The following is a 60,948-nucleotide window of genomic DNA, read 5'->3' on the forward strand; positions in this document are numbered from 1 at the left end:
CCTAAGAAATAATAAAAACTCATGCTGCAATCCTGTTATGCAGAATACAGACAAGTAATGGGTCTTGTATGATTCAGAACAATGAGATAATTAACTTTGAAATGACATCTCATAACAAAAAGTGCACTGCCTGACCAGAAATAAACCTTTTATTCACTAAAATGTCTTTTTTGTCACTATAATAACAGTATGGTAGTACTTGAGCTCCATATAGTGGCCAAATTTCGGAACTGACTGAAAACTATTGCTCACATGAAATACCACACAAACACACCACAAAGCTGATATCAGCATGTGATTTAGTTCTGTGATCAAAATCATTTTGCCAATACAAAAGCAGTTTTTTCCACTGAAACAGCTTCTTTTCACTTTTGGGTCTAAAGGACCTTTTGGGCTTCTTTTTGCCTATTGAGGCCAAAATGCCTAGTCGTGTGTGAACCCGCCAATCGCCGCTTGCAGCTATATTTGCATTTGCAACTGTTGCTTCATTCATCATAGCTTGAAAAAAATGTTTAGGAAGAAAACGTGTATTAAAATATTTTGGTTGTCTGAAAAGAGACATGTGCTTTACACGGTATAAGCTACATATCTAGATAAGTCACCAAAACAAAAGACATGTCAGTCAGACATTGCAAACCTGAGATCATGAGGGGGTAGGATTTCAGCAGGCGTTGTACTGCCAAAATTATACGTTCCTTACTAATGCAGCCCCTGTTGAACATAGAGACATGTGTAAATACTAAATACTAATCATGGTGTCAATACTAAATACTAATCATCAAATACCTGCAGACTCACTTATTTACAGCACAACTTTTAATATGAAGGCCTGAAAAACATCCTTAACCAGTCATTAAGACTCATGCACTTAAAAATTCCTTAAGTATGGGAACAGAATTCATAAGGAAGTTATACATGATTTTGCTCGTTTGACCTGTGCAGACAACAAGAATTCCTTTGGCTCTCTTTTGCCATCCTAGAAATAAAAGTGGCTAATACTGAACACTTGAGAACTCTCCAGGATGATAGAGACCACACGCCTCATCAAGAATCCTCCACTAAGATGAGACAAAACCATCAAAGATATGCTCATTATGCATGAGATAAATGATCATTTGGAAAATTACTGGCACTGTAGCTTGCAACCGCTCTAGATGTTGCACACAAATTTATGAAAAAAAAAATCTGAACTTTTCTCAAACAGAGAAATCAGAACTTTCTTTTACCACACACTGTTCCTCATGCAGGATCCTATATTACTTGCAAGAGATAATCGAGAGAAGGCTTACTTATTGATTTGTTGAACACTCTGGAAAGCCTTGAGTACTTCACTGCAATTTAGGTAGTGAAGGTTTTTATTAGTCTCTATATATTTTTCTTTAGTACACTTGTTACACACCTGGAATCTTCTTGTGTATGTGTGTGTTCAAATGTAATCATTAGTGCTTACAGAAATAAACATTTTATTATATATATAAAATCAATCTCTGTCTTACCCCATCTTGAAAAACATTCCATATAACTGAACATTAGATATGGAAATAGCTAAGACTGGCACAATACGGAATGAGAATTACAGCTCTGGGCATGACTTTATTTACTATAAATGTATGTTAGTGTGATGCTAGATTTCAGCAAATGTTTTGCTTGTTACAATTCACCAAAAATACATCTGTTTTACATGCAAAGTTATTCAAACATCTGTGCATGAAAATACATCTAAAGTACAAACATATTCTGTTTACTCCACCAATATACCTGGTCATGCAAAAGTCTAGGACAGGTCCCACTTATAACATAGACCATAATCAATTAGTTAGTACCTCATTAAAGGAGTGTTCATCTATCTGCAAAATGTACATTACATACTGCAACATCATACAGCATATATTAAGCTAATACTGTGCCATTACACTTATTAGCAATACAGTACAAAAGTAATTCTGTGAATCATAGCTTTTTCTTTTTTAAAAACAACCATTTAAGACTCTTCATTGAAAAGTCACATTACGCATACCAAACAACAAAAAGACTATAGATCTTTGTTCCTTGTGCATGTGATAAATTACATTCTGCACAGTTACCTCAGGATATGTCAACAGAAAATAACAATCATAGAACAATATATATCTATAGTCACCATGACAACAGTTATCATGATAAGTGTTAGTATTTCAAAGTGCAAACAGAGCAGAGCTCCTAGGTGTGTTAAACCTGATGTGATTCACTAAAATCTGTGCTCCTTATTTAAAAGGACTTCTGAGTTTAAGTATTTAGCTTTCTGCTCATTCAAAATGTTAAAAACGTTTGACTTTCTTCCTCTCTCTTTCATTTAGAGTGCAGGCACAGTAAGAAATGCACAAACATCTCCATCTTCAAGTAGAATCCATGTTGGGCTTTATTTTGGTCTGGAGGTCTGGCTGGCAGATCTCAGGTGATCGGGAGGTTCTTCACAAACTCTCTTAGGCTCTTGCGGATATTGGAAGGTTGGGAAGCAGCTCAGTCCAGCAGCGCCGGACCCATGTGGGCATGAAGGGCTTGGCATAGGTGGACAGTGGACCCCTCACGCTTCCACCCCTCCCGTGGACCGTACCACTGTTGCTGGAGGTCCCCAGGAGCTACCAGAGCAGAGGGAGCACCTTCTGCTCAACCAGTTGTGGCTTGCGGGGGTAGAGTTCCCTAACCAGCTCTATAAAAAGAACATTTAAAAGGAACAATGATCAATAAATCAACCCTGGACAGCACTGGGTTATTACAGAAGCATTTTCTTAACCTAGAAAGATTTCATTCAATTAAAGTGACAATATTTGGTAACTATGGTAACTCTCTGGAATGATTATTATCAATATTATAAATATTATTAATTAATATAGGAATTATAGTATTTCTGGTAAATCTTTTATCTTTTTTATCTCTGGCATCTCTTAGCATATCAGTGGAATGACTTTCTGAAAGAATAGTTTTTTGATAAATGTATTTGAAATTCAAGCCGGTTCATTTTGAACCATGCTCTGTCCTTTAACTACTGGGTCTGGGACTACACTGTGCATGCCCTACTGTAAATACAATGTGTGGTGCCACACACTGCCCTGTACTCGAGTATTTGTTTACAATATATGTCTACCATCACAGTTTAGATGGTTTTTTATTGCAGTCTGTTTCACCTAAAAGTTTTGTGAATAAGTTTGTTTAGTGAGTAAACATGGGGCATAGTGGATGGGATAAAAAATCCTCATCATGTATCCAAACATGAATCACTACCTTGGATTTCAGAGTGTGGACAGTGTCCCTGATGGTTGCCAGGTCTTTAGCAGGGATGTACTTTTCCACCATCTTATCAAAGTCGTGGTGGGAGGACAGGAACAGCAGCATACGCCGGCCCAAGCGCCTGAGACGAGGAACAGACCCCAAAACAGGAGAGAACCGTGAGTGAGGGACCCGTAACTCACAGCACACCAACCATTTATCTTACCAGGGTACAATTTTACAAGGACGTCTGTGTGTAGAAAACACGATAGTGCTTCTATTACTCTACAATTTAGCAGCATTCGCTGACTTCAGAGTATCAGATTAGGAGAGTAAAAGAATCAGCAAAAGATTACTATCTGGGAAACTGAACAAGCTTTGTAGAATTCTCGTTCTGATCCCAGTACTAACCTGGTTTCTTGTGTAGAGCCCTGTGCCAACTTGGAGACTGACAGGAATAATTCGCGGTGTGACGTCTTTCGCCCCAGACAATAACTGGCCAGCACCAATCTTCTCTACCAAAGTAGCCAAGTGCCGAGCAGTACACTTTCTTACTGCAGCATTCAGACTTTTGAGGAAAACAGAAGGAAAAAAATTAGGGCATTCAAAAAAAGGAGGTAATAACTATTAATCCATCCAATCAATGTACACAGTACAACTTTTAGCTTCTATAAAGAAACTTAATACCCTTATGTATGATCTAAGTGCACAATCAAATGATCATATTCTATTCGATTGCTTAGTTTGCACCAGTTAGTGTACATCTGTATTTTTAAAACAGAAATTGTTTGTATGTCCTCTGTGAGCTAGCTAACTAGCCTATTTTTTAAGCATTGTGAAGGGCAGTTTGGATCAGCAGAGCGGAGATGGAACGCAATAAAAATAATATATAAGAGGATAAATAACTAAAAATATTGATATAGGCCAGGGCAATATTTTGAAAGAACAATGGAGAGGTAAAAACAGCAGCAAAAAACAGCAGCCAAAATTAGTGCTGTGTTAGCTTCTTGTGACTGTTGTTGCTATCTGAAAGCCACAGTTTAAAGCTCACTGCAGGCTAACTGACCAGAGTCCTCCAGCGAGAAGGGCGTTCATGCTCCGAATGGGGGTGCAGTTCTGCACCATGCTGTCCAGAGCTGTGTCCACGTCCTGCCTGATGAAGCCATTGGACTCCGCTGCTTTGTGGAGGAGGACCTTAGCTGTAACCTCCACTTCCTGGTCCATCCCTTTCTGCAGGCTGGAGTACAACTCCCTCAAGGACACCACCGCCATGCGGGACACGCCAGAGCGCAGGTTCAGCACCTGCAGGAAAGACGACGTTCAAGCTCGTTTTAGTCACATCCAACACTGCCACCGCCATCGTAATAAGTATAATCCTCCACTGCAATGTGTTATGTAGGCGGAAATACCTTAATCACTAATTACAGTTAGATATGCCATCTGAATTTCAATTAGATAATGTTTTTATCAAAAAGGAATTTAAAAGTACTATGCTAAATCTGACTTGACTTTGTCAGCAACATCACCTGTAATGTGTACATGCTGATGGCATGTTTGTATTCTGTCTATCCACTGATGTTTGCACTGGACATACATGGACATCAGTGGGTTGTGCCTCTTCGGTAATGGTAGACCTTGATCTGATTGTTCTCGTCCAGGCCGAGCTGGACCAGCCCATTGGTGGGTGGGGCAGCTGGGTAGCGTGTGAAGAGAGGCCTGGGCAGAGGTTCAGGAGAGTACAAGGGTGCCAGAGAGTGTGTGTGAAAATATGATGCATTCTGTTCCCGTACTGGTTTGTGTGTGATACGTACATGTGTATAAGCTGAGGGGGAACGAGAGATTGTGAAAGGATACACATTTGGGTCTTTGCGTTGTGATTCCAGCCACCTTTTGTTGTCTTCAATAAATCTCTGCAGCCTCTGGCCATCTAGCTCAGAGGAGTGACTACACACCCACACACACACACACACATAATGGAAAAGCACTGTATGAGTTCATCAATTTTCCTTTCAAAATCAACAGCAGCACTGACCCTGTGAGTGAGAGTGAGAGATTGTGACCGAGCCTGCACTGGTGTGCAAGTGTGTGTAGTTACCTTGCTGGAGTGTATCCACAATATGCTCTGGTAGCCCTCATGGGATAGCGGGCACTGGTATCCATGGAAACTCCTAAAATCAGAGCAGTCTTAATACGGGTAGTGCGATTTAGATTTCTGAAGCTAATTTGACACAGCAGGTCTCTACACTGCACCACACTTGCACTGGAAATGATCGGCATTATCCAAGCACAGAAAATCAATGGAGGTCATCAACTATGCAAAAAAGGCTATAAATCCAGCAGTGACTGGTTTGTGCTTGAGGGAGAGGCAGAAGTTTCTATTTGTATTTAAGGTTTTACGAGTGATGAAGAAATGAAGCATTAGTGAAAATCACTGCAGCCCACTGAGGTGACCACTGCTCATCACTGCTAATGTTTGGGGTGTGTCTGTCTCTACGTACCAGGGAAGAGTTTGCTCCAGTGGGAGTTCAAATGAAGGTCAGACCCGTGTGTTTTTGGGACAGAACAGTGTAAGAAACTGTTCTGATTGGCCAATGAAGAGGAGGCGGGACTTGGTGTCCATGCCCAGGATGGGGCAGGAGGGAAGGAGGAGGACGGAGGTGGCCGAGGGAGGGGCTGGACGGTCCTCCCAGTGAGAGATCCCAGTGCACCCAGCACCGTGTTCAGCTGGCCAGAGATCTGCTGCAGGGACTCTGCTAACTGCTGCACTTTCACTGGCACTGCATGTGCTGAAACAGAGAGGAAGACCAGGGTTTGGGTGTATTACTGCTAGAGAGATAAAAACATCAGACAACTATGAATCAACAAGACCAGAGTGGACTCTAGAGCTGCTTACAGTTGTGGGCAAATTTTTAGTTTTCACAGTTTGCTTCCTCAGTTTATTTTTTTAAGAACCTTTTGTCAAATGTTTATGTGATATAATGAAGTACAATTATTAACAGTCTATAATTCTTCATTGCTGCTAAACTGCTCCTGAATCATTGGGAGAAGTTGTTCTGGAAGGATGTTTTGATACCTTCCCTTATTCATGGCTGTGCTTTGCTTAGGCAACATTGGGAGTGACCCCACACTTTGATGGTGTGAGGAGGCTCATAGCTGCCTCCTCTGTAGGAGACGCTCTTGTAGGAGACACTACTGTAGGAGACGCTCCTGTAGGAGACGCTCCCTGAAGCGTCCTTCATGCAACTGAAGCACTCTCCCCAAAGTCCTTAGTGACTAGATAAATGGTTGATTGGGGTGCATCGTACAAGCCGCACTGTCCTTGCCTGTGAAACCCTTTTGATGCAATGATGACTGAACGTGTTTCCTTGGAGGTGACCATAGTTAACAGGAGAAAACGTAAAAGCACCACTACCCTTTTAAAGCAACCAGTCTTCTCTTCTAATCATCATGACAGATTGATGTCAGCTGTCTTATCCTCATTAACTTTTTTTCTCCTGAACTAACGAGATCAACACTGAAATTATCTTATGCCATTTTGTAGGGCTGAAATGGAGAAGCTGGAATGCAGTAATTTTTGTGAGAAAATCATTTTCATCACAGGGAATGACTTTGCAATTAATTGCAATTCATCTAATCACTCTTCACAATCTAGAATCAATACACATTGCCACCATAAAAAAAAACTGTGGTAGTAAACTTTGTGAAAACCAAAATTAGTGCCTTCTCAAAATGTCTGCCCGTGTGTGTGTTTTGTGCATGCACATGGAGTGTGTCTCTCACTCGTCTCCTCTTGGCCATACTCGTCTCTGCTCGTCTCTGAGTCTCTGACATCAAATGAGACTCTCCGATCTCCCACCAGCCGCTCGCCTTCATCACATGACAGCTGAGAAAAACATTGTAAAGCCCAGGTAGGTATTAATGTGGGTTTGTACGTAAGTGTGTGGGTGCAGGCATACGTGTGTGTGTGTGTGTGTGTTACCTCCTCTGCCAGTGAGGTCTCCAGCTGGCCGAGTCTCTCCTCCTTCTTTCTCAGGAGCGTGTGGTCCTTCTGGACCGTCTCCCTCAGCTTCTCCAGCTCACTCACCTCCTACAGCACAGCGGAGCAGAACATCTAAGAGGAACTACACTCATGCTTCCTACTCTCTCCCATCTGACCTGGCTACATGGCTGTAGGCACTGCAAGACCTAACGTGCTTAGACCCACCACGGCACTGAAACCGTCTAAAGTAGTTAACAATCTCTTAATATTCTCAGATAAAGGTCAATCACTCTCCTGGTTCAAATCCTACCTGAACAATCGTTACCAATTTGTACTTGAAAATAATGAATGCTCATAAGGATCTGTATTGGGTCCCATGTTATTCTATTATATATGCTAGCAAGCATTTGTAGGCATGGTATTAGCTTCCATTGCTATGCAGATGATACTCGGTTATATATATCTTCTAATTTGGATGATGTCAATACTACTACCAAAACTGAGAACTGCATCCAAGAAATAAAGAACTGGATGGTGTCTAATTTTCTTCTTCTAAATTCTGATAAGACTGAGGTGTTACTTCTTGGATCCAAGACTGCAAGAAGCAATTGGTCGAATCTTCTTATTACACTAGATGGCTTTTCAGTAACACCTGAATCTCCTGCTAAAAGTTTAGGTGTCTCTAGTGATTTGGATCTTTCATTTTTCACACACATATGCAATGTCACTAATGCTGCCTTTGCAACTTCATGTAATATTGCCAAGCTGAGACATGTACGTTCGGTATCAGATGCAGAGAAACTGGTCCACAATCTCATCAAGATTGGAATACTGTAACTGTCTTTTAACTGGATGCTCTAAACAGTCCATGAAGAAAGTCCAACTTGCTGCATTCCAATTTGAATCCAAGAGCCAGAGTCCTAACTAGGCCTTGAGAAGTGCATCACATTAGTCCTACTCTCTCAGCGTTGCACTGGCTCCTGGTTAAATATCAAACTGATTAGGGCTGCACGATTAATCGTATTTTTATCGTTATCGCGATGTGAAGTTTCACGATAAACACATCGAAAGAGCCACGATAACTCCTTGAATAACAGCAAACTCAAATTGCGTTATCCTCGTCCAGCAATAGAGGGAGCTATTCGCGCTGCAGACTATGATCACGTGACGTAAGTAGGCAAGAGGCAGAGTGAGGCAGAGTTGCCAGGTTCGCGGTTTTCACGCCAAATTGGGCTTGTTTGAAAATCCAGCCGCGGGTAAAAATTCTGGGGCCGCAGGGTGCGGTTTTTTGGGCTACTTTTGAGTTGGGCTACTGCGGAAGTTACAAGTCAACACTAAGAATCGATCGCGATATAATACTTAATTTGTCTCCATTTCACACTCGCAACCCCCACCCCGCCGACAACTTACACTCGCAGATTTTGTGCGGAAAACTTTTGTAGGACCTGGCAACCCTGGAGTGGGGTGAACACGCTCATCAGACACGCGATTTGGTTTAAGCCTGGTTTACACTTGATGCGGCGCGAGGGTCCGGGAGGCGAAAATAACGTAATCGCGGTGGCTTCGCCCGTGTGCAATTGCCTCGCGCGCTGTCGATTCACGAGGTCGTGCACCTCTCGAATTTTGTAAGTTCGCGCGCGCCGCATCTCGGCGCAATGAGAACAGTCATGTTTGCAGGGTTCATACACCTATACAAGGTGGAATTCAAGCACTTGTACGTCACTTTCAAGGTCCATTTCAATAATTCCCAGCACGTTATTGAATTAAATATTTATACATATACTCTAAATGATTCGAAATAATTCGCTTTTTTATCACATTATTTAATGTTATTATTTATTTAAAGTTCGCGCGCGCCGCGTCTCGGCGCAATGAGAACAGTCATGTTTGCAGGGTTCATACACCTATACAAGGTGGAATTCAAGCACTTGTATGTCACTTTCAAGGTCCATTTCAATAATTCCCAGCACGTTATTGAATAAAATATTTATACATATACTCTAAATGATTCGAAATAATTCGCTTTTTTATCACATTATTTAATGGATATTTATTTTCAAAACGCCCAATCTTAACGTCTTCACGTTCTCTCATGTTTCGTCCTGGAATTACAAGAGGCTCGTATTTGTTAACGTAATACAAGAGAATTGTTCAGTCAGACAGATATTTGTTGTGAAACGAAGTAGTTACAATTTCAAGCCTTTTCAAATACTTTAGCCTAAATTCCAGCACTTTTCAAACCTGAAACACAAAGCAACATACATATCGTTTCGGACAACACTGCAAAGAATGTGACACGGCAAGATTAAACGCTTCCGCCGTTCGCGGAGGTTAACGAGGTGTGCGGAGTCGCTCACTCGTGAAAGTATAAACCTAGATTGAATCTATTGTTGAATAAACCTGCAAAATATTTGTAATTATTCTGGATTCATTACACAGTAAAAAACAAAACAAATTAACGTGCTGCTGTTCAGAGAGACACTACATTTCTGTATTTTAATCTTAATTTATCGTGGTTCACATCGATATCGGGATATCCAACAATGTTATCGCACATCGCAATTCTAGTCCATATCGTGCACCCCTAAAACTGATTTAAAAATTCTTCTGTTGGCCTATAAAGCATTAAATAGTCCTCCACAATATCCGTGAACTCACTGCATACCATAATCCATCTCACCTGCTGCTCTCTCAAAGCGCAGGATTGCGCTCAGCTCCGAAAACTACAAGATTACAGCCGAAGGCAGAGTAATGTCTCAGTACCCTCATGCCTGTGGTCACCTCCAGGCCCCTCCCTTTAGTTATGCTGCTAGGGATAAGCCTGCTGGAGCCACATGCTAAATCACTGGCACGTGTACTATATATATATGGAAGTTTAATTTGATTTTACATATTTAACCTGCATTCTGTATCTTGACTACATGTTTCTACAAAGACAATTCCATAAAGCAGCTAGAAGATGCCCTGAGTTGCCAGTGGATGTGCTGATGCCGTGGATGCATGTGCCAATACGGCCAGCATCCTACCTGAGGCCCAGCATCCATATTGGACTGTGACTGCTCAGATAGACACAGGACTATAAATATGAACTTAAAGTTGCTGGGCCAATGGAGCATGGCTTCCCTTTGGGGTCTTGGTCCTCCCAAGGTTTCTTCCTAATCCACCTAGGGAGTTTGTCTCTGCCACACTCGCCCCTGTCTTGCTCATTAGGGATCTGGACCCATGCGCTTGTGAAGCTGCTTTGTGACACCATGTTTTGTAAAAAGCGCTTTATAAATAAAACTGACTAGACTTGACGGACCTGGCAGAGAGGCTGAGCAGAACCTCTTGCAGCGGACCTCTGCGGGCTGGGGTGGGCCGTCCTTAGTGCTGCCTGTCTCGCTCTCAGACAGCTGGTCTCTTTCTCCAAGAACCGTCGTGCTCTCTGCAGAGAGACACCTTCACACGAGATATACTCCCGCAAGCTAGAGAGAGAGAGAGGAGATTACAAATGAGTATATAAACATATGATAAATACATACAATCGGACAGCCTCCCTCCCCACCCACACACACCCCCCCCCCACATACTCGTCTATGCTGCTGTGGTTGTTGTGGGAGGTGGGCACAGGGGAGAGAGGAGGTTCCAGGTCCTCCACTCCGAGGGGGCCCTCCTTCTCTCTGCTCTTCTCCTTGCTCTCCTCCTGTTTCTTTCTCTCCAGGTTATCGTCTCCATGCTCTCTCTGCTCCACCTCGCTGACAGACACAAACCACACCAACACAGATCTGTACATTGTACACACTCTGTGTACCGTGCATTTGTGTCACCAGAGACCAGTACTGACTCGGTCAAAGCTAGTGTGTGTGTGTGTGTGTGTGTGTGTGTGTGTGTGTGTGTGTGTGTGTGAGAGTGTGTGCGCCCGCACATGCGCATGCATGTGTATATTATCTAAACCTTCAGCGCATCGACCAAAGTTGGTATACGTATACATTACCCAAGTGTGTATATGGGGGTGTGTGTGTGTGTGTGTGTGTGTGTGTGTATTACCTGAGCCTTCTGTGGAGTTCATCACATCTATCCTGTAGAAGCACTGTATTGCTCAGTAGCTTCTCTCTCTCCTCCATCATCCTTCTGCTCTCCTCCCTCTCCCTCCTCCTTCCCTCTCTCTCTTTTTCCAGTTCCTCCCTTTCTCTCCTCCTCTCATCTCTTAGTCTGTCCAGCTCCGCACGCAGACTGTCCCGTTCTCTCAGGACACGTGAGAGAGCCTGGGACACACACACACACACACATACACACACACACACACACACACACAACCTAGTATAACAGTTCACAATGACAAACACACACACACACACACCTGGTCATACACACACTCACACGCACCTCTATCCCCTTCTCAACTTCATCTTCTTCCTCACTCAGCTGTTGTCTCCTCTTCTTCAAATCTGCAGCCTACAGACCAACAGTACGAACACACACAGATCATTTTATCAGGGCACCTAATACAATGGAGCTCAGTGTACCAGTTGCACATTGGAGTAGCACACACACACTCAAATAAAGCAGGTAAAGTACCTGAGTTTGGAGTAGCACACCCACATACACACACACACACACACACACCCACACACTCAAATAACACAGGTAAAGTACCTGAGTTTGGAGTAGCAGTTCCTGAGTTTTGAGCTCTTTGGATTTCATGTCCAGTTGCTCCATCATCTTCTGCACTTCTAACTCCTAAACACACACACAAGAAAAACAAACAAATACAAACAACTCTCACCGTCTTTATACACATAAACACCCGACTGGGTATGGCAGAAGAGGCGTTTTTGCGCGTGCGTATCGTGTGGGTGTGGGATCTTACTTTCTGCTTGTGTATTTTGTGGGTTTGTTGGAGCTGAGAGTCAAGCTGTAATCTGAGCTGCTCCAGCTGGGATGAGTGTGTAGCCTGCATCCTCTCCTTCTCCTCCAGATGAGCCCTCAACAAGCGCTCCCTCTCCACGCTCTCCTGCACACACACCGTGTGATGAACACACATTGGCTCGGCCTCTTAGGTGATCACTGAGCTGTGAGTAAATGAATTCTCCCTGCCTTTAATTTATTTATTTAGTCTTTAATTTATTGCCATCACCTTAACTGAAACCAAAGGGTGTTTTATAGAACCCACATATGGTTCGTCTTTTCTGTATGAAGTGTGCATGACCCTCAGAGAGCCAGGGGCCTAGTGCACAATACAAATGAATGAGGTAATAGAAATTACATATATAGATGGATAGACAGATGGATGGATAAACAAGAGGATGTGTGGATGTATATTACTAACAGACGAATGGATAAATGGATGGATGGACGGAAAGGAAGAAGACAAAAAGAAACACTGAAAGAAAAACACTGGCGCATGACCTCAAATAAAACCCTAACCTCAAATAAACTTTGAGGTCCCCTCACTTATACCACTGCTATAGTGTTTGTAGAGAAAGACAGACAGACAGACAGACAGAGAGAGGGAGGGAGGGAGGGAGGGAGGGAGAGACATATAGGAAGAGAGGCAGTGTGAGTGTTAATGAGTACCTGCAAGGGTGGGTTAGGGCTGTGGTCTCTTAACGGAGCGAGATCTTGGCGTTCTGGTTCGGATCTCTCCTCCACAGGAGCACTGCCACTGACTTCACTGTCCTGCTCATACACAAACACATATGCATGAACACGCATGTACAGACATTCACAAGATCATTGTGTGTGTGTGTGTGTGTGTGTGTGTGTGTGTGTGTGTGTGTGTGTGTGTGTTTGTGAAAGGTAGAGCAAGGTGCTACAGTAACACCAAGATCACGTGAGCACACACAGTGATGTTGATGGCGCTGTATAAATGTGTGTGAAAAGCTGGGAACATAATGTGTGAGTGAGGGAGAGTGAAGAACATCGTGGCCACCTCATACTGCAGTCCCCCTTTCAGGATGTCCAGGTCCAAGTTCTGCAACAGGTCTGATGACCCTAGCAGACTCTACGTACACACAAACACACACCGCAACACGGATACAGAAAATCATTCCTCATACTTTACTGCACTGTAAAGACTACAAAGGTGACAGTGAGCTAAAAATCAGAGCATTATATTCTAGCAGGTGTTTTCACCTCATGGACAGACGCCGCCTTCTGCTCTTCCTCCTCCTCCTCTTCATCCACCTCCAGATCTGGATTAAATATGGGCGGAGCCAGACTCTCCAGCTGTCGTCCTCTTAGCGAATGCAAATTTGCTCCGGATACATCCTAAGATACAGATCATCATACGCTCTACACCTCTGCCATGAACTCAGGCCTCCATCACTTCAAAGTCAATTTGGTAAAAGCTAAACTTTGCAGAGGAGTGACGTGTTCTTTTACTTCCAGTGACGTATGTAGGGTTTGTTCTTACACCACCTTATAAAAGTATACAATGAGGTTTCATTCCCCTACTAGAGGATATAGACTGTACATGTTCACCCCTACTAGAGGATATAGCCAGTACATTTACCCCTAGTGAGGACTTTAAAGGATGAAGGTCTGTGAAGTTGCCCGGGGAACCTCGCAGTCCAGGAACTGAAAGGTCACACATTCCTCTCAGTGGAGCCAGAGGAGCCAGCAGCTGAGAGACAGTGATAGAGTGAGTGAGTGAGTGTGTGAGTGTGTGTGTGTGAGTGAGAGAGAGAGAGAGAGAGAGAGAGAGAGCTTTAGCAGAATGGCACACACAAATTAGCTTTCTTTCTCCTTTCTGCTCAACTTTAGGCGACTGCTATCCTAAATCTTTTGATATACTTCGATGAGCAAATAATTGTTCAATTCATTTCAGTGTTATTAGAAACACAGCAGTCAAGAATGTGTAGAATGGAAGAGAAAGTGTGACAAATATAACTGCTGTGTGACAAAATACATTTTAGGGTACACAGATCCAAACTCACTCTTGGGGCCTTCAGTCCCTCTGGTTCCTTCTTTTTTTTCTCCTTCTTCTCTTTCTTCTTCTTCTTCTTCTCCTTGTTCTTTCTGGTTCCTGTGGAGGCGGAGCCTGAGATGGCAGAGGCAGTCCGGCCGTGATGAGCACGCTCCCGCTCCTGGGTCACTAGTTGGCGGTAGTGCTCATCACAGGGGTGGTCCCAGGTGGACTGGCCCGTGGAGAAGTTGAAGTAATAAACTTCTCCAGTCACATCCTGACTGGAGAGTAGGAAAGGGAGACAAGCTCATCACATAGATAAACACACACATAAAAACACATGACATGTAGACAAGCCTAGGTTCTCCAGCACAGGACTGTCCACAAAGGTGTCAACAGGACAACATCTGAAACACTGAGTGGTGCTCTGGGTCTCATTGCTCAGATTTATAGTGCCAGAAGGCCAAGTCTACAAGCAAATCTGCTGCATAGAGTGATGAAATATTAATTATATACTTTGCAATTGTTAGTTTTGGGGACAACTAACATTAAATATCTCCTGGATCTTTGTGTGTTTTATCTATGAAGGTACTGACACCACTGTCACACCTGACAATAAGGTTATAACATACTTTCCCCCAAACCATTTGAATACAGAATCCAAAAATGATTTCATATGTTAAAATGTGTCTGATCTTTCATGTCACATCATACTCTCAAATTCAAAAACAATCCTCTTCTGCCTGTTATATTTTCTCTTGCCCAATCTTATTTCCCAGTCAAATTATTCAGTCTTCTCCAGACTTGCAGTTCCATGGTCTTTAAAAAAAAGTTGGCCTGTCTAATTTGCTCATCTAATCACCTAGGTCATAAGTGATTTAATGCCCACTTCTTGCAAGCTTCCAGAGAGTCCGTGTGACATTATGACACTCACAATAAAGTCCTGATGCATCCTACTTCTATAAATGGTACTTAAAATTATAACTGAGTTATAGGGGACAAAGGGCCTTGGTACGTCAGGTAATCGAGAACCTGAATGAACGAGCCAGCATGAATGAGACGTAGAGTTCTTGGAATGGAAGCCATTCCTCAATTAAGGGCACATTAGAGTATGCTTGGATTTTTCTAAAAGGAACCAACACTCACACCAACGCTCACTGCTCTGTGTGTAAGGATAAGAAAACTGTTTCATTATGGGTGACTGTATGAGAATGAGCTTGTCCTACCAGGGTTTCCATTCAGGAGGTAGTGGGGCTACAGCCACCTCTCTGGCCAGCCATAGGAGCTCTGGCTCCCTCTCAGGGTCAATGCCAATTTGTCTGGCAAAATCATGGATATCTGAGGAGCAATACAAATAAGAAGAATATACCGACAAGAAGTATGATATTTTCAAATCAAGACAAAATCCCACAAATTCAAATATTTAAGTCCATAATGCATGGAGATTGATTCTATGTTATAAAGTGTAGCTATAGCTTGGGCGAACATACAGGAGTCCCAACTGGAACTGTGTTGTTAATATTATAATTATTATATATTATAATATTATTATATATTATTAAGTTATTATGTCAGTGTTATAATTTAGTTTTTAAATGATGGAACTGTTGTAGCTTGTAGACTTTATCAATGGTGGATATTAAATTATACCATTTCAGTAACATATATTAAAGTTCAGGGCCGGAGTGGGCCACTTTTTCAGCCCGGGAGTTTCATGCCCAAATCCGGCCCAAAATTATTTTTCCATCCCAATCGGCCCAAACTAGAGATTGACATGAGCCGGCCCATCGAGAATCCTCCGGAATCTCCCGATTAGCCACTCCGGCTCTGGTAAAGTTTTATCCGGGGTCCTAAACTGTAACAGGTAGTATGCGACAGCTAATGTACCTTGTTCAGATGGGATATAATTCTCATCGCAATCCTCTTCCAGGATCAACTGCTCTCCAACTGGTCCCCGAAGGGCATCTGCTGTCATGTTGAATGAACATTAAGAAAAATATTATGTACTATACGAATAACAGTGCAGTAGACAGATCACCTCACCATATTGTCTCTAAACTCTCCGTGGTACCGTTCGCTAGGCTAACCTAACTAACTAGCCAATAATAGAATTCCATAGCAATAATAGCGTCCATAGCAACCGTAGCATTCCACACAAAGCAACGTTATACCCAAAATACCCAAGTACCCACCAGCAGGCTGGAGGTTGACTGGATCCATCTGTTTCAGGACCTCGCCTTGAACATGGGGCTGAGCAAGGTGTCTCTGCCTCTCCATGTCAGGGCCTAAATGCAAAACACCAACCCAGGGCACAGAGGAATGTGTACTGTTAAGATCATCAGGTCTATAAGAAGGGCTACAGTGCCATTTGAATTCATTACAATGTTGAAGAATATGTCATGTCATATTTTCTGATAAAACTGGTCAGGTCATGTGCAGAAAGCTGATGGTTCTGCACCTCTGCCAGACCTTACAAACAAATGTAATAAATGTTTTTTTTCTACTTCATCATGCATGGTTATTTGGTTTGTTGAATACGCATGTAATCTTCAGTGTTACACAGTACCAGTGTGGAGTGGTCCTTTTACAGGGATGTTAACATGGCCGACATCTGAGGGTCCCGCCGTCCTTCTGTGAGGGAAGGGTGCTGGTCCACAGGGATCCGTGTGGATCACTGTCTCTTGGGGGTTGTAGGGCACACCTGAAAATCCCACAGTAGGTAAAGTGAAACCCAGCACGCCTCCCAGTGAGGCTCAAATGCCTTGTAAGTGTTTCCCAATGAACAAGTCATTATAACAAGGGCTATGGTGCCATGTGATGTCATTAGAATGTGGGGAGAATGCTTAAGAATGTTTCTTTTTAAAAGTGTTTATTTTTATTTGCTTTTTCCATGGCCACATGGACAATGTTAAGATTTATGAAAATTGTGCTGAGTCAAAGAAATCAAAGAAGTAACCCATGCTCCATTAATTATATTATCATGTACACATGAAATACAGAGCTTGACAGTCATCAGTAGAATAAATATACATGTTATTTTTCTGAACCTTAGAAACCTACTATATAAATGTGTATATTTAACTTTTAATTATTATGAATAAGCCTATGGAATCCATACTCATAATAACTAATATACTGTCTTACATAGAAGTATAAAATTATGTACAGTATATGAAAATGTATTTTTCTCACCATGAGTGGTAAAACCTGGTGTGTCTATGAAGTGGTTCTCTTCCTGCCTAGGCCTAGGCTGGTCGGTTCTCCTGGGGTAAAAACTCATTCTCCACCTGAAAAATAGAAAGAATAGAAAGAGAGAAAGATCTAGAAAAAATAGAGAGATTTGTTAGTTTTGTATTGATAGTAATCCACAGAGCAAAATGTCTTGCGACTTGTTCTGAGCTTTTCAGCATCAAAACTGAATCCAAACATTCCACCTTCCCAACAAAACATTCTAATCCAAACATTCCAAAGTTGAGTAGCACGTCATATCACAATTTCCTATTTTTTTTAACCAAAACACCAAATCAGCCAGGCTGCTAAAATAACCTGATGCAGCCTGGCTTGTACCCAAAGGGTTCATACCAGAGACCGTATATATATCAGTAGCGAACCGTGACCATTAAAAGTGGGCCCGCTCCCCCACCCCCCTTTCCTAATTAACTGCAATAAATAAAAAATAAAAAACTGAGACAGTACAGCTTTAGAAACGCAATAAACAATAATATATGTACTAGATAACTTTTTAAGCAAAATAAGGTTCCAACAAAATAAGGTCCACAACTCCTTGTTCGTCCTTGTAAACAACGCGCACGTCAGCTAACGTCAGCTAGCGTCACCACAGCGGGCGGAAATGATCATACAGTTAAGCCCGCCCACTAAGAGGGAAGATATGATTGGTCAATTTTACTGTCATTTGAAACTGTTTGGTGTAGGGATGTTACTATATTTCCGGTTGGTATGCGGAAGTGCTGATGTTATGGCCGAGCCTAAATTCACAAGGTGCCTCTTGGAGTTCCCGTCAACGATGTGCGTCGTATTGTCAGAGCATCAAGTACAACGCCACAGAGTAAACTTGAAAAGGGTTTCAAGTTCTACGTTTCATCCTACCTCTGCAATTTTGAAGGTAAGTGGCTGACGCTAGTTAGCTAGCTAGCCTGAGGTGGCAGTCTAATGAAGTGATGTTGTTTTTAGTAACGAACCAACCTGTCCTAGTACTAGAAATGCCTTTTAAAAACATGTTTGTATTTCTGATGGAAGTATCAGGCAAAAGTAAGGCTAACGAGATAACAGTGAGGGCTCACTGCTACAGATCTATGAAGAAAACAGATACGCCACACCAGCTGAGAGTAGGACTGGTTAAAATGACACGAGTTCTGTTCAGTGTCACGTTCAAAGTTCTGTTGAACAAGTTCAAAAGTTAGTTCAGCACAAGTTCAATCTTTTATCCTTGCTCTTACTTCACGTAAGCTGTGATAACCATAGGCATTGGTTGTCAAAGCTTACAATGGTAGCCAAATGCAGAGTAGCTGAGTGGGAATCATTAGCAGTCTATTTTGCCTATAGTAAACAAATGGGAGTTTATTTTACAGTTTGAGCTATTGTTATCTACCTCTATGACTCAAAGTCCACCTCAGCTATTCTTCAAACTGCATTTTCTAAAATCTGTCAATCTGTCTTTCAAATCTTTCATCTTAACTTCTTTATTAACATATGGCTGCAACACTTACACCTATTAAGATATTCTGATAACACTCTTCAAGAAGCAGTTGAAGTAAAACCTGCATTGTTCTGTTGGTGGTGGAAACAACAAAATAATATAAATATAAGTAGGCCTGTTTCACTCCTATGTGTAAGCATTTCATCTGAAGTGAAAATGAAGTTTAAATCTAAAATATATTCAGTTTATAGTTGCTCAGTGAACTAGTAGATTGAACCATGCACAGCACTGTAGAATAGAAAGACAGTATAGCCAAGTGTTTTAAGAGTGATGCAAAACAGCACAAATGTTACATGAGACAATGGACAAGTGACATTCACCACTAACAACATGATGGGACAGATATTGCGCCTATTGACATTGCTGAAGTCTTCTTTTCAAGATATTAAATTTTGCCTCTTGTGTATCTCAGATGACATTACGTGATTCAATGCCAGTTGAGTTTGTACGTGTGCATACAGCGCCATCTGTTGTCCATTAAACGTGCCGCCTGTTGTCAAGCAAGGATTTGTGTCTCGTCCTTCACGCTGCACCCGACGTCACAACTGTCAACATAAAATCATAACTGTAATCAGCAAATGTTTAAACAGCTTAAAGCAAAACATATTAAATCTTCACAACAATAAAGTGACTTTATTGAGAGCTAATAAATCATGATAAATTACTTGTTTATTTAGAGTTGTGGTTGCTCCTGAACTAAGAGTAAAATATGATAGCGGCCAAAAACCCAAACCCAAATGATCAAGTACAGTTCCAGGACATAAGATGTTTGAACTGCTGCCCTCGGACAGACGTTACACCTCAAAACAAGAACAAACGGTTTGAGAGAGTTTTTATAACAGGGCCATATCCCTATTAAACAAACACTATAGAGTTTTTATAACAGGGCCATATCCCTATTAAACAAACACTATAGAGTTTTTATAACAGGGCCATATCCCTATTAAACAAACACTATAGAGTTTTTATAACAGGGCCATATCCCTATTAAACAAACACAATAGAGTTCATCGGTAGGCAGATGTTTTGTCTGCCTACAGGGACAAGTGCAATAACCGATGCTGCTAAAATACAATGTGCAATAATTGATGCTGCAAATGTTAATAGCAGAGCTTAGTGTGTTTATAGGAGAGCTTAGATAATTTATGCTCATGCCCTCTATAGTTAATCATAGCTCTTAATCTGTTATTTAAACTGTTTATATTTAAAACTTTTCTATTTGCACCAAGGGGGGAGGGGGGAGGGGCTGTAAGCCAATTTCGTTGCGCAAATGTACACGTACAGTGTGTAATGACAATAAAGGTTCATTTTATTTCAAACCCTCTCTCATCTCCCTCTCTAATGTCTCTCTCTCTCATCTCTCTCTCTGTCTCACTCACTCATCCTTTTCTCCAGCTCGTCCCGCGTCTCCCCCGTCCCTATTGGTCCTGGCTCGCTCCCAGGCTCCACCCTCTGGGGGCGTGGCCAGCGTGCTGTGCCTCGCTCGGAGTTTCTACCCTGGCGACTCCACCCTGTCCTGGTCCGAGGACGCCACCACCATGGCGGGTCCCGAGGTCCAGACGGCGTCTCGGCGCCAGACCGATGGCACGTTCTCACGGAGCAGCTTCCTGAATCTCAGCGCCGAACGCTGGAATTCTGGACACAGCTACACCTGCACCATCAGACACTCCGCCCTGACCAACACTGTGAGCTCCACCACCGGGATGGAGAAGTGTAGTTAAGACGGGTGGAGGAGATGATGCAACGCGCACACTGTGCTCGTAAACGCAGATGGGAAAAAAAGTGGAGAAACACGTCTACAGAACAACTGTGTTAATGTCACTTCAGCTCCTGGTTTCTTCTTTGTAGATGTTGTATCAGGGGGGTTTGGAGGAGTTTGAACTCAGGAATCAGGAACTCCTAGGAATGTTATCCAATTATGGTATGAGCATAATCTGTAGACTCTAAAGGTAAAAACTGATTTAAAAATTTTGGATTTTTACATTTTCAGGTGGGTCCATTTTCCCCACTATATCATTGTGGCCATGCCATATATGACATATATTGCTAGAACTCATAAACCATGTAAGCGATCAACTCCCAATTTGAAAGCCTTTTATAGCCTGAGGTCCTTGTGAGGTATGCCAAGTCTGTTTCAAATTGGCCTATCGGGGACGCTACAGTACCCAAAAACCTTAGAAATCATTTAAACTCATGCTGCAATCATGTTATAAGGAATACAGACAAGTAATGGGTTTTGTATGATTCAGATCAATGAGTTCTATAACATCGCAGTTACATCTCATAACAAAAAGTGCACTGCCTGACCAGTAATGAACCTTTTAATTCACCAAAATGTCCTATTTCATTTCTGAGATTAATGAGATATCAGTATGGTTGTACTTGGGCTCCATCTAGTGGCCAAATTCCAGAACTGACTGAAAACTATTGCTCACATGAAATACCACACAAACACACCACAAAGCTGATCTCAGCATGTGATTTAGTTCTGTGATCTAAATCATTTTGCCAATACAATTTATTTTGAACCTTTTGGGCCTTCAGTGCCTCAAATTGGCCTGTAGAGTGCGCTACAGTACCCAAAAACCTAAGAAATAATAAAAACTCATGCTGCAATCCTGTTATGCAGAATACAGACAAGTAATGGGTCTTGTATGATTCAGAACAATGATATAATTAACTTTGAAATGACATCTCATAACAAAAAGTGCACTGCCTGACCAGAAATAAACCTTTTATTCACTAAAATGTCTTTTTTGTCACTATAATAACAGTATGGTAGTACTTGAGCTCCATCTAGTGGCCAAATTTCGGAACTGACTGAAAACTATTGCTCACATGAAATACCACACAAACACACCACAAAGCTGATCTCAGCATGTGATTTAGTTCTGTGATCAAAATCATTTTGCCAATACAAAAGCAGTTTTTTCCACTGAAATAGCTTCTTTTCACTTTTGGGTCTAAAGGACCTTTTGGGCTTCTTTTTGCCTATTGAGGCCAAAATGCCTAGTCGTGTGTGAACCCGCCAATCGCCGCTTGCAGCTATATTTGCATTTGCAACTGTTGCTTCATTCATCATAGCTTGAAAAAAATGTTTAGGAAGAAACACGTGTATTAAAATATTTTGGTTGTCTGAAAAGAGACATGTGCTTTACACGGTATAAGCTACATATCTAGATAAGTCACCAAAACAAAAGACATGTCAGTCAGACATTGCAAACCTGAGATCATGAGGGGGTAGGATTTCAGCAGGCGTTGTACTGCCAAAATTATACGTTCCTTACTAATGCAGCCCCTGTTGAACATAGAGACATGTGTAAATACTAAATACTAATCATCAAATACCTGCAGACTCACTTATTTACAGCACAACTTTTAATATGAAGGCCTGAAAAACATCCTTAACCAGTCATTAAGACTTATGCACTTAAAAATTCCTTAAGTATGGGAACAGAATTCATAAGGAAGTTATACATGATTTTGCTCGTTTGACCTGTGCAGACAACAAGAATTCCTTTGGCTCTCTTTTGCCATCCTAGAAATAAAAGTGGCTAATACTGAACACTTGAGAACTCTCCAGGATGATAGAGACCACACGTCTCATCAAGAATCCTCCACTAAGATGAGACAAAACCATCAAAGATATGCTCATTATGCATGAGATAAATGATCATTTGGAAAATTACTGGCACTGTAGCTTGCAACCGCTCTAGATGTTGCACACAAATTTATGAAAAAAAAAATCTGAACTTTTCTCAAACAGAGAAATCAGAACTTTCTTTTACCACACACTGTTCCTCATGCAGGATCCTATATTACTTGCAAGAGATAATCGAGAGAAGGCTTACTTATTGATTTGTTGAACACTCTGGAAAGCCTTGAGTACTTCACTGCAATTTAGGTAGTGAAGGTTTTTATTAGTCTCTATATATTTTTCTTTAGTACACTTGTTACACACCTGGAATCTTCTTGTGTATGTGTGTGTTCAAATGTAATCATTAGTGCTTACAGAAATAAACATTTTATTATATATATATATAAAATCAATCTCTGTCTTACCTCATCTTGAAAAACATTCCATATAACTGAACATTAGATATGGAAATAGCTAAGACTGGCACAATACGGAATGAGAATTACAGCTCTGGGCATGACTTTATTTACTATAAATGTATGTTAGTGTGATGCTAGATTTCAGCAAATGTTTTGCTTGTTACAATTCACCAAAAATACATCTGTTTTACATGCAAAGTTATTCAAACATCTGTGCATGAAAATACATCTAAAGTACAAACATATTCTGTTTACTCCACCAATATACCTGGTCATGCAAAAGTCTAGGACAGGTCCCACTTATAACATAGACCATAATCAATTAGTTAGTACCTCATTAAAGGAGTGTTCATCTATCTGCAAAATGTACATTACATACTGCAACATCATACAGCATATATTAAGCTAATACTGTGCCATTACACTTATTAGCAATACAGTACAAAAGTAATTCTGTGAATCATAGCTTTTTCTTTTTAAAAAACAACCATTTAAGACTCTTCATTGAAAAGTCACATTACGCATACCAAACAACAAAAAGACTATAGATCTTTGTTCCTTGTGCATGTGATAAATTACATTCTGCACAGTTACCTCAGGATATGTCAACAGAAAATAACAATCATAGAACAATATATATCTATAGTCACCATGACAACAGTTATCATGATAAGTGTTAGTATTTCAAAGTGCAAACAGAGCAGAGCTCCTAGGTGTGTTAAACCTGATGTGATTCACTAAAATCTGTGCTCCTTATTTAAAAGGACTTCTGAGTTTAAGTATTTAGCTTTCTGCTCATTCAAAATGTTAAAAACGTTTGACTTTCTTCCTCTCTCTTTCATTTAGAGTGCAGGCACAGTAAGAAATGCACAAACATCTCCATCTTCAAGTAGAATCCATGTTGGGCTTTATTTTGGTCTGGAGGTCTGGCTGGCAGCTCTCAGGTGATCGGGAGGTTCTTCACAAACTCTCTTAGGCTCTTGCGGATATTGGAAGGTTGGGAAGCAGCTCAGTCCAGCAGCGCCGGACCCATGTGGGCATGAAGGGCTTGGCATAGGTGGACAGTGGCCCCCTCACGCTTCCACCCCTCCCGTGGACCGTACCACTGTTGCTGGAGGTCCCCAGGAGCTACCAGAGCAGAGGGAGCACCTTCTGCTCAACCAGTTGTGGCTTGCGGGGGTAGAGTTCCCTAACCAGCTCTATAAAAAGAACATTTAAAAGGAACAATGATCAATAAATCAACCCTGGACAGCACTGGGTTATTACAGAAGCATTTTCTTAACCTAGAAAGATTTCATTCAATTAAAGTGACAATATTTGGTAACTATGGTAACTCTCTGGAATGATTATTATCAATATTATAAATATTATTAATTAATATAGGAATTATAGTATTTCTGGTAAATCTTTTATCTTTTTTATCTCTGGCATCTCTTAGCATATCAGTGGAATGACTTTCTGAAAGAATAGTTTTTTGATAAATGTATTTGAAATTCAAGCCGGTTCATTTTGAACCATGCTCTGTCCTTTAACTACTGGGTCTGGGACTACACTGTGCATGCTCTACTGTAAATACAATGTGTGGTGCCACACACTGCCCTGTACTCGAGTATTTGTTTACAATATATGTCTACCATCACAGTTTAGATGGTTTTTTATTGCAGTCTGTTTCACCTAAAAGTTTTGTGAATAAGTTTGTTTAGTGAGTAAACATGGGGCATAGTGGATGGGATAAAAAATCCTCATCATGTATCCAAACATGAATCACTACCTTGGATTTCAGAGTGTGGACAGTGTCCCTGATGGTTGCCAGGTCTTTAGCAGGGATGTACTTTTCCACCATCTTATCAAAGTCGTGGTGGGAGGACAGGAACAGCAGCATACGCCGGCCCAAGCGCCTGAGACGAGGAACAGACCCCAAAACAGGAGAGAACCGTGAGTGAGGGACCCGTAACTCACAGCACACCAACCATTTATCTTACCAGGGTACAATTTTACAAGGACGTCTGTGTGTAGAAAACACGATAGTGCTTCTATTACTCTACAATTTAGCAGCATTCGCTGACTTCAGAGTATCAGATTAGGAGAGTAAAAGAATCAGCAAAAGATTACTATCTGGGAAACTGAACAAGCTTTGTAGAATTCTCGTTCTGATCCCAGTACTAACCTGGTTTCTTGTGTAGAGCCCTGTGCCAACTTGGAGACTGACAGGAATAATTCGCGGTGTGACGTCTTTCGCCCCAGACAATAACTGGCCAGCACCAATCTTCTCTACCAAAGTAGCCAAGTGCCGAGCAGTACACTTTCTTACTGCAGCATTCAGACTTTTGAGGAAAACAGAAGGAAAAAAATTAGGGCATTCAAAAAAAGGAGGTAATAACTATTAATCCATCCAATCAATGTACACAGTACAACTTTTAGCTTCTATAAAGAAACTTAATACCCTTATGTATGATCTAAGTGCACAATCAAATGATCATATTCTATTTGATTGTTTAGTTTGCACCAGTTAGTGTACATCTGTATTTTTTAAACAGAAAATGTTTGTATGTCCTCTGTGCGCTAGCTAACTAGCCTATTTTTTAAGCATTGTGAAGGGCAGTTTGGATCAGCAGAGCGGAGATGGAACGCAATAAAAATAATATATAAGAGGATAAATAACTAAAAATATTGATATAGGCCAGGGCAATATTTTGAAAGAACAATGGAGAGGTAAAAACAGCAGCAAAAAACAGCAGCCAAAATTAGTGCTGTGTTAGCTTCTTGTGACTGTTGTTGCTATCTGAAAGCCACAGTTTAAAGCTCACTGCAGGCTAACTGACCAGAGTCCTCCAGCGAGAAGGGCGTTCATGCTCCGAATGGGGGTGCAGTTCTGCACCATGCTGTCCAGAGCTGTGTCCACGTCCTGCCTGATGAAGCCATTGGACTCCGCTGCTTTGTGGAGGAGGACCTTAGCTGTAACCTCCACTTCCTGGTCCATCCCTTTCTGCAGGCTGGAGTACAACTCCCTCAAGGACACCACCGCCATGCGGGACACGCCAGAGCGCAGGTTCAGCACCTGCAGGAAAGACGACGTTCAAGCTCGTTTTAGTCACATCCAACACTGCCACCGCCATCGTAATAAGTATAATCCTCCACTGCAATGTGTTATGTAGGCGGAAATACCTTAATCACTAATTACAGTTAGATATGCCATCTGAATTTCAATTAGATAATGTTTTTATCAAAAAGGAATTTAAAAGTACTATGCTAAATCTGACTTGCCTTTGTCAGCAACATCACCTGTAATGTGTACATGCTGATGGCATGTTTGTATTCTGTCTATCCACTGATGTTTGCACTGGACATACATGGACATCAGTGGGTTGTGCCTCTTCGGTAATGGTAGACCTTGATCTGATTGTTCTCGTCCAGGCCGAGCTGGACCAGCCCATTGGTGGGTGGGGCAGCTGGGTAGCGTGTGAAGAGAGGCCTGGGCAGAGGTTCAGGAGAGTACAAGGGTGCAAGAGAGTGTGTGTGAAAATATGATGCATTCTGTTCCCGTACTGGTTTGTGTGCGATACGTACATGTGTATAAGCTGAGGGGGAACGAGAGATTGTGAAAGGATACACATTTGGGTCTTTGCGTTGTGATTCCAGCCACCTTTTGTTGTCTTCAATAAGTCTCTGCAGCCTCTGGCCATCTAGCTCAGAGGAGTGACTACACACCCACACACACACACACACACATAATGGAAAAGCACTGTATGAGTTCATCAATTTTCCTTTCAAAATCAACAGCAGCACTGACCCTGTGAGTGAGAGTGAGAGATTGTGACCGAGCCTGCCCTGGTGTGCAAGTGTGTGTAGTTACCTTGCTGGAGTGTATCCACAATATGCTCTGGTAGCCCTCATGGGATAGCGGGCACTGGTATCCATGGAAACTCCTAAAATCAGAGCAGTCTTAATACGGGTAGTGTGATTTAGATTTCTGAAGCTAATTTGACACAGCAGGTCTCTACACTGCACCACACTTGCACTGGAAATGATCGGCATTATCCAAGCACAGAAAATCAATGGAGGTCATCAACTATGCAAAAAAGGCTATAAATCCAGCAGTGACTGGTTTGTGCTTGAGGGAGAGGCAGAAGTTTCTATTTGTATTTAAGGTTTTACGAGTGATGAAGAAATGAAGCATTAGTGAAAATCACTGCAGCCCACTGAGGTGACCACTGCTCATCACTGCTAATGTTTGGGGTGTGTCTGTCTCTACGTACCAGGGAAGAGTTTGCTCCAGTGGGAGTTCAAATGAAGGTCAGACCCGTGTGTTTTTGGGACAGAACAGTGTAAGAAACTGTTCTGATTGGCCAATGAAGAGGAGGCGGGACTTGGTGTCCATGCCCAGGATGGGGCAGGAGGGAAGGAGGAGGACGGAGGTGGCTGAGGGAGGGGCTGGACGGTCCTCCCAGTGAGAGATCCCAGTGCACCCAGCACCGTGTTCAGCTGGCCAGAGATCTGCTGCAGTGACTCTGCTAACTGCTGCACTTTCACTGGCACTGCATGTGCTGAAACAGAGAGGAAGACCAGGGTTTGGGTGTATTACTGCTAGAGAGATAAAAACATCAGACAACTATGAACCAACAAGACCAGAGTGGACTCTAGAGCTGCTTACAGTTGTGGGCAAATTTTTAGTTTTCACAGTTTGCTTCCTCAGTTTATTTTTTTAAGAACCTTTTGTCAAATGTTTATGTGATATAATGAAGTACAATTATTAACAGTCTATAATTGTTCATTGCTGCTAAACTGCTCCTGAATCATTGGGAGAAGTTGTTCTGGAAGGATGTTTTGATATCTTCTCTTATTCATGGCTGTGCTTTGCTTAGGCAACATTGGGAGTGACCCCACACTTTGATGGTGTGAGGAGGCTCATAGCTGCCTCCTCTGTAGGAGACGCTCCTGTAGGAGACACTACTGTAGGAGACGCTCCTGTAGGAGACGCTCCCTGAAGCGTCCTTCATGCAACTGAAGCACTCTCCCCAAAGTCCTTAGTGACTGGATAAATGGTTGATTGGGGTGCATCGTACAAGCCGCACTGTCCTTGCCTGTGAAACCCTTTTGATGCAATGATGACTGAACGTGTTTCCTTGGAGGTGACCATAGTTAACAGGAGAAAACGTAAAAGCACCACTACCCTTTTAAAGCAACCAGTCTTCTCTTCTAATCATCATGACAGATTGATGTCAGCTGTCTTATCCTCATTAACTTTTTTTCTCCTGAACTAACGAGATCAACACTGAAATTATCTTATGCCATTTTGTAGGGCTGAAATGGAGAAGCTGGAATGCAGTAATTTTTGTGAGAAAATCATTTTCATCACAGGGAATGACTTTGCAATTAATTGCAATTCATCTAATCACTCTTCACAATCTAGAATCAATACACATTGCCACCATAAAAAAAACTGTGGTAGTAAACTTTGTGAAAACCAAAATTAGTGCCTTCTCAAAATGTCTGCCCGTGTGTGTGTTTTGTGCATGCACATGGAGTGTGTCTCTCACTCGTCTCCTCTTGGCCATACTCGTCTCTGCTCGTCTCTGAGTCTCTGACATCAAATGAGACTCTCCGATCTCCCACCAGCCGCTCGCCTTCATCACATGACAGCTGAGAAAAACATTGTAAAGCCCAGGTAGGTATTAATGTGGGTTTGTACGTAAGTGTGTGGGTGCAGGCATACGTGTGTGTGTGTGTGTGTTACCTTCTCTGCCAGTGAGGTCTCCAGCTGGCCGAGTCTCTCCTCCTTCTTTCTCAGGAGCGTGTGGTGCTTCTGGACCGTCTCCCTCAGCTTCTCCAGCTCACTCACCTCCTACAGCACAGCGGAGCAGAACATCTAAGAGGAACTACACTCATGCTTCCTACTGTCTCCTATCTGACCTGGCTACATGGCTGTAGGCACTGCAAGACGTAACGTGCTTAGACCCACCACGGCACTGAAACCGTCTAAAGTAGTTAACAATCTCTTAATATTCTCAGATAAAGGTCAATCACTCTCCTGGTTCAAATCCTACCTGAACAATCGTTACCAATTTGTACTTAAAAATAATGAATGCTCATAAGGATCTGTATTGGGTCCCATGTTATTCTATTATATATGCTAGCAAGCATTTGTAGGCATGGTATTAGCTTCCATTGCTATGCAGATGATACTCAGTTATATATATCTTCTAATTTGGATGATGTCAATACTACTACCAAAACTGAGAACTGCATCCAAGAAATAAAGATGGATGGTGTCTAATTTTCTTCTTCTAAATTCTGATAAGACTGAGGTGTTACTTCTTGGATCCAAGACTGCAAGAAGCAATTGGTCGAATCTTCTTATTACACTAGATGGCTTTTCAGTAACACCTGAATCTCCTGCTAAAAGTTTAGGTGTCTCTAGTGATTTGGATCTTTCATTTTTCACACACATATGCAATGTCACTAATGCTGCCTTTGCAACTTCATGTAATATTGCCAAGCTGAGACATGTACGTTCGGTATCAGATGCAGAGAAACTGGTCCACAATCTCATCAAGATTGGACTACTGTAACTGTCTTTTAACTGGATGCTCTAAACAGTCCATAAAGAAAGTCCAACTTGCTGCATTCCAATTTGAATCCAAGAGCCAGAGTCCTAACTAGGCCTTGAGAAGTGCATCACATTAGTCCTACTCTCTCAGCGTTGCACTGGCTCCTGGTTAAATATCAAACTGATTTTAAAATTCTTCTGTTGGCCTATAAAGCATTAAATAGTCCTCCACAATATCCGTGAACTCACTGCATACCATAATCCATCTCACCTGCTGCTCTCTCAAAGCGCAGGATTGCGCTCAGCTCCGAAAACTACAAGATTACAGCCGAAGGCAGAGTAATGTCTCAGTACCCTCATGCCTGTGGTCACCTCCAGGCCCCTCCCTTTAGTTATGCTGCTAGGGATAAGCCTGCTGGAGCCACATGCTAAATCACTGGCACGTGTACTATATATATATGGAAGTTTAATTTGATTTTACATATTTAACCTGCATTCTGTATCTTGACTACATGTTTCTACAAAGACAATTCCATAAAGCAGCTAGAAGATGCTCTGAGTTGCCAGTGGATGTGCTGATGCTGTGGATGCATGTGCCAATACGGCCAGCATCCTACCTGAGGCCCAGCATCCATATTGGAGAGACTGTGACTGCTCAGATAGACACAGGACTATAAATATGAACTTAAAGTTGCTGGGCCAATGGAGCATGGCTTCCCTTTGGGGTCTTGGTCCTCCCAAGGTTTCTTCCTAATCCACCTAGGGAGTTTGTCTCTGCCACACTCGCCCCTGTCTTGCTCATTAGGGATCTGGACCCATGCGCTTGTGAAGCTGCTTTGTGACACCATGTTTTGTAAAAAGCGCTTTATAAATAAAACTGACTAGACTTGACGGACCTGGCAAAGAGGCTGAGCAGAACCTCTTGCAGCGGACCTCTGCGGGCTGGGGTGGGCCGTCCTTAGTGCTGCCTGTCTCGCTCTCAGACAGCTGGTCTCTTTCTCCAAGAACCGTCGTGCTCTCTGCAGATAGACACCTTCACACGAGATATACTCCCGCAAGCTAGAGAGAGAGAGAGGAGATTACAAATGAGTATATAAACATATGATAAATACATACAATCGGACAGCCTCCCTCCCCACCCACACACACCCCCCACATACTCGTCTATGCTGCTGTGGTTGTTGTGGGAGGTGGGCACAGGGGAGAGAGGAGGTTCCAGGTCCTCCACTCCGAGGGGGCCCTCCTTCTCTCTGCTCTTCTCCTTGCTCTCCTCCTGTTTCTTTCTCTCCAGGTTATCGTCTCCATGCTCTCTCTGCTCCACCTCGCTGACAGACACAAACCACACCAACACAGATCTGTACATTGTACACACTCTGTGTACCGTGCATTTGTGTCACCAGAGACCAGTACTGACTCGGTCAAAGCTAATGTGTGTGTGTGTGTGTGTGTGTTTGTGTGCCCGCACATGCGTATGCGTGTGTATATTATCTAAACCTCCAGCACATCGACAGAAGTTGGTATACGTATACATTACCCAAGTCTTCAGGATGTGTATTATAGCATGTTTGTGTGTATATGGGGGTGTGGGTGTGTGTGTGTGTGTGTGTGTATTACCTGAGCCTTCTGTGGAGTTCATCACATCTATCCTGTAGAAGCACTGTATTGCTCAGTAGCTTCTCTCTCTCCTCCATCATCCTTCTGCTCTCCTCCCTCTCCCTCCTCCTTCCCTCTCTCTCTTTTTCCAGCTCCTCCCTTTCTCTCCTCCTCTCATCTCTTAGTCTGTCCAGCTCCGCACGCAGACTGTCCCGTTCTCTCAGGACACGTGAGAGAGCCTGGGGGACACACACACACACAACCTAGTATAACAGTTCACAACGACACACACACACACACACACACACACACACACACACACACACACACACATACACCCCTGGGACACACACACAACCTAGCATAATAGTTCACAATGAGACACACACACACACACACACACACACACACACACACACACACACACACACACACCCCTGGGGGACACACACAACCTAGCATAACAGTTCACAATGACAAACACACACACACACACACACCTGGTCATACACTCTCAGATACACACACACACACACCTGGCCACACACTCTCAGATACACACGCACACACACACACACACACACACACACCTGGTCACACACACACTCACACGCACCTCTATCCCCTTCTCAACTTCATCTTCTTCCTCACTCAGCTGTTGTCTCCTCTTCTTCAAATCTGCAGCCTACAGACCAACAGTACGAACACACACAGATCATTTTATCAGGCAGTTGAGTGACTGGACTGATGATACACACACATGCATGCACGCACACGCACACTCCAGACATGACCTATTCATTTTTTTCCTTCAAAACAGGTAATTGACTCAGTTAACTTCTCAGCACAAAGAACTGACTGACGAATGATTAGTAACTTATAAGTACAGCTATAAGGGCACCTAATACAATGGAGCTCAGTAGCTAAAGTACCTGAGTTTGGAGTAGCACACACACACCTACACACACTCAAATAAAGCAGCTAAAGTACCTGAGTTTGGAGTAGCACACACACACCTACACACACTCAAATAAAGCAGGTAAAGTACCTGAGTTTGGAGTAGCACACACACACCTACACACACTCAAATAAAGCAGGTAAAGTACCTAAGCACGGAGTAGCACACCTACATACACACACACACACCCACACACTCAAATAACGCAGGTAAAGTACCTGAGTTTGGAGTAGCACACCCACATACACACACACACACCCACACACACACTCAAATAAAGCAGGTAAAATACCTGAGTTTGGAGTAGCACACACACACACACACACACAACCACACACACACTCAAATAACGCAGGTAAAGTACCTGAGTTTGGAGTAGCACACCCACACACCCACATACACACACACACACACACACACACACCCACACACACTCAAATAACGCAGGTAAAGTACCTGAGTTTGGAGTAGCAGTTCCTGAGTTTTGAGCTCTTTGGATTTCATGTCCAGTTGCTCCATCATCTTCTGCACTTCTAACTCCTAAACACACACACAAGAAAAACAAACAAATACAAACAACTCTCACCGTCTTTATACACATAAACACCCGACTGGGTATGGCAGAAGAGGCGTTTTTGCGCGTGCGTATCGTGTGGGTGTGGGATCTTACTTTCTGCTTGTGTATTTTGTGGGTTTGTTGGAGCTGAGAGTCAAGCTGTAATCTGAGCTGCTCCAGCTGGGATGAGTGTGTAGCCTGCATCCTCTCCTTCTCCTCCAGATGAGCCCTCAACAAGCGCTCCCTCTCCACGCTCTCCTGCACACACACCGTGTGATGAACACACATTGGCTCGGCCTCTTAGGTGATCACTGAGCTGTGAGTAAATGAATTCTCCCTGCCTTTAATTTATTTATTTAGTCTTTAATTTATTGTCATCACCTTAACTGAAACCAAAGGGTGTTTTATAGAACCCACATATGGTTCGTCTTTTCTGTATGAAGTGTGCATGACCCTCAGAGAGCCAGGGGCCTAGTGCACAATACAAATGAATGAGGTAATAGAAATTACATATATAGATGGATAGACAGATGGATGGATAAACAAGAGGATGTGTGGATGTATATGACTAACAGACGAATGGAAAAATGGATGGATGGACGGAAAGGAAGAAGACAAAAAGAAACACTGAAAGAAAAACACTGGCGCATGACCTCAAATAAAACCCTAACCTCAAATAAACTTTGAGGTCCCCTCACTTATACCACTGCTATAGTGTTTGTAGAGAAAGACAGACAGACAGACAGACAGAGAGAGGGAGGGAGGGAGGGAGAGACATATAGGAAGAGAGGCAGTGTGAGTGTTAATGAGTACCTGCAAGGGTGGGTTAGGGCTGTGGTCTCTTAACGGAGCGAGATCTTGGCGTTCTGATTCGGATCTCTCCTCCACAGGAGCACTGCCACTGACTTCACTGTCCTGCTCATACACAAACACATATGCATGAACACGCATGTACAGACATTCACAAGATCATTGTGTGTGTGTGTGTGTGTGTGTGTGTGTGTGTGTGTGTGTGTGTGTGTGTGTGTGTGTGTGTGTGTGTGTGTGAAAGGTAGAGCAAGGTGCTACAGTAACACCAAGATCACGTGAGCACACACAGTGATGTTAGTGGCGCTGTATAAATGTGTGTGAAAAGCTGGGAACATAATGTGTGAGTGAGGGAGAGTGAAGAACATCGTGGCCACCTCATACTGCAGTCCCCCTTTCAGGATGTCCAGGTCCACGTGTAGGTTCTGCAACAGGTCTGATGACCCTAGCAGACTCTACGTACACACAAACGCACACCGCAACACGGATACAGAAAATCATTCCTCATACTTTACTGCACTGTAAAGACTACAAAGGTGACAGTGAGCTAAAAATCAGATCATTATATTCTAGCAGGTGTTTTCACCTCATGGACAGACGCCGCCTTCTGCTCTTCATCCTCCTCCTCTTCATCCACCTCCAGATCTGGATTAAATATGGGCGGAGCCAGACTCTCCAGCTGTCGTCCTCTTAGCGAATGCAAATTTGCTCCGGATACATCCTAAGATACAGATCATCATACGCTCTACACCTCTGCCATGAACTCAAACCTCCATCACTTCAAAGTCAATTTGGTAAAAGCTAAACTTTGCAGAGGAGTGACGTGTTCTTTTACTTCCAGTGACGTATGTAGGGTTTGTTCTTACACCACCTTATAAAAGTATACAATGAGGTTTCATTCCCCTACTAGAGGATATAGACTGTACATGTTCACCCCTACTAGAGGATATAGACCGTACATTTACCCCTAGTGAGGACTTTAAAGGATGAAGGTCTGTGAAGTTGCCCGGGGAACCTCGCAGTCCAGGAACTGAAAGGTCACACATTCCTCTCAGTGGAGCCAGAGGAGCCAGCAGCTGAGAGACAGTGATAGAGTGAGTGAGTGAGTGTGTGAGTGTGTGTGTGTGTGTGTGAGTGAGAGAGAGAGAGAGAGAGAGAGAGAGAGCATTAGCAGAATGGCACACACAAATTAGCTTTCTTTCTCCTTTCTGCTCAACTTTAGGCGACTGCTATCCTAAATCTTTTGATATACTTCGATGAGCAAATAATTGTTCAATTCATTTCAGTGTTATTAGAAACACAGCAGTCAAGAATGTGTAGAATGGAAGAGAAAGTGTGACAAATATAACTGCTGTGTGACAAAATACATTTTAGGGTACACAGATCCAAACTCACTCTTGGGGCCTTCAGTCCCTCTGGTTCCTTCTTTTTTTTCTCCTTCTTCTCTTTCTTCTTCTTCTTCTTCTCCTTGTTCTTTCTGGTTCCTGTGGAGGCGGAGCCTGAGATGGCAGAGGCAGTCCGGCCGTGATGAGCACGCTCCCGCTCCTGGGTCACTAGTTGGCGGTAGTGCTCATCACAGGGGTGGTCCCAGGTGGACTGGCCCGTGGAGAAGTTGAAGTAATAAACTTCTCCAGTCACATCCTGACTGGAGTAGGAAAGGGAGACAAGCTCATCAGATAAACACACATAAAAACACATGACATGTAGACAAGCCTAGGTTCTCCAGCACAGGACTGTCCACAAAGGTGTCAACAGGACAACATCTGAAACACTGAGTGGTGCTCTGGGTCTCATTGCTCAGATTAATAGTGCCAGAAGGCAAGTCTACAAGCAAATCTGCTGCATAGAGTGATGAAATATTAATTATATACTTTGCAATTGTTAGTTTTGGGGACAACTAACATTAAATATCTCCTGGATCTTGTATTTGTGTGTTTTATCTATAAAGGTACTGACTCATATAAAAACACCACTGTTACACCTGACAATAAGGTTATAACATACTTTCCCCCAAACCATTTGAATACAGAATCCAAAAATGATTTCATATGTTAAAATGTGTCTGATCTTTCATGTCACATCAAACTCCCCAACTTCAAAAACAATCCTCTTCTGCCTGTTATATTTTCTCTTGCCCAATCTTATTTCCCAGTCAAATTATTCAGTCTTCTCCAGACTTGCAGTTCCATGGTCTTTAAAAAAAAGTTGGCCTGTCTAATTTGCTCATCTAATCACCTAGGTCATAAGTGATTTAATGCCCACTTCTTGCAAGCTTCCAGAGAGTCCGTGTGACATTATGACACTCACAATAAAGTCCTGATGCATCCTACTTCTATAAATGGTACTTAAAATTATAACTGAGTTATAGGGGACAAAGGGCCTTGGTACGTCAGGTAATCGAGAACCTGAATGAATGAGCCAGCATGAATGAGACGTAGAGTTCTTGGAATGGAAGCCATTCCTCAATTAAGGGCACATTAGAGTATGCTTGGATTTTTCTAAAAGGAACCAACACTCACACCAACGCTCACTCTGTGTGTAAGGATAAGAAAACTGTTTCATTATGGGTGACTGTATGAGAATGAGCTTGTCCTACCAGGGTTTCCATTCAGGAGGTAGTGGGGCTACAGCCACCTCTCTGGCCAGCCATAGGAGCTCTGGCTCCCTCTCAGGGTCAATGCCAATTTGTCTGGCAAAATCATGGATATCTGAGGAGCAATACAAATAAGAAGAATATACCGACAAGAAGTATGATATTTTCAAATCAAGACAAAATCCCACAAATTCAAATATTTAAGTCCATAATGCATGGAGATTGATTCTATGTTATAAAGTGTAGCTATAGCTTGGGCGAACATACAGGAGTCCCAACTGGAACTGTGTTGTTAATATTATAATTATTATATATTATAATATTATTATATATTATTAAGTTATTATGTCAGTGTTATAATTTAGTTTTTAAATGATGGAACTGTTGTAGCTTGTAGACTTTATCAATGGTGGATATTAAATTATACCATTTCAGTAACATATATTAAAGTTCAGGGCCGGAGTGGGCCACTTTTTCAGCCCGGGAGTTTCATGCCCAAATCCGGCCCAAAATTATTTTTCCATCCCAATCGGCCCAAACTAGAGATTGACATGAGCCGGCCCATCGAGAATCCTCCGGAATCTCCCGATTAGCCACTCCGGCTCTGGTAAAGTTTTATCCGGGGTCCTAAACTGTAACAGGTAGTATGCGACAGCTAATGTACCTTGTTCAGATGGGATATAATTCTCATCGCAATCCTCTTCCAGGATCAACTGCTCTCCAACTGGTCCCCGAAGGGCATCTGCTGTCATGTTGAATGAACATTAAGAAAAATATTATGTACTATACGAATAACAGTGCAGTAGACAGATCACCTCGCCATATTGTCTCTAAACTCTCCGTGGTACCGTTCGCTAGGCTAACCTAACTAACTAGCCAATAATAGAATTCCATAGCAATAATAGCGTCCATAGCAACCGTAGCATTCCACACAAAGCAACGTTATACCCAAAATACCCAAATACCCACCAGCAGGCTGGAGGTTGACTGTATCCATCTGTTTCAGGACCTCGCCTTGAACATGGGGCTGAGCAAGGTGTCTCTGCCTCTCCATGTCAGGGCCTAAATGCAAAACACCAACCCAGGGCACAGAGGAATGTGTACTGTTAAGATCATCAGGTCTATAAGAAGGGCTACAGTGCCATTTGAATTCATTACAATGTTGAAGAATATGTCATGTCATATTTTCTGATAAAACTGGTCAGGTCATGTGCAGAAAGCTGATGGTTCTGCACCTCTGCCAGACCTTACAAACAAATGTAATAAATGTTTTTTTTCTACTTTATCATGCATGGTTATTTGGTTTGTTGAATACGCATGTAATCTTCAGTGTTACACAGTACCAGTGTGGAGTGGTCCTTCTACAGGGATGTTAACATGGCCGACATCTGAGGGTCCCGCCGTCCTTCTGTGAGGGAAGGGTGCTGGTCCACAGGGATCCGTGTGGATCACTGTCTCTTGGAGGTTGTAGGGCACACCTGAAAATCCCACAGTAGGTAAAGTGAAACCCAGCACGCCTCCCAGTGAGGCTCAAATGCCTTGTAAGTGTTTCCCAATGAACAAGTCATTATAACAAGGGCTATGGTGCCATGTGATGTCATTAGAATGTGGGGAGAATGCTTAAGAATGTTTCTTTTTAAAAGTGTTTATTTTTATTTGCTTTTTCCATGGCCACATGGACAATGTTAAGATTTATGAAAATTGTGCTGAGTCAAAGAAATCAAAGAAGTAACCCATGCTCCATTAATTATATTATCATGTACACATGAAATACAGAGCTTGACAGTCATCAGTAGAATAAATATACATGTTATTTTTCTGAACCTTAGAAACCTACTATATAAATGTGTATATTTAACTTTTAATTATTATGAATAAGCCTATGGAATCCATACTCATAATAACTAATATACTGTCTTACATAGAAGTATAAAATTATGTACAGTATATGAAAATGTATTTTTCTCACCATGAGTGGTAAAACCTGGTGTGTCTATGAAGTGGTTCTCTTCCTGCCTAGGCCTAGGCTGGTCGGTTCTCCTGGGGTAAAAACTCATTCTCCACCTGAAAAATAGAAAGAATAGAAAGAGAGAAAGATCTAGAAAAAATAGAGAGATTTGTTAGTTTTGTATTGATAGTAATCCACAGAGCAAAATGTCTTGCGACTTGTTCTGAGCTTTTCAGCATCAAAACTGAATCCAAACATTCCACCTTCCCAACAAAACATTCTAATCCAAACATTCCAAAGTTGAGTAGCACGTCATATCACAATTTCCTATTTTTTTTAACCAAAACACCAAATCAGCCAGGCTGCTAAAATAACCTGATGCAGCCTGGCTTGTACCCAAAGGGTTCATACCAGAGACCGTATATATAATATATCAGTAGCGAACCGTGACCATTAAAAGTGGGCCCGCTCCCCCACCCCCCTTTCCTAATTAACTGCAATAAATAAAAAATAAAAAACTGAGACAGTACAGCTTTAGAAACGCAATAAACAATAATATATGTACTAGATAACTTTTTAAGCAAAATAAGGTTCCAACAAAATAAGGTCCACAACTCCTTGTTCGTCCTTGTAAACAACGCGCACGTCAGCTAATGTCAGCTAGCTTCACCACAGCGGGCGGAAATGATCATACAGTTAAGCCCGCCCACTAAGAGGGAAGATATGATTGGTCAATTTTACTGTCATTTGAAACTGTTTGGTGTAGGGATGTTACTATATTTCCGGTTGGTATGCGGAAGTGCTGATGTTATGGCCGAGCCTAAATTCACAAGGTGCCTCTTGGAGTTCCCGTCAACGATGTGCGTCGTATTGTCAGAGCATCAAGTACAACGCCACAGAGTAAACTTGAAAAGGGTTTCAAGTTCTACGTTTCATCCTACCTCTGCAATTTTGAAGGTAAGTGGCTGACGCTAGTTAGCTAGCTAGCCTGAGGTGGCAGTCTAATGAAGTGATGTTGTTTTTAGTAACGAACCAACCTGTCCTAGTACTAGAAATGCCTTTTAAAACATGTTTGTATTTCTGATGGAAGTATCAGGCAAAAGTAAGGCTAACGAGATAACAGTGAGGGCTCACTGCTACAGATCTATGAAGAAAACAGATACGCCACACCAGCTGAGAGTAGGACTGGTTAAAATGACACGAGTTCTGTTCAGTGTCACGTTCAAAGTTCTGTTGAACAAGTTCAAAAGTTAGTTCAGCACAAGTTCAATCTTTTATCCTTGCTCTTACTTCACGTAAGCTGTGATAACCATAGGCATTGGTTGTCAAAGCTTACAATGGTAGCCAAATGCAGAGTAGCTGAGTGGGAATCATTAGCAGTCTATTTTGCCTATAGTAAACAAATGGGAGTTTATTTTACAGTTTGAGCTATTGTTATCTACCTCTATGACTCAAAGTCCACCTCAGCTATTCTTCAAACTGCATTTTCTAAAATCTGTCAATCTGTCTTTCAAATCTTTCATCTTAACTTCTTTATTAACATATGGCTGCAACACTTACACCTATTAAGATATTCTGATAACACTCTTCAAGAAGCAGTTGAAGTAAAACCTGCATTGTTCTGTTGGTGGTGGAAACAACAAAATAATATAAATATAAGTAGGCCTGTTTCACTCCTATGTGTAAGCATTTCATCTGAAGTGAAAATGAAGTTTAAATCTAAAATATATTCAGTTTATAGTTGCTCAGTGAACTAGTAGATTGAACCATGCACAGCACTGTAGAATAGAAAGACAGTATAGCCAAGTGTTTTAAGAGTGATGCAAAACAGCACAAATGTTACATGAGACAATGGACAAGTGACATTCACCACTAACAACATGATGGGACAGATATTGCGCCTATTGACATTGCTGAAGTCTTCTTTTCAAGATATTAAATTTTGCCTCTTGTGTATCTCAGATGACATTACGTGATTCAATGCCAGTTGAGTTTGTACGTGCGCATACAGCGCCATCTGTTGTCCATTAAACGTGCCGCCTGTTGTCAAGCAAGGATTTGTGTCTCGTCCTTCACGCTGCACCCGACGTCACAACTGTCAACATAAAATCATAACTGTAATCAGCAAATGTTTAAACAGCTTAAAGCAAAACATATTAAATCTTCACAACAATAAAGTGACTTTATTGAGAGCTAATAAATCATGATAAATTACTTGTTTATTTAGAGTTGTGGTTGCTCCTGAACTAAGAGTAAAATATGATAGCGGCCAAAAACCCAAACTCAAATGATCAAGTACAGTTCCAGGACATAAGATGTTTGAACTGCTGCCCTCGGACAGACGTTACACCTCAAAACAAGAACAAACGGTTTGAGAGAGTTTTTATAACAGGGCCATATCCCTATTAAACAAACACTATAGAGTTTTTATAACAGGGCCATATCCCTATTAAACAAACACTATAGAGTTTTTATAACAGGGCCATATCCCTATTAAACAAACACTATAGAGTTTTTATAACAGGGCCATATCCCTATTAAACAAACACTATAGAGTTTTTATAACAGGGCCATATCCCTATTAAACAAACACAATAGAGTTCATCGGTAGGCAGATGTTTTGTCTGCCTACAGGGACAAGTGCAATAACCGATGCTGCTAAAATACAATGTGCAATAATTGATGCTGCAAATGTTAATAGCAGAGCTTAGTGTGTTTATAGGAGAGCTTAGATAATTTATGCTCATGCCCTGTATAGTTAATCATAGCTCTTAATCTGTTATTTAAACTGTTTATATTTAAAACTTTTCTATTTGCACCAAGGGGGGAGGGGGGAGGGGCTGTAAGCCAATTTCGTTGCGCAAATGTACACGTACAGTGTGTAATGACAATAAAGGTTCATTTTATTTCAAACCCTCTCTCATCTCCCTCTCTAATGTCTCTCTCTCTCATCTCTCTCTCTGTCTCACTCACTCATCCTTTTCTCCAGCTCGTCCCGCGTCTCCCCCGTCCCTATTGGTCCTGGCTCCCTCCCAGGCTCCACCCTCTGGGGGCGTGGCCAGCGTGCTGTGCCTCGCTCGGAGTTTCTACCCTGGCGACTCCACCCTGTCCTGGTCCGAGGACGCCACCACCATGGCGGGTCCCGAGGTCCAGACGGCGTCTCGGCGCCAGACCGATGGCACGTTCTCACGGAGCAGCTTCCTGAATCTCAGCGCCGAACGCTGGAATTCTGGACACAGCTACACCTGCACCATCAGACACTCCGCCCTGACCAACACTGTGAGCTCCACCACCAGGATGGAGAAGTGTAGTTAGACGGGTGGAGGAGATGATGCAACGCGCACACTGTGCTCGTAAACGCAGACGGGAAAAAAAGTGGAGAAACACGTCTACAGAACAACTGTGTTAATGTCACTTCAGCTCCTGGTTTCTTCTTTGTAGATGTTGTATCAGGGGGGTTTGGAGGAGGTTGAACTCAGGAATCAGGAACTCCTAGGAATGTTATCCAATTATGGTATGAGCATAAACTGTAGACTCTAAAGGTAAAAACTGATTTAAAAATTTTGGATTTTTACATTTTCAGGTGGGTCCATTTTCCCACTATATCATTGTGGCCATGCCATATATGACCTATATTGCTAGAACTCATAAACCATGTAAGCGATCAACTCCCAATTTGAAAGCCTTTTATAGCCTGATGTCCTTGTGAGGTATGCCAAGTCTGTTTCAAATTGGCCTATCGGGGGCGCTACAGTACCCAAAAACCTTAGAAATCATTTAAACTCATGCTGCAATCATGTTATAAGGAATACAGACAAGTAATGGGTCTTGTATGATTCAGATCAATGAGTTCTATAACATCGCAGTTACATCTCATAACAAAAAGTGCACTGCCTGACCAGAAATGAACCTTTTAATTCACCAAAATGTCCTATTTCATTTCTGAGATTAATGAGATATCAGTATGGTTGTACTTGGGCTCCATCTAGTGGCCAAATTCCAGAACTGACTGAAAACTATTGCTCACATGAAATACCACACAAACACACCACAAAGCTGATCTCAGCATGTGATTTAGTTCTGTGATCTAAATCATTTTGCCAATACAATTTATTTTGAACCTTTTGGGCCTTCAGTGCCTCAAATTGGCCTGTAGAGTGCGCTACAGTACCCAAAAACCTAAGAAATAATAAAAACTCATGCTGCAATCCTGTTATGCAGAATACAGACAAGTAATGGGTCTTGTATGATTCAGAACAATGAGATAATTAACTTTGAAATGACATCTCATAACAAAAAGTGCACTGCCTGACCAGAAATAAACCTTTTATTCACTAAAATGTCTTTTTTGTCACTATAATAACAGTATGGTAGTACTTGAGCTCCATATAGTGGCCAAATTTCGGAACTGACTGAAAACTATTGCTCACATGAAATACCACACAAACACACCACAAAGCTGATATCAGCATGTGATTTAGTTCTGTGATCAAAATCATTTTGCCAATACAAAAGCAGTTTTTTCCACTGAAACAGCTTCTTTTCACTTTTGGGTCTAAAGGACCTTTTGGGCTTCTTTTTGCCTATTGAGGCCAAAATGCCTAGTCGTGTGTGAACCCGCCAATCGCCGCTTGCAGCTATATTTGCATTTGCAACTGTTGCTTCATTCATCATAGCTTGAAAAAAATGTTTAGGAAGAAAACGTGTATTAAAATATTTTGGTTGTCTGAAAAGAGACATGTGCTTTACACGGTATAAGCTACATATCTAGATAAGTCACCAAAACAAAAGACATGTCAGTCAGACATTGCAAACCTGAGATCATGAGGGGGTAGGATTTCAGCAGGCGTTGTACTGCCAAAATTATACGTTCCTTACTAATGCAGCCCCTGTTGAACATAGAGACATGTGTAAATACTAAATACTAATCATGGTGTCAATACTAAATACTAATCATCAAATACCTGCAGACTCACTTATTTACAGCACAACTTTTAATATGAAGGCCTGAAAAACATCCTTAACCAGTCATTAAGACTTATGCACTTAAAAATTCCTTAAGTATGGGAACAGAATTCATAAGGAAGTTATACATGATTTTGCTCGTTTGACCTGTGCAGACAACAAGAATTCCTTTGGCTCTCTTTTGCCATCCTAGAAATAAAAGTGGCTAATACTGAACACTTGAGAACTCTCCAGGATGATAGAGACCACACGCCTCATCAAGAATCCTCCACTAAGATGAGACAAAACCATCAAAGATATGCTCATTATGCATGAGATAAATGATCATTTGGAAAATTACTGGCACTGTAGCTTGCAACCGCTCTAGATGTTGCACACAAATTTATGAAAAAAAAAATCTGAACTTTTCTCAAACAGAGAAATCAGAACTTTCTTTTACCACACACTGTTCCTCATGCAGGATCCTATATTACTTGCAAGAGATAATCGAGAGAAGGCTTACTTATTGATTTGTTGAACACTCTGGAAAGCCTTGAGTACTTCACTGCAATTTAGGTAGTGAAGGTTTTTATTAGTCTCTATATATTTTTCTTTAGTACACTTGTTACACACCTGGAATCTTCTTGTGTATGTGTGTGTTCAAATGTAATCATTAGTGCTTACAGAAATAAACATTTTATTATATATATAAAATCAATCTCTGTCTTACCCCATCTTGAAAAACATTCCATATAACTGAACATTAGATATGGAAATAGCTAAGACTGGCACAATACGGAATGAGAATTACAGCTCTGGGCATGACTTTATTTACTATAAATGTATGTTAGTGTGATGCTAGATTTCAGCAAATGTTTTGCTTGTTACAATTCACCAAAAATACATCTGTTTTACATGCAAAGTTATTCAAACATCTGTGCATGAAAATACATCTAAAGTACAAACATATTCTGTTTACTCCACCAATATACCTGGTCATGCAAAAGTCTAGGACAGGTCCCACTTATAACATAGACCATAATCAATTAGTTAGTACCTCATTAAAGGAGTGTTCATCTATCTGCAAAATGTACATTACATACTGCAACATCATACAGCATATATTAAGCTAATACTGTGCCATTACACTTATTAGCAATACAGTACAAAAGTAATTCTGTGAATCATAGCTTTTTCTTTTTTAAAAACAACCATTTAAGACTCTTCATTGAAAAGTCACATTACGCATACCAAACAACAAAAAGACTATAGATCTTTGTTCCTTGTGCATGTGATAAATTACATTCTGCACAGTTACCTCAGGATATGTCAACAGAAAATAACAATCATAGAACAATATATATCTATAGTCACCATGACAACAGTTATCATGATAAGTGTTAGTATTTCAAAGTGCAAACAGAGCAGAGCTCCTAGGTGTGTTAAACCTGATGTGATTCACTAAAATCTGTGCTCCTTATTTAAAAGGACTTCTGAGTTTAAGTATTTAGCTTTCTGCTCATTCAAAATGTTAAAAACGTTTGACTTTCTTCCTCTCTCTTTCATTTAGAGTGCAGGCACAGTAAGAAATGCACAAACATCTCCATCTTCAAGTAGAATCCATGTTGGGCTTTATTTTGGTCTGGAGGTCTGGCTGGCAGCTCTCAGGTGATCGGGAGGTTCTTCACAAACTCTCTTAGGCTCTTGCGGATATTGGAAGGTTGGGAAGCAGCTCAGTCCAGCAGCGCCGGACCCATGTGGGCATGAAGGGCTTGGCATAGGTGGACAGTGGCCCCCTCACGCTTCCACCCCTCCCGTGGACCGTACCACTGTTGCTGGAGGTCCCCAGGAGCTACCAGAGCAGAGGGAGCACCTTCTGCTCAACCAGTTGTGGCTTGCGGGGGTAGAGTTCCCTAACCAGCTCTATAAAAAGAACATTTAAAAGGAACAATGATCAATAAATCAACCCTGGACAGCACTGGGTTATTACAGAAGCATTTTCTTAACCTAGAAAGATTTCATTCAATTAAAGTGACAATATTTGGTAACTATGGTAACTCTCTGGAATGATTATTATCAATATTATAAATATTATTAATTAATATAGGAATTATAGTATTTCTGGTAAATCTTTTATCTTTTTTATCTCTGGCATCTCTTAGCATATCAGTGGAATGACTTTCTGAAAGAATAGTTTTTTGATAAATGTATTTGAAATTCAAGCCGGTTCATTTTGAACCATGCTCTGTCCTTTAACTACTGGGTCTGGGACTACACTGTGCATGCCCTACTGTAAATACAATGTGTGGTGCCACACACTGCCCTGTACTCGAGTATTTGTTTACAATATATGTCTACCATCACAGTTTAGATGGTTTTTTATTGCAGTCTGTTTCACCTAAAAGTTTTGTGAATAAGTTTGTTTAGTGAGTAAACATGGGGCATAGTGGATGGGATAAAAAATCCTCATCATGTATCCAAACATGAATCACTACCTTGGATTTCAGAGTGTGGACAGTGTCCCTGATGGTTGCCAGGTCTTTAGCAGGGATGTACTTTTCCACCATCTTATCAAAGTCGTGGTGGGAGGACAGGAACAGCAGCATACGCCGGCCCAAGCGCCTGAGACGAGGAACAGACCCCAAAACAGGAGAGAACCGTGAGTGAGGGACCCGTAACTCACAGCACACCAACCATTTATCTTACCAGGGTACAATTTTACAAGGACGTCTGTGTGTAGAAAACACGATAGTGCTTCTATTACTCTACAATTTAGCAGCATTCGCTGACTTCAGAGTATCAGATTAGGAGAGTAAAAGAATCAGCAAAAGATTACTATCTGGGAAACTGAACAAGCTTTGTAGAATTCTCGTTCTGATCCCAGTACTAACCTGGTTTCTTGTGTAGAGCCCTGTGCCAACTTGGAGACTGACAGGAATAATTCGCGGTGTGACGTCTTTCGCCCCAGACAATAACTGGCCAGCACCAATCTTCTCTACCAAAGTAGCCAAGTGCCGAGCAGTACACTTTCTTACTGCAGCATTCAGACTTTTGAGGAAAACAGAAGGAAAAAAATTAGGGCATTCAAAAAAAGGAGGTAATAACTATTAATCCATCCAATCAATGTACACAGTACAACTTTTAGCTTCTATAAAGAAACTTAATACCCTTATGTATGATCTAAGTGCACAATCAAATGATCATATTCTATTCGATTGCTTAGTTTGCACCAGTTAGTGTACATCTGTATTTTTAAAACAGAAAATGTTTGTATGTCCTCTGTGAGCTAGCTAACTAGCCTATTTTTTAAGCATTGTGAAGGGCAGTTTGGATCAGCAGAGCGGAGATGGAACGCAATAAAAATAATATATAAGAGGATAAATAACTAAAAATATTGATATAGGCCAGGGCAATATTTTGAAAGAACAATGGAGAGGTAAAAACAGCAGCAAAAAACAGCAGCCAAAATTAGTGCTGTGTTAGCTTCTTGTGACTGTTGTTGCTATCTGAAAGCCACAGTTTAAAGCTCACTGCAGGCTAACTGACCAGAGTCCTCCAGCGAGAAGGGCGTTCATGCTCCGAATGGGGGTGCAGTTCTGCACCATGCTGTCCAGAGCTGTGTCCACGTCCTGCCTGATGAAGCCATTGGACTCCGCTGCTTTGTGGAGGAGGACCTTAGCTGTAACCTCCACTTCCTGGTCCATCCCTTTCTGCAGGCTGGAGTACAACTCCCTCAAGGACACCACCGCCATGCGGGACACGCCAGAGCGCAGGTTCAGCACCTGCAGGAAAGACGACGTTCAAGCTCGTTTTAGTCACATCCAACACTGCCACCGCCATCGTAATAAGTATAATCCTCCACTGCAATGTGTTATGTAGGCGGAAATACCTTAATCACTAATTACAGTTAGATATGCCATCTGAATTTCAATTAGATAATGTTTTTATCAAAAAGGAATTTAAAAGTACTATGCTAAATCTGACTTGACTTTGTCAGCAACATCACCTGTAATGTGTACATGCTGATGGCATGTTTGTATTCTGTCTATCCACTGATGTTTGCACTGGACATACATGGACATCAGTGGGTTGTGCCTCTTCGGTAATGGTAGACCTTGATCTGATTGTTCTCGTCCAGGCCGAGCTGGACCAGCCCATTGGTGGGTGGGGCAGCTGGGTAGCGTGTGAAGAGAGGCCTGGGCAGAGGTTCAGGAGAGTACAAGGGTGCCAGAGAGTGTGTGTGAAAATATGATGCATTCTGTTCCCGTACTGGTTTGTGTGTGATACGTACATGTGTATAAGCTGAGGGGGAACGAGAGATTGTGAAAGGATACACATTTGGGTCTTTGCGTTGTGATTCCAGCCACCTTTTGTTGTCTTCAATAAATCTCTGCAGCCTCTGGCCATCTAGCTCAGAGGAGTGACTACACACCCACACACACACACACACATAATGGAAAAGCACTGTATGAGTTCATCAATTTTCCTTTCAAAATCAACAGCAGCACTGACCCTGTGAGTGAGAGTGAGAGATTGTGACCGAGCCTGCACTGGTGTGCAAGTGTGTGTAGTTACCTTGCTGGAGTGTATCCACAATATGCTCTGGTAGCCCTCATGGGATAGCGGGCACTGGTATCCATGGAAACTCCTAAAATCAGAGCAGTCTTAATACGGGTAGTGCGATTTAGATTTCTGAAGCTAATTTGACACAGCAGGTCTCTACACTGCACCACACTTGCACTGGAAATGATCGGCATTATCCAAGCACAGAAAATCAATGGAGGTCATCAACTATGCAAAAAAGGCTATAAATCCAGCAGTGACTGGTTTGTGCTTGAGGGAGAGGCAGAAGTTTCTATTTGTATTTAAGGTTTTACGAGTGATGAAGAAATGAAGCATTAGTGAAAATCACTGCAGCCCACTGAGGTGACCACTGCTCATCACTGCTAATGTTTGGGGTGTGTCTGTCTCTACGTACCAGGGAAGAGTTTGCTCCAGTGGGAGTTCAAATGAAGGTCAGACCCGTGTGTTTTTGGGACAGAACAGTGTAAGAAACTGTTCTGATTGGCCAATGAAGAGGAGGCGGGACTTGGTGTCCATGCCCAGGATGGGGCAGGAGGGAAGGAGGAGGACGGAGGTGGCCGAGGGAGGGGCTGGACGGTCCTCCCAGTGAGAGATCCCAGTGCACCCAGCACCGTGTTCAGCTGGCCAGAGATCTGCTGCAGGGACTCTGCTAACTGCTGCACTTTCACTGGCACTGCATGTGCTGAAACAGAGAGGAAGACCAGGGTTTGGGTGTATTACTGCTAGAGAGATAAAAACATCAGACAACTATGAATCAACAAGACCAGAGTGGACTCTAGAGCTGCTTACAGTTGTGGGCAAATTTTTAGTTTTCACAGTTTGCTTCCTCAGTTTATTTTTTTAAGAACCTTTTGTCAAATGTTTATGTGATATAATGAAGTACAATTATTAACAGTCTATAATTGTTCATTGCTGCTAAACTGCTCCTGAATCATTGGGAGAAGTTGTTCTGGAAGGATGTTTTGATACCTTCCCTTATTCATGGCTGTGCTTTGCTTAGGCAACATCGGGAGTGACCCCACACTTTGATGGTGTGAGGAGGCTCATAGCTGCCTCCTCTGTAGGAGACGCTCCTGTAGGAGACACTACTGTAGGAGACGCTCCTGTAGGAGACGCTCCCTGAAGCGTCCTTCATGCAACTGAAGCACTCTCCCCAAAGTCCTTAGTGACTAGATAAATGGTTGATTGGGGTGCATCGTACAAGCCGCACTGTCCTTGCCTGTGAAACCCTTTTGATGCAATGATGACTGAACGTGTTTCCTTGGAGGTGACCATAGTTAACAGGAGAAAACGTAAAAGCACCACTACCCTTTTAAAGCAACCAGTCTTCTCTTCTAATCATCATGACAGATTGATGTCAGCTGTCTTATCCTCATTAACTTTTTTTCTCCTGAACTAACGAGATCAACACTGAAATTATCTTATGCCATTTTGTAGGGCTGAAATGGAGAAGCTGGAATGCAGTAATTTTTGTGAGAAAATCATTTTCATCACAGGGAATGACTTTGCAATTAATTGCAATTCATCTAATCACTCTTCACAATCTAGAATCAATACACATTGCCACCATAAAAAAAAACTGTGGTAGTAAACTTTGTGAAAACCAAAATTAGTGCCTTCTCAAAATGTCTGCCCGTGTGTGTGTTTTGTGCATGCACATGGAGTGTGTCTCTCACTCGTCTCCTCTTGGCCATACTCGTCTCTGCTCGTCTCTGAGTCTCTGACATCAAATGAGACTCTCCGATCTCCCACCAGCCGCTCGCCTTCATCACATGACAGCTGAGAAAAACATTGTAAAGCCCAGGTAGGTATTAATGTGGGTTTGTACGTAAGTGTGTGGGTGCAGGCATACGTGTGTGTGTGTGTGTGTGTTACCTCCTCTGCCAGTGAGGTCTCCAGCTGGCCGAGTCTCTCCTCCTTCTTTCTCAGGAGCGTGTGGTCCTTCTGGACCGTCTCCCTCAGCTTCTCCAGCTCACTCACCTCCTACAGCACAGCGGAGCAGAACATCTAAGAGGAACTACACTCATGCTTCCTACTCTCTCCCATCTGACCTGGCTACATGGCTGTAGGCACTGCAAGACCTAACGTGCTTAGACCCACCACGGCACTGAAACCGTCTAAAGTAGTTAACAATCTCTTAATATTCTCAGATAAAGGTCAATCACTCTCCTGGTTCAAATCCTACCTGAACAATCGTTACCAATTTGTACTTGAAAATAATGAATGCTCATAAGGATCTGTATTGGGTCCCATGTTATTCTATTATATATGCTAGCAAGCATTTGTAGGCATGGTATTAGCTTCCATTGCTATGCAGATGATACTCGGTTATATATATCTTCTAATTTGGATGATGTCAATACTACTACCAAAACTGAGAACTGCATCCAAGAAATAAAGAACTGGATGGTGTCTAATTTTCTTCTTCTAAATTCTGATAAGACTGAGGTGTTACTTCTTGGATCCAAGACTGCAAGAAGCAATTGGTCGAATCTTCTTATTACACTAGATGGCTTTTCAGTAACACCTGAATCTCCTGCTAAAAGTTTAGGTGTCTCTAGTGATTTGGATCTTTCATTTTTCACACACATATGCAATGTCACTAATGCTGCCTTTGCAACTTCATGTAATATTGCCAAGCTGAGACATGTACGTTCGGTATCAGATGCAGAGAAACTGGTCCACAATCTCATCAAGATTGGAATACTGTAACTGTCTTTTAACTGGATGCTCTAAACAGTCCATGAAGAAAGTCCAACTTGCTGCATTCCAATTTGAATCCAAGAGCCAGAGTCCTAACTAGGCCTTGAGAAGTGCATCACATTAGTCCTACTCTCTCAGCGTTGCACTGGCTCCTGGTTAAATATCAAACTGATTAGGGCTGCACGATTAATCGTATTTTTATCGTTATCGCGATGTGAAGTTTCACGATAAACACATCGAAAGAGCCACGATAACTCCTTGAATAACAGCAAACTCAAATTGCGTTATCCTCGTCCAGCAATAGAGGGAGCTATTCGCGCTGCAGACTATGATCACGTGACGTAAGTAGGCAAGAGGCAGAGTGAGGCAGAGTTGCCAGGTTCGCGGTTTTCACGCCAAATTGGGCTTGTTTGAAAATCCAGCCGCGGGTAAAAATTCTGGGGCCGCAGGGTGCGGTTTTTTGGGCTACTTTTGAGTTGGGCTACTGCGGAAGTTACAAGTCAACACTAAGAATCGATCGCGATATAATACTTAATTTGTCTCCATTTCACACTCGCAACCCCCACCCCGCCGACAACTTACACTCGCAGATTTTGTGCGGAAAACTTTTGTAGGACCTGGCAACCCTGGAGTGGGGTGAACACGCTCATCAGACACGCGATTTGGTTTAAGCCTGGTTTACACTTGATGCGGCGCGAGGGTCCGGGAGGCGAAAATAACGTAATCGCGGTGGCTTCGCCCGTGTGCAATTGCCTCGCGCGCTGTCGATTCACGAGGTCGTGCACCTCTCGAATTTTGTAAGTTCGCGCGCGCCGCGTCTCGGCGCAATGAGAACAGTCATGTTTGCAGGGTTCATACACCTATACAAGGTGGAATTCAAGCACTTGTACGTCACTTTCAAGGTCCATTTCAATAATTCCCAGCACGTTATTGAATTAAATATTTATACATATACTCTAAATGATTCGAAATAATTCGCTTTTTTATCACATTATTTAATGTTATTATTTATTTAAAGTTCGCGCGCGCCGCGTCTCGGCGCAATGAGAACAGTCATGTTTGCAGGGTTCATACACCTATACAAGGTGGAATTCAAGCACTTGTATGTCACTTTCAAGGTCCATTTCAATAATTCCCAGCACGTTATTGAATAAAATATTTATACATATACTCTAAATGATTCGAAATAATTCGCTTTTTTATCACATTATTTAATGGATATTTATTTTCAAAACGCCCAATCTTAACGTCTTCACGTTCTCTCATGTTTCGTCCTGGAATTACAAGAGGCTCGTATTTGTTAACGTAATACAAGAGAATTGTTCAGTCAGACAGATATTTGTTGTGAAACGAAGTAGTTACAATTTCAAGCCTTTTCAAATACTTTAGCCTAAATTCCAGCACTTTTCAAACCTGAAACACAAAGCAACATACATATCGTTTCGGACAACACTGCAAAGAATGTGACACGGCAAGATTAAACGCTTCCGCCGTTCGCGGAGGTTAACGAGGTGTGCGGAGTCGCTCACTCGTGAAAGTATAAACCTAGATTGAATCTATTGTTGAATAAACCTGCAAAATATTTGTAATTATTCTGGATTCATTACACAGTAAAAAACAAAACAAATTAACGTGCTGCTGTTCAGAGAGACACTACATTTCTGTATTTTAATCTTAATTTATCGTGGTTCACATCGATATCGGGATATCCAACAATGTTATCGCACATCGCAATTCTAGTCCATATCGTGCACCCCTAAAACTGATTTAAAAATTCTTCTGTTGGCCTATAAAGCATTAAATAGTCCTCCACAATATCCGTGAACTCACTGCATACCATAATCCATCTCACCTGCTGCTCTCTCAAAGCGCAGGATTGCGCTCAGCTCCGAAAACTACAAGATTACAGCCGAAGGCAGAGTAATGTCTCAGTACCCTCATGCCTGTGGTCACCTCCAGGCCCCTCCCTTTAGTTATGCTGCTAGGGATAAGCCTGCTGGAGCCACATGCTAAATCACTGGCACGTGTACTATATATATATGGAAGTTTAATTTGATTTTACATATTTAACCTGCATTCTGTATCTTGACTACATGTTTCTACAAAGACAATTCCATAAAGCAGCTAGAAGATGCCCTGAGTTGCCAGTGGATGTGCTGATGCCGTGGATGCATGTGCCAATACGGCCAGCATCCTACCTGAGGCCCAGCATCCATATTGGACTGTGACTGCTCAGATAGACACAGGACTATAAATATGAACTTAAAGTTGCTGGGCCAATGGAGCATGGCTTCCCTTTGGGGTCTTGGTCCTCCCAAGGTTTCTTCCTAATCCACCTAGGGAGTTTGTCTCTGCCACACTCGCCCCTGTCTTGCTCATTAGGGATCTGGACCCATGCGCTTGTGAAGCTGCTTTGTGACACCATGTTTTGTAAAAAGCGCTTTATAAATAAAACTGACTAGACTTGACGGACCTGGCAGAGAGGCTGAGCAGAACCTCTTGCAGCGGACCTCTGCGGGCTGGGGTGGGCCGTCCTTAGTGCTGCCTGTCTCGCTCTCAGACAGCTGGTCTCTTTCTCCAAGAACCGTCGTGCTCTCTGCAGAGAGACACCTTCACACGAGATATACTCCCGCAAGCTAGAGAGAGAGAGAGGAGATTACAAATGAGTATATAAACATATGATAAATACATACAATCGGACAGCCTCCCTCCCCACCCACACACACCCCCCCCCCACATACTCGTCTATGCTGCTGTGGTTGTTGTGGGAGGTGGGCACAGGGGAGAGAGGAGGTTCCAGGTCCTCCACTCCGAGGGGGCCCTCCTTCTCTCTGCTCTTCTCCTTGCTCTCCTCCTGTTTCTTTCTCTCCAGGTTATCGTCTCCATGCTCTCTCTGCTCCACCTCGCTGACAGACACAAACCACACCAACACAGATCTGTACATTGTACACACTCTGTGTACCGTGCATTTGTGTCACCAGAGACCAGTACTGACTCGGTCAAAGCTAGTGTGTGTGTGTGTGTGTGTGTGTGTGTGTGTGTGTGTGTGTGTGTGTGAGAGAGTGTGTGCGCCCGCACATGCGCATGCATGTGTATATTATCTAAACCTTCAGCGCATCGACCAAAGTTGGTATACGTATACATTACCCAAGTGTGTATATGGGGGTGTGTGTGTGTGTGTGTGTGTGTGTGTATTACCTGAGCCTTCTGTGGAGTTCATCACATCTATCCTGTAGAAGCACTGTATTGCTCAGTAGCTTCTCTCTCTCCTCCATCATCCTTCTGCTCTCCTCCCTCTCCCTCCTCCTTCCCTCTCTCTCTTTTTCCAGTTCCTCCCTTTCTCTCCTCCTCTCATCTCTTAGTCTGTCCAGCTCCGCACGCAGACTGTCCCGTTCTCTCAGGACACGTGAGAGAGCCTGGGACACACACACACACACATACACACACACACACACACACACACAACCTAGTATAACAGTTCACAATGACAAACACACACACACACACACCTGGTCATACACACACTCACACGCACCTCTATCCCCTTCTCAACTTCATCTTCTTCCTCACTCAGCTGTTGTCTCCTCTTCTTCAAATCTGCAGCCTACAGACCAACAGTACGAACACACACAGATCATTTTATCAGGGCACCTAATACAATGGAGCTCAGTGTACCAGTTGCACATTGGAGTAGCACACACACACTCAAATAAAGCAGGTAAAGTACCTGAGTTTGGAGTAGCACACCCACATACACACACACACACACACACACCCACACACTCAAATAACACAGGTAAAGTACCTGAGTTTGGAGTAGCAGTTCCTGAGTTTTGAGCTCTTTGGATTTCATGTCCAGTTGCTCCATCATCTTCTGCACTTCTAACTCCTAAACACACACACAAGAAAAACAAACAAATACAAACAACTCTCACCGTCTTTATACACATAAACACCCGACTGGGTATGGCAGAAGAGGCGTTTTTGCGCGTGCGTATCGTGTGGGTGTGGGATCTTACTTTCTGCTTGTGTATTTTGTGGGTTTGTTGGAGCTGAGAGTCAAGCTGTAATCTGAGCTGCTCCAGCTGGGATGAGTGTGTAGCCTGCATCCTCTCCTTCTCCTCCAGATGAGCCCTCAACAAGCGCTCCCTCTCCACGCTCTCCTGCACACACACCGTGTGATGAACACACATTGGCTCGGCCTCTTAGGTGATCACTGAGCTGTGAGTAAATGAATTCTCCCTGCCTTTAATTTATTTATTTAGTCTTTAATTTATTGTCATCACCTTAACTGAAACCAAAGGGTGTTTTATAGAACCCACATATGGTTCGTCTTTTCTGTATGAAGTGTGCATGACCCTCAGAGAGCCAGGGGCCTAGTGCACAATACAAATGAATGAGGTAATAGAAATTACATATATAGATGGATAGACAGATGGATGGATAAACAAGAGGATGTGTGGATGTATATGACTAACAGACGAATGGAAAAATGGATGGATGGACGGAAAGGAAGAAGACAAAAAGAAACACTGAAAGAAAAACACTGGCGCATGACCTCAAATAAAACCCTAACCTCAAATAAACTTTGAGGTCCCCTCACTTATACCACTGCTATAGTGTTTGTAGAGAAAGACAGACAGACAGACAGACAGAGAGAGGGAGGGAGGGAGGGAGAGACATATAGGAAGAGAGGCAGTGTGAGTGTTAATGAGTACCTGCAAGGGTGGGTTAGGGCTGTGGTCTCTTAACGGAGCGAGATCTTGGCGTTCTGATTCGGATCTCTCCTCCACAGGAGCACTGCCACTGACTTCACTGTCCTGCTCATACACAAACACATATGCATGAACACGCATGTACAGACATTCACAAGATCATTGTGTGTGTGTGTGTGTGTGTGTGTGTGTGTGTGTGTGTGTGTGTGTGTGTGTGTGTGTGTGTGTGTGTGTGTGTGTGTGTGAAAGGTAGAGCAAGGTGCTACAGTAACACCAAGATCACGTGAGCACACACAGTGATGTTAGTGGCGCTGTATAAATGTGTGTGAAAAGCTGGGAACATAATGTGTGAGTGAGGGAGAGTGAAGAACATCGTGGCCACCTCATACTGCAGTCCCCCTTTCAGGATGTCCAGGTCCACGTGTAGGTTCTGCAACAGGTCTGATGACCCTAGCAGACTCTACGTACACACAAACGCACACCGCAACACGGATACAGAAAATCATTCCTCATACTTTACTGCACTGTAAAGACTACAAAGGTGACAGTGAGCTAAAAATCAGATCATTATATTCTAGCAGGTGTTTTCACCTCATGGACAGACGCCGCCTTCTGCTCTTCATCCTCCTCCTCTTCATCCACCTCCAGATCTGGATTAAATATGGGCGGAGCCAGACTCTCCAGCTGTCGTCCTCTTAGCGAATGCAAATTTGCTCCGGATACATCCTAAGATACAGATCATCATACGCTCTACACCTCTGCCATGAACTCAAACCTCCATCACTTCAAAGTCAATTTGGTAAAAGCTAAACTTTGCAGAGGAGTGACGTGTTCTTTTACTTCCAGTGACGTATGTAGGGTTTGTTCTTACACCACCTTATAAAAGTATACAATGAGGTTTCATTCCCCTACTTGAGGATATAGACTGTACATGTTCACCCCTACTAGAGGATATAGACCGTACATTTACCCCTAGTGAGGACTTTAAAGGATGAAGGTCTGTGAAGTTGCCCGGGGAACCTCGCAGTCCAGGAACTGAAAGGTCACACATTCCTCTCAGTGGAGCCAGAGGAGCCAGCAGCTGAGAGACAGTGATAGAGTGAGTGAGTGAGTGTGTGAGTGTGTGTGTGTGTGTGTGAGTGAGAGAGAGAGAGAGAGAGAGAGAGAGAGCATTAGCAGAATGGCACACACAAATTAGCTTTCTTTCTCCTTTCTGCTCAACTTTAGGCGACTGCTATCCTAAATCTTTTGATATACTTCGATGAGCAAATAATTGTTCAATTCATTTCAGTGTTATTAGAAACACAGCAGTCAAGAATGTGTAGAATGGAAGAGAAAGTGTGACAAATATAACTGCTGTGTGACAAAATACATTTTAGGGTACACAGATCCAAACTCACTCTTGGGGCCTTCAGTCCCTCTGGTTCCTTCTTTTTTTTCTCCTTCTTCTCTTTCTTCTTCTTCTTCTTCTCCTTGTTCTTTCTGGTTCCTGTGGAGGCGGAGCCTGAGATGGCAGAGGCAGTCCGGCCGTGATGAGCACGCTCCCGCTCCTGGGTCACTAGTTGGCGGTAGTGCTCATCACAGGGGTGGTCCCAGGTGGACTGGCCCGTGGAGAAGTTGAAGTAATAAACTTCTCCAGTCACATCCTGACTGGAGTAGGAAAGGGAGACAAGCTCATCAGATAAACACACATAAAAACACATGACATGTAGACAAGCCTAGGTTCTCCAGCACAGGACTGTCCACAAAGGTGTCAACAGGACAACATCTGAAACACTGAGTGGTGCTCTGGGTCTCATTGCTCAGATTAATAGTGCCAGAAGGCAAGTCTACAAGCAAATCTGCTGCATAGAGTGATGAAATATTAATTATATACTTTGCAATTGTTAGTTTTGGGGACAACTAACATTAAATATCTCCTGGATCTTGTATTTGTGTGTTTTATCTATAAAGGTACTGACTCATATAAAAACACCACTGTTACACCTGACAATAAGGTTATAACATACTTTCCCCCAAACCATTTGAATACAGAATCCAAAAATGATTTCATATGTTAAAATGTGTCTGATCTTTCATGTCACATCAAACTCCCCAACTTCAAAAACAATCCTCTTCTGCCTGTTATATTTTCTCTTGCCCAATCTTATTTCCCAGTCAAATTATTCAGTCTTCTCCAGACTTGCAGTTCCATGGTCTTTAAAAAAAAGTTGGGCTGTCTAATTTGCTCATCTAATCACCTAGGTCATAAGTGATTTAATGCCCACTTCTTGCAAGCTTCCAGAGAGTCCGTGTGACATTATGACACTCACAATAAAGTCCTGATGCATCCTACTTCTATAAATGGTACTTAAAATTATAACTGAGTTATAGGGGACAAAGGGCCTTGGTACGTCAGGTAATCGAGAACCTGAATGAATGAGCCAGCATGAATGAGACGTAGAGTTCTTGGAATGGAAGCCATTCCTCAATTAAGGGCACATTAGAGTATGCTTGGATTTTTCTAAAAGGAACCAACACTCACACCAACGCTCACTGCTCTGTGTGTAAGGATAAGAAAACTGTTTCATTATGGGTGACTGTATGAGAATGAGCTTGTCCTACCAGGGTTTCCATTCAGGAGGTAGTGGGGCTACAGCCACCTCTCTGGCCAGCCATAGGAGCTCTGGCTCCCTCTCAGGGTCAATGCCAATTTGTCTGGCAAAATCATGGATATCTGAGGAGCAATACAAATAAGAAGAATATACCGACAAGAAGTATGATATTTTCAAATCAAGACAAAATCCCACAAATTCAAATATTTAAGTCCATAATGCATGGAGATTGATTCTATGTTATAAAGTGTAGCTATAGCTTGGGCGAACATACAGGAGTCCCAACTGGAACTGTGTTGTTAATATTATAATTATTATATATTATAATATTATTATATATTATTAAGTTATTATGTCAGTGTTATAATTTAGTTTTTAAATGATGGAACTGTTGTAGCTTGTAGACTTTATCAATGGTGGATATTAAATTATACCATTTCAGTAACATATATTAAAGTTCAGGGCCGGAGTGGGCCACTTTTTCAGCCCGGGAGTTTCATGCCCAAATCCGGCCCAAAATTATTTTTCCATCCCAATCGGCCCAAACTAGAGATTGACATGAGCCGGCCCATCGAGAATCCTCCGGAATCTCCCGATTAGCCACTCCGGCTCTGGTAAAGTTTTATCCGGGGTCCTAAACTGTAACAGGTAGTATGCGACAGCTAATGTACCTTGTTCAGATGGGATATAATTCTCATCGCAATCCTCTTCCAGGATCAACTGCTCTCCAACTGGTCCCCGAAGGGCATCTGCTGTCATGTTGAATGAACATTAAGAAAAATATTATGTACTATACGAATAACAGTGCAGTAGACAGATCACCTCGCCATATTGTCTCTAAACTCTCCGTGGTACCGTTCGCTAGGCTAACCTAACTAACTAGCCAATAATAGAATTCCATAGCAATAATAGCGTCCATAGCAACCGTAGCATTCCACACAAAGCAACGTTATACCCAAAATACCCAAATACCCACCAGCAGGCTGGAGGTTGACTGTATCCATCTGTTTCAGGACCTCGCCTTGAACATGGGGCTGAGCAAGGTGTCTCTGCCTCTCCATGTCAGGGCCTAAATGCAAAACACCAACCCAGGGCACAGAGGAATGTGTACTGTTAAGATCATCAGGTCTATAAGAAGGGCTACAGTGCCATTTGAATTCATTACAATGTTGAAGAATATGTCATGTCATATTTTCTGATAAAACTGGTCAGGTCATGTGCAGAAAGCTGATGGTTCTGCACCTCTGCCAGACCTTACAAACAAATGTAATAAATGTTTTTTTTCTACTTTATCATGCATGGTTATTTGGTTTGTTGAATACGCATGTAATCTTCAGTGTTACACAGTACCAGTGTGGAGTGGTCCTTCTACAGGGATGTTAACATGGCCGACATCTGAGGGTCCCGCCGTCCTTCTGTGAGGGAAGGGTGCTGGTCCACAGGGATCCGTGTGGATCACTGTCTCTTGGAGGTTGTAGGGCACACCTGAAAATCCCACAGTAGGTAAAGTGAAACCCAGCACGCCTCCCAGTGAGGCTCAAATGCCTTGTAAGTGTTTCCCAATGAACAAGTCATTATAACAAGGGCTATGGTGCCATGTGATGTCATTAGAATGTGGGGAGAATGCTTAAGAATGTTTCTTTTTAAAAGTGTTTATTTTTATTTGCTTTTTCCATGGCCACATGGACAATGTTAAGATTTATGAAAATTGTGCTGAGTCAAAGAAATCAAAGAAGTAACCCATGCTCCATTAATTATATTATCATGTACACATGAAATACAGAGCTTGACAGTCATCAGTAGAATAAATATACATGTTATTTTTCTGAACCTTAGAAACCTACTATATAAATGTGTATATTTAACTTTTAATTATTATGAATAAGCCTATGGAATCCATACTCATAATAACTAATATACTGTCTTACATAGAAGTATAAAATTATGTACAGTATATGAAAATGTATTTTTCTCACCATGAGTGGTAAAACCTGGTGTGTCTATGAAGTGGTTCTCTTCCTGCCTAGGCCTAGGCTGGTCGGTTCTCCTGGGGTAAAAACTCATTCTCCACCTGAAAAATAGAAAGAATAGAAAGAGAGAAAGATCTAGAAAAAATAGAGAGATTTGTTAGTTTTGTATTGATAGTAATCCACAGAGCAAAATGTCTTGCGACTTGTTCTGAGCTTTTCAGCATCAAAACTGAATCCAAACATTCCACCTTCCCAACAAAACATTCTAATCCAAACATTCCAAAGTTGAGTAGCACGTCATATCACAATTTCCTATTTTTTTTAACCAAAACACCAAATCAGCCAGGCTGCTAAAATAACCTGATGCAGCCTGGCTTGTACCCAAAGGGTTCATACCAGAGACCGTATATATAATATATCAGTAGCGAACCGTGACCATTAAAAGTGGGCCCGCTCCCCCACCCCCCTTTCCTAATTAACTGCAATAAATAAAAAATAAAAAACTGAGACAGTACAGCTTTAGAAACGCAATAAACAATAATATATGTACTAGATAACTTTTTAAGCAAAATAAGGTTCCAACAAAATAAGGTCCACAACTCCTTGTTCGTCCTTGTAAACAACGCGCACGTCAGCTAATGTCAGCTAGCGTCACCACAGCGGGCGGAAATGATCATACAGTTAAGCCCGCCCACTAAGAGGGAAGATATGATTGGTCAATTTTACTGTCATTTGAAACTGTTTGGTGTAGGGATGTTACTATATTTCCGGTTGGTATGCGGAAGTGCTGATGTTATGGCCGAGCCTAAATTCACAAGGTGCCTCTTGGAGTTCCCGTCAACGATGTGCGTCGTATTGTCAGAGCATCAAGTACAACGCCACAGAGTAAACTTGAAAAGGGTTTCAAGTTCTACGTTTCATCCTACCTCTGCAATTTTGAAGGTAAGTGGCTGACGCTAGTTAGCTAGCTAGCCTGAGGTGGCAGTCTAATGAAGTGATGTTGTTTTTAGTAACGAACCAACCTGTCCTAGTACTAGAAATGCCTTTTAAAACATGTTTGTATTTCTGATGGAAGTATCAGGCAAAAGTAAGGCTAACGAGATAACAGTGAGGGCTCACTGCTACAGATCTATGAAGAAAACAGATACGCCACACCAGCTGAGAGTAGGACTGGTTAAAATGACACGAGTTCTGTTCAGTGTCACGTTCAAAGTTCTGTTGAACAAGTTCAAAAGTTAGTTCAGCACAAGTTCAATCTTTTATCCTTGCTCTTACTTCACGTAAGCTGTGATAACCATAGGCATTGGTTGTCAAAGCTTACAATGGTAGCCAAATGCAGAGTAGCTGAGTGGGAATCATTAGCAGTCTATTTTGCCTATAGTAAACAAATGGGAGTTTATTTTACAGTTTGAGCTATTGTTATCTACCTCTATGACTCAAAGTCCACCTCAGCTATTCTTCAAACTGCATTTTCTAAAATCTGTCAATCTGTCTTTCAAATCTTTCATCTTAACTTCTTTATTAACATATGGCTGCAACACTTACACCTATT

At 42.2% G+C, this 60,948-nt stretch overlaps 3 protein-coding genes across 4 annotated transcripts; all 3 read right to left on the bottom strand.

Moving 5' to 3' along the window:
* Positions 1 to 1,564: 1,564 nt before the first annotated feature.
* LOC143477993 (uncharacterized) lies at positions 1,565 to 17,923 on the bottom strand. Its single transcript, XM_076976901.1, has 26 exons — positions 17,304 to 17,923; positions 16,678 to 16,812; positions 16,304 to 16,396; positions 15,999 to 16,079; positions 15,338 to 15,449; positions 14,143 to 14,392; positions 13,719 to 13,829; positions 13,340 to 13,474; positions 13,137 to 13,208; positions 12,782 to 12,883; positions 12,075 to 12,218; positions 11,861 to 11,944; positions 11,591 to 11,659; positions 11,252 to 11,469; positions 10,795 to 10,959; positions 10,527 to 10,689; positions 7,226 to 7,333; positions 7,027 to 7,129; positions 5,745 to 6,032; positions 5,342 to 5,414; positions 5,101 to 5,190; positions 4,773 to 4,962; positions 4,313 to 4,548; positions 3,658 to 3,814; positions 3,262 to 3,388; positions 1,565 to 2,689 (listed from the first exon to the last, which is right to left on the bottom strand). The coding sequence occupies exons 1-22, from the start codon at positions 17,389 to 17,391 to the stop codon at positions 4,848 to 4,850; spliced, it is 2,799 nt and encodes a 932-aa protein (XP_076833016.1). The 5' UTR covers positions 17,392 to 17,923; the 3' UTR covers positions 1,565 to 2,689; positions 3,262 to 3,388; positions 3,658 to 3,814; positions 4,313 to 4,548; positions 4,773 to 4,847.
* A 5,035-nt stretch (positions 17,924 to 22,958) lies between these two features.
* On the bottom strand, positions 22,959 to 38,549 carry LOC143477685 (uncharacterized). Of its 2 annotated transcripts, none has more exons than XM_076976406.1 (26): positions 37,908 to 38,549; positions 37,282 to 37,416; positions 36,908 to 37,000; positions 36,603 to 36,683; positions 35,942 to 36,053; positions 34,741 to 34,990; positions 34,311 to 34,421; positions 33,932 to 34,066; positions 33,723 to 33,800; positions 33,352 to 33,453; positions 32,653 to 32,796; positions 32,439 to 32,522; positions 31,641 to 31,709; positions 31,046 to 31,263; positions 30,592 to 30,756; positions 30,328 to 30,490; positions 28,619 to 28,726; positions 28,422 to 28,524; positions 27,141 to 27,428; positions 26,738 to 26,810; positions 26,495 to 26,584; positions 26,167 to 26,356; positions 25,707 to 25,942; positions 25,052 to 25,208; positions 24,656 to 24,782; positions 22,959 to 24,083 (listed from the first exon to the last, which is right to left on the bottom strand). In XM_076976406.1, exons 1-22 carry the CDS (start codon positions 37,993 to 37,995, stop codon positions 26,242 to 26,244), a joined length of 2,805 nt encoding a protein of 934 aa, XP_076832521.1. In that variant the 5' UTR covers positions 37,996 to 38,549; the 3' UTR covers positions 22,959 to 24,083; positions 24,656 to 24,782; positions 25,052 to 25,208; positions 25,707 to 25,942; positions 26,167 to 26,241. The 2 variants fall into 2 exon arrangements, with proteins under 2 accessions (XP_076832521.1, XP_076832520.1); XM_076976405.1 differs by having other exon boundaries at positions 26,149 to 26,356.
* Positions 38,550 to 43,628: 5,079 nt separating this feature from the next.
* LOC143477686 (uncharacterized) lies at positions 43,629 to 60,044 on the bottom strand. The gene is made up of 26 exons (XM_076976407.1): positions 59,403 to 60,044; positions 58,777 to 58,911; positions 58,403 to 58,495; positions 58,098 to 58,178; positions 57,437 to 57,548; positions 56,233 to 56,482; positions 55,803 to 55,913; positions 55,424 to 55,558; positions 55,215 to 55,292; positions 54,836 to 54,937; positions 54,137 to 54,280; positions 53,923 to 54,006; positions 53,653 to 53,721; positions 53,316 to 53,533; positions 52,859 to 53,023; positions 52,591 to 52,753; positions 49,290 to 49,397; positions 49,091 to 49,193; positions 47,809 to 48,096; positions 47,406 to 47,478; positions 47,165 to 47,254; positions 46,837 to 47,026; positions 46,377 to 46,612; positions 45,722 to 45,878; positions 45,326 to 45,452; positions 43,629 to 44,753 (listed from the first exon to the last, which is right to left on the bottom strand). Exons 1-22 carry the CDS (start codon positions 59,488 to 59,490, stop codon positions 46,912 to 46,914), a joined length of 2,805 nt encoding a protein of 934 aa, XP_076832522.1. The 5' UTR covers positions 59,491 to 60,044; the 3' UTR covers positions 43,629 to 44,753; positions 45,326 to 45,452; positions 45,722 to 45,878; positions 46,377 to 46,612; positions 46,837 to 46,911.
* Between the last annotated feature and the right edge of the window lie 904 nt (positions 60,045 to 60,948).

Source organism: Brachyhypopomus gauderio, chromosome 16 (genome assembly GCF_052324685.1).
Source record: "Brachyhypopomus gauderio isolate BG-103 chromosome 16, BGAUD_0.2, whole genome shotgun sequence".
NCBI classification, from domain to species: Eukaryota; Metazoa; Chordata; class Actinopteri; order Gymnotiformes; family Hypopomidae; genus Brachyhypopomus; species Brachyhypopomus gauderio.

Coding starts and splice junctions, on each gene's coding strand:
- LOC143477993 (XM_076976901.1), bottom strand. CDS start 17,391: ATGAGTTTTTACCCCAGGAGAACCGACCAGCCTAGGCCTAGGCAGGAA. Junction 15,450..15,998: donor TTATATCCCATCTGAACAAG/GTACATTAGCTG, acceptor ATTGCTCCTCAG/ATATCCATGATTTTGCCAGA. Junction 10,960..11,251: donor GAACTCCACAGAAGGCTCAG/GTAATACACACA, acceptor TGTGTCTGTCAG/CGAGGTGGAGCAGAGAGAGC.
- LOC143477685 (XM_076976406.1), bottom strand. CDS start 37,995: ATGAGTTTTTACCCCAGGAGAACCGACCAGCCTAGGCCTAGGCAGGAA. Junction 31,710..32,438: donor AACTGCTACTCCAAACTCAG/GTACTTTACCTG, acceptor GTTGGTCTGTAG/GCTGCAGATTTGAAGAAGAG. Junction 27,429..28,421: donor GTATGGCCAAGAGGAGACGA/GTGAGAGACACA, acceptor TCTCTGTTTCAG/CACATGCAGTGCCAGTGAAA.
- LOC143477686 (XM_076976407.1), bottom strand. CDS start 59,490: ATGAGTTTTTACCCCAGGAGAACCGACCAGCCTAGGCCTAGGCAGGAA. Junction 58,912..59,402: donor ACCAGGTTTTACCACTCATG/GTGAGAAAAATA, acceptor TGGGATTTTCAG/GTGTGCCCTACAACCTCCAA. Junction 47,255..47,405: donor TGTGGATACACTCCAGCAAG/GTAACTACACAC, acceptor GTGGGTGTGTAG/TCACTCCTCTGAGCTAGATG.